This window comes from Nycticebus coucang, chromosome 18 (assembly GCF_027406575.1).
Source record: "Nycticebus coucang isolate mNycCou1 chromosome 18, mNycCou1.pri, whole genome shotgun sequence".
In the NCBI taxonomy this organism is placed as follows: Eukaryota; Metazoa; Chordata; class Mammalia; order Primates; family Lorisidae; genus Nycticebus; species Nycticebus coucang.
The window spans coordinates 23,976,529-24,048,617 of NC_069797.1; the positions used below are offsets into that span (position 1 = coordinate 23,976,529).

Below are 72,089 nucleotides of genomic sequence, written 5' to 3' on the forward strand. Positions count from 1 at the left end.
GAGGAGTCACCAGGCCCCTGTGATCCAGTTCCCAGAGACCTCTTGAACCCTTCCACCTGAGACAAGTGCCGATTGAGACAGTTGATTCGGACCTTTTGAACTGGGCTAATAGACTGAGGACTTTTCAGGTGGTGCCCTGGGTGTGCGATTGTAGGAAGGTTTGATTCTCCTTTTCCAACTGGGGCCAGAGGTGGGCAGGCGGGGTGACTTAATTGCTGATTTTTTCACACAGCTGAGACTTCAAGCCAGAGTAGAAGTTGCAATAGGATCGAACAGAAACCAGCTGAAAACAAGACAGAACCACTTTGCTCCACCACACCAGACAGGGCCCCAGTTTCTCAGGCCACAACACTGTACGGGCCCTCGATAAAACCCCAGGGGAAAAACCAAAGGGAGTAAACCATGGGGCGGAATCAGCGGAAAAACTCTGGTAACATGAATAACCAGAATAGATCAACCCCCCCAAGAAAAGATACGGCAGATGTGATTGAAGATCCCATTCATAAACAACTGGCTGAGATGTCAGAAGTCGAATTCAGAATTTGGTTTGTAGACAAGATTAATAAAATGGAATTAGGAATTCGAGGAGAAATTCAAAAGTTGTCTCAAGAATTTAACGAATTTAAAGACAAAACCACTAAAGACTTAGACACACTGAAACAAGAACTTACAGCCCTCAAAGATATGAAAAATACAGTAGAATCCCTCAGTAACAGAATGGAGCAAGCAGAAGAAAGGATTTCTGACATTGAAGATAAAGTCTTCGAACGCTCCCAATCTCTCAAAGAGGAAGAGAAATGGAGAGCAAAAACGGATCACTCACTCAGAGAGCTCTCAGATAATTCGAAAAAACATAACATAAGGGTTATAGGAATATCGGAGGCTGATGATGTGGCAGCCAAGGGCACAGAGGCCCTTCTACATGAAATTATGAAAGAAAATTTTCCAGACATGCCTAGAGAATCTGAAATTCAGATAGCAGACAGCTTCAGAACCCCAGCACGATTCAACCCCAAAAAGCCATCTCCCAGACATATCATAATTAGCTTCACTAAAGTTAACATGAAAGAGAAGATTCTCAAAGCAGCCCGGCGAAAGAAAACTATAACGTACAAAGGTAAGAATATTAGAATAACTGCAGATCTCTCTGCTGAAACTTTTCAAGCAAGAAGAGGCTGGTCATCAACTTTTAATCTCCTAAAGCAAAAAAACTTTCAACCCAGGATCTTGTATCCAGCTAAACTGAGTTTCATCTATGATGGAGAAATTAAATACTTCAATGACATTCATATGTTGAAAAAATTTGCCATAAGTAAACCAGCTCTTCAGGATGTTCTCAGACCTATCCTCCACAATGACCAACCCAATCCTATACCACAAAAGTAAACTCACTCAGAAACTTCGGATCAAACTCCAACTTCCACACTGGCGAAAGGATTAAAAATGTCCACTGGACCTTTGAAAAACTCGATACCCAAAATTCCACCAGACTTATCCTTACTCTCCATCAATGTGAATGGCTTAAACTGTCCTCTAAAGAGGCATAGGTTAGCTGACTGGATACAAAAACTTAAGCCAGATATTTGTTGCATACAAGAGTCACATCTCAACTTAAAAGACAAATACAGACTCAGGGTGAAAGGATGGTCATCCATATTTCAGGCAAATGGTAATCAGAAAAAAGCAGGTGTTGCAATTTTATTTGCAGATACAGTAGGCTTTAAACCATCAAAAGTAAGGAAGGACAAGAATGGTCACTTCATATTTGTTAAGGGTAATACTCAATATGACGAGATCTCAATTATTAATATCTATGCACCCAACCAGAATGCACCTCAATTTATAAGAGAAACTCTAACAGACATGAGTAACTTGATTTCCTCCAGCTCCATAATCGTTGGAGATTTCAACACTCCCTTGGCAGTGTTGGATCGATCCTCCAGAAAGAAGCTGAGCAAAGAAATCTTAGATTTAAACCTAACCATCCAGTATTTAGATTTAGCAGACATCTACAGAACATTTCATCCCAACAAAACTGAATACACATACTTCTCATCAGCCCACGGAACTTACTCCAAAAATTTAAAGGAATAGAAATTATTCCATGCATCTTCTCGGACCATCATGGAATAAAACTTGAATTGAGTAACAACAGGAATCTGCATACCCATACAAAAACATGGAAGTTAAATAACCTTATGCTGAATGATAGCTGGGTCAGAGATGAGATTAAGAAAGAAATCACCAATTTTTTGGAACAAAATGACAATGAAGACACAAGCTATCAGAACCTCTGGGACACTGCAAAGGCAGTTCTAAGAGGGAAATTTATAGCACTGCAAGCCTTCCTCAAGAGAACGGAAAGAGAGGAAGTTAACAACTTAATGGGACATCTCACGCAACTGGAAAAGGAAGAACATTCCAACCCCAAACCCAGTAGAAGAAAAGAAATAACCAAAATTAGAGCAGAATTAAATGAAATTGAAAACAAAAGAATAATACAACAGATCAATAAATCAAAAAGCTGGTTTTTTGAAAAGGTCAATAAAATAGATAAACCTCTGGCCAACCTAATCAGGAAAAAAAGAGTAAAATCTCTAATATCATCAATCAGAAACAACAAAGACAAAATAACCACAGACTCATCAGAAATCCAAAAAATCCTTAATGAATATTACAAGAAACTTTATTCTCAGAAATATGAAAATCTGAAGGAAATAGACCGGTACTTGGAAGCACGCCACCTTCCAAGACTTAACCAGAATCAAGTGGAAATGTTGAACAGACCCATAACAAGTTCAGAAATAGCATCAACTATACAAAACCTCCCTAAAAAGAAAAGCCCGGGACCAGATGGTTTCACGTCAGAATTCTACCAAACCTTTAAAGAGGAATTAGTACCTATATTACTCAACCTGTTCCAAAATGTAGAAAAAGAAGGAAGACTACCCAACACGTTCTATGAAGCAAATATCACCCTGATCCCCAAACCAGGAAAAGACCCAACAAGAAAAGAAAATTATAGACCAATATCACTAATGAATATAGATGCAAAAATATTCAACAAGATCCTAACAAACAGAATCCAGCAACACATCAAACAAATTATACATCATGACCAAGTTGGTTTTATCCCAGGGTCTCAAGGCTGGTTCAATATACGTAAATCTATAAATGTAATTCAGCACATAAACAAATTAAAAAACAAAGACCATATGATTCTCTCAATTGATGCAGAAAAAGCTTTTGATAATATCCAGCATCCCTTCATGATCAGAACACTCAAGAAAATTGGTCTAGAAGGGACTTTTCTTAAACTGATAGAGGCTATCTACAGCAAACCCACAGCCAATATCATATTGAATGGAGTTAAATTGGAATCATTTCCACTCAGATCAGGAACCAGACAAGGCTGCCCATTGTCTCCATTGCTTTTCAACATTGTAATGGAAGTTTTAGCCACCGCAATTAGGGAAGAAAAGGCGATCAAGGGTATCCATATAGGGTCAGAAGAGATCAAACTCTCGCTCTTCGCAGATGATATGATTGTGTATCTGGAAAACACTAGGGACTCTACTACAAAACTCCTAGAAGTGATCAAGGAATACAGCAGCGTCTCAGGTTACAAAATCAACATTCATAAATCGGTAGCCTTTATATACACCAACAACAGTCAAATTGAAAAAGCAGTTAAGGACTCTATCCCATTCACAGTAGTGCCAAAGAAGATGAAATATTTGGGAATTTACCTAACAAAAGACGTGAAAGATCTCTATAAAGAGAACTATGAAACTCTAAGAAAAGAAATAGCTGAAAATGTTAACAAATGGAAAAACATACCATGCTCATGGCTAGGAAGAATCAACATTATCAAAATGTCCATACTACCCAAAGCAATATATACTTTCAACGCACTCCCTATTAAAGCTCCACTGTCATATTTTAAAGATCTTGAAAAAACATTACTTCGTTTTATATGGAATCAGAAAAAACCTCGAATAGCCAAGACATTACTCAGAAATAAAAACAAAACAGGAGGAATCACACTACCAGACCTCAGACTTTACTACAAATCGATAGTGATCAAAACAGCATGGTATTGGCACAAAAACAGAGAAGTAGATATCTGGAATAGAATAGAGAACCAAGAGATGAATCCAGCTACTTACCGCTATTTGATTTTTGACAAGCCAATTAAAAACATTCAGTGGGGAAAAGATTCCCTATTTAACAAATGGTGCTGGGTGAACTGGCTGGCAACCTGCAGAAGACTGAAATTAGACCCACACCTTTCACCATTAACTAAGATAGACTCTCATTGGATTAAAGATTTAAACTTAAGACATGAAACTATAAAAATACTAGAGGAGAATGCAGGGAAAACCCTTGAAGAAATTGGTCTGGGTGAGTATTTCATGAGGAGAACCCCCCGGGCAATTGAAGCAGCTTCAAAAATACACTACTGGGACTTGATCAAACTAAAAAGCTTCTGCACAGCTAAGAACACAGTAAGCAGAGCAAGCAGACAGCCCTCAGAATGGGAGAAAATATTTGCAGGGTATAACTCTGACAAAGGTTTAATAACCAGAATCCACAGAGAACTCAAACGCATCAGCAAGAAAAAAACAAGGGATCCCATCGCAGGCTGGGCAAGGGATTTGAAGAGAAACTTCTCTGAAGAAGACAGGCGCACGGCCTTCAGACATATGAAAAAATGCTCATCGTCTTTAATCATCAGAGAAATGCAAATCAAAACTACTTTGAGATATCATCTAACTCCAATGAGACTAGCCTATATCACAAAATCTCAAGACCAGAGATGTTGGCGTGGATGCGGAGAAAAGGGAACACTTCTGCACTGCTGGTGGGAATGCAAATTAATACATTCCTTTTGGAGGGATATATGGAGAACACTCAGAGATCTAAAAATAGATCTGCCATTCAATCCTGTAATTCCTCTGCTGGGCATATACCCAGAAGACCAAAAATCACAACATAACAAAGATATTTGTACCAGAATGTTTATTGCAGCCCAATTCATAATTGCTAAGTCATGGAAAAAGCCGAAGTGCCCATCGATCCACGAATGGATTAATAAATTGTGGTATATGTATACCATGGAATACTATGCAGCCTTAAAGAAAGATGGAGACTTTACCTCTTTCATGTTTACATGGATGGAGCTGGAACATATTCTTCTTAGTAAAGTATCCCAAGAATGGAAGAAAAAATATCCAATGTACACAGCCCTACTATGAAACTAATTTGGGACTCTCACATGAAAGCTATAACCCAACTACAACTTAACAATAGGGGGAAGTGGGAAAGGGGGAGGTGGGTAGAGGGAGGGGAATCGGTGGGATCACACCTGTGGTGCATATTACAGGGGTATTTGCGAAACTTGGTAAATGTAGAATATAAATGTTTTGGCACAGTAACTGAGATAACGCCGGAAAGGCTATGTTAACCACTGGGATAAAAATGTGTCAAATGGTTTATGAAGTGAGTGTATGATGCCCCATAATCATATCATTGTATACACTTATGATTTAATAAAAAAATTAAAAAAAAAAAAAAAAAAAAAAAAAAAAAGTGCTGAAAGAAAAGCTGTTCTTTCAGCTTTCCTTTATTCAGTGCAGTAACGAGAGAGAAGTAAAATCTTTCCCAGACAAGCTCCCACATCTGCATCAGCATCTGCAGCTTTGGAACTTTGCGATGTGGGCTATTCTCACTGGGGTTAGGTAATATGTCAGGGTGGTTTTGATTTGCATTTCTCTGATGATTAGGGATGATGAGCATTTTTTCATATGTTTGTTATCCATTCACCTGTCTTCCTTAGAGAAGGTTCTATTCGTGTCTTTTCCCCAGTGATAGATGGGATTTTGGGGTTGTTTTTTTGTTGCATCTTAGTTGGCTCTTTTTTTAATTTGAGTTCTCTGTAGATCCTAGGTATCAAGCCTTTGTCTGATTCATAATATGCAAATATCTTTTCCCATTCTGAAGTTTGTCTATTTCTTTGTTGTCTCCTCAGCTGTACAGAAGCTAAGGACATTTGTGCTAGATTGTTTATCACAGCTCAATTTACAATTGCCAGGACACGGAAACAACCTAAACGCCCATCAACTCAGGAATAGATTAACAAATTGTGGTATGTATATAGCATGGAATACTATTCAGCCATAAGAAAAGATGGTTTCATCTCTGAGTTGAAACACATTCTTCTTAGTAAAGTATCACAAGAATGGAAAAGCAATTATCCAATGTACTCAATACTAACATGAAGCCAGTAGATGATCTAATACACTTCCACATAGGAGAAAAACTCATTTCAGTTCAAGTTAGGGGAGGGGTAACAGAGGAGGCGGAGGAGGTTGGGGTGCTCCCACTGAATGGTCATGGGGTGGGGGTGTTTGGCACACCTTTTTGGTGTGGTACATAACCACCTGAGGGATTCTACCTAACTAAAGCAAATATTTTAACCTTTTTCTTTGTACCTTCACATTAACCTGAATTGAATTTACTTTTAGAAAAAAAATTGAACAATGGTAATGACAATAAATTTATCTTTAAAAAGGTATATATTGACTGAATGGATTTAAAGAGCCCTACATGACCAAACTGTATGGTACCCTACAAGGAACTCACCCGTAAAGACTCATATAGACTGAAAGTAAAGGGCTGATGAAAGACAATTCAAGCAAATAGAAACCAAAAGCAAATAGGAGTACCTATACTGATATCAGAATTTAAGTGAAAAACTATTAAAAGACACAAAGAAGGTTATTATGTAATGACAAAAGGATCAGGTCATCAAGAGATTTAACAATTGTAAACATATACACATAGAACATCAGAGCACCTCCACATGCAAAGCAAATATTACCAGATCTAAAGGGAGAGAGAGATTCCAATACAGCAAAGTTGGTGACTTTGACACCTCTCAGCATTGGACAGATCATTTATTTGTTAATTTTTTATTTCAAATTAATATGAAGATGCAAATTATTAGGTTACATTGCGTTTGTTAGGTAATGTCCAAGTTGTAGTTGAGTCCTTCACCGAGGAGGTGTACCATACACCCTTACAGTGTGCCCATTATAGAGAGTTAACCAATCCTTCTCCCTCCTCTCCTCTTCTGACTTTCTTCTCCCCAATTCCCCCCACTTGAGTTTAACTGTGTTTTTCTTTCGTGTAGTTGTTCATATATTAGTTCATACTAGAATTAAGTACATTGGATATTTGCTTTTCCATTCTTGTGATACTTTACTAAGGAGAATATTCTTCAACTCCATCCAGGTAAGCACAAAAGAGCTAAAGTCTCCATCTTTTTTTTAATGGCTGAATAGTATCCCATCGTATGCATATACCACAGTTTATTAATCCATTCCTGGGTTGTGGGCACTTGGGTTGGCTCCCCATCTTGGCAAGTGAACTGTGATAAATATTCTGGTGCAAATATCCTTATAGTAAAAAGATTTTTTTTTTTTTTTTTTTTTTTTTTTTTTTACTTCTGAGTAGATACTAGTGATGGGATTTGGGGATCAAATGGAAGATCCCCTCTTAGCTCTTCGAGGTTTTGCCATACTGCCTTCCAAAGAGTCTGTATTAGTTTGCAACCCCACCAACAATGTAAAATGTTTCCTTCTCTCCACATCTAGACCAGCACTGGACAGATCATTTAGACAATCAACAAAGAAACACTGAACTTAAATTGCACTTCAGACCAAATGTACCTAAGAGATATTTCCAAAATATTTTATTCAACGGCTGCAGAATACACATTCTTTTCATCAGCATATATAACATTCTCCAGGACAGACCACATAGTAGGCCACAAAACAAGTCTCAACAAATTTAAAAGAATTAAAATCATACCAAGTATATTTTCTGATCACAATGGAATAAAACTAGAAATCAAAGGGAACATTTGGAATTGCACAAATACATGGAAATTAACATTTTCCTGAATGACCAATGGGTTAATGAATAAATTAAAAAGAAAATTAAAAATTTCCTGAAGCAAGTGAGAATAGAATACAACATACCAAAATCTATGAGATACAGTAAAATCAGTACTAAGAGGAAAGGTTATAGCAATAAAAACCTACATTGAAAAGGTAGAAAAATTTTAAATAAACAACCTAATGGTGCATCTCAAGGAAGAACAAGCCAAACTGAAAATTAGTAGAAGAAAATAAAGAATAAATATCACACCAGAGATTAATGAAATTAAACATCAAAAAATGAAAAGATAATAAGCAAAATCAACAAACCATTAGCTAGACTAATTAATAAGAAAGAGAAAAGACCAAAATGAATAAATTTGGAAATGAAAAAGGAGACATTATAACTTATACTATAGAAATACAAAGAATGATTAGACTATTACAAATAAGTATATACCAACAAATTAGCAACCTAGTAGAAATGAATAAATTCCCGTACATACAATGCACCAAGATTGAACCAAAAAGAAGTATAAACCCTGAACAGATCAATTATAAGTAATGAGATTGAGTCTGTAATAAAAAGCTTCCCATCAAAGAAAATCTCAGGACCCAATTATTTCACTGTGGAATTCCTTTAACTCATTATATAAAAGTGTATTCACTGTGGAATTCTATCAAACATTTAAAGAAGGACCAATTCTTCTCCATCTCTTCCAGAAAATTGAAGGGGAGGGAATTCTTCCACACTCATTCTATGAGGCCAGAATTACTCTGATCGTAAAACCAGACAAGAAAACAGGAAAAGAGAAAGAAACTAGAGGCCAATATTCCTGATGAAATAGAAGCAACAATCCTTAACAAAATACTAGCCAACTGAATACACCAACACATTAAAAAGATCATTTACCAAGGTTAAGCGGGATTTATAGCAAGGACGCAAGTATGATTGCATATACAAATCAATAAATATGATCATCACATCAACAGAATAAAAGAAAAACACATATGTTCATCTTAATAGATGGTGAAAATCATTTGATAAAATTCAACATCACTTCCTGATAAAAACAAGTTAGGTATAGAATGGATGTACTTCAGAACAATAAAATCCACAGATGACAAACTCACAGATACATCCTACTGAATGGGGCAAAGTTGAAAGCTTTTCCTCTAAGATCTGGAACAAGACAAAGATGCCATTTTTACCACTTTTATTCACCATAGTACTGGAATTCCTGGCCAGGCCAATTAGGCAGAAGGAAATAAAGGGAATCTAAATTGGAAAAGAAGAAGCCAAATTATCTCCTGTTTGGAGATAATTATGACTTTATATATAGAAAAACTCTAAAAGTATCACCAACCCCCCCCAAAAAAAAGAACATAAAAAACCTCTTAGAATTGATAAATAAATTTAGCAGAATTTCAGGATACAAAACCAACATACAACATACATAAAGTTTCTTACACCTAAACAAACTAGCAGGAAAAGAAATTTAAAAAGTAATTTCATTTGTAATAGCTACAAAAAATACGTAGGGATCATTTTAACTAAGAGGCGAAAGATCTCTACAAGGAAAACAATAATAACCTGTTAAAATAAGTGGAAAAGGACATACATAAAAGTGGAAAGTCCTCCAATGTTCATGGATTAGAAGAATTAATATTATGAAACTAATGATGCTAAATGGAAAAAAAAATCCTAATATTCATGCGGAACAACAAAAGACCCCCAATAGCCAAAGCAATTCTGAGCAAAAGAACAAATCTGGAGACATGACACCATCAGACTTCAAAATATACTACAAAGTCATAGTAACCAAAAAAAAAAAAACAAAAAAAAAACACGGTCCTGGCTTAAAAATGAACACATAGAGTGCGGTTCTCAACCTGTGGGTCACAACCCCTTTGTAACAAGGAAAATACATCACGACGTTAGGAAGGTTGAGAACTACTGACACAGACAAATGGAGCAGACTCCAGACATAAATCCATGTATTTACAGCCAACTGATTTTCTTTTCTTTTCTTCTTCTTCTTCTTCTTTTTTTTTTTTTTTTGTAGTTTTTGCCCGGGGCCGGGTTTGAACCCACCACCTCTGGTATATGGGGCCAGCGTCCTTCTCCTTTGAGCCACAGGCACCGCCCAACCAACTGATTTTCAACAAAGGCACCAGGAACATTCACTGGGAAAGTCCGTCTCTTCAATAATGGTGCTAGAGAAACTGGATATCCATATGCCAAAAAGATGAAACTACATCCTTCTTACCATATACAAAAATCATCTGAAAATGGATTAATGACTTAAGTATAAGATCAGAAACTACAAAATTACCAGAACAACACATGGAGACGACACTTCGGACAACACTGTGGTCTGAGCAAAGATTTTATGAAGAAGACCTCAAAAGTACAGGCAACAAAAGCAAAAATAGACAAATGGGACTGCATCAAGTGAAAAAGCTTCTGTACTGCCAAGAAACAATCAACAGAGTGAAGAGACAATCTGTAGAATGGAAAAATATATTTGCAAGCTACTCATTTGAGAAAGGATTCATACCTAGAATATATAAGGGACTAAAACAATTCATAGCACAAACACAAGTAGTCCCATGAAAAATGGGCCCATGAGCTGAATGGCTCTCTCTCAAAAGAAGACGTACAAATGGCTGGCAGGTATAGGAAAAAATGCTCAACATTATTGATTATTGCCACAATGAAATATTATCTCATCACAATGAGAATGGCTATTGTAAAAAAGACAAAAAATAACAGATGTTGATGAGGATGTGGAGGAAGGGAAACTCTTATGTACTGCTGGGATGAATGTAAATTAGTACAGCTGTTATGAAAAAGAGTACGGAAGTTCCTCAAAAAACTAAAAGTAGAACTACTGTATGTGTGATCCAGCAATCCCACTCCTGAATATAAATCCAAAGGAAATGAAATCAGTACGTCGAATGTGTATTTGCACTCCTATGTTTATTAAATCACTATTCACAATGGCCAAGATAATGGAATCTACCTGTTCATCAACAAATGAATGGGCAATATTAAGAAAATATGATCTATATGTATGTATGTATATGCACACATGGGAATACCATTTATCCATGAAAAGAAAAAATATTGTCATGCCTGGCAACATGGATGAGCTTGGAGAACATTATGTTAAGTAAAAATAAGCCAAGCTCAGAGGGATAAGAACTACATATTCTCAGTTGTAGAAGCAAAAAATATATGTCATATATGTAGGTAGTAGAATAGTGGTTACTAGAGGTTTCTGGATTGGTTAATGGGTACAAAAGTACAGCCAGGTAGGAGAAATAAGCTCTGGTGTTTTGTAGCACTGGAGGGTGACTATAATCAAAAACATTTTTTTTTTTTTGTATATTTTTAAAAACTAGAAGAGTAGTGTTTGTTTCTAACACAAAGAAATGGTAAATGTTAGAGGTAATGAATATGTTGATTACCCTAATTTGATCATTCCACAGTGTAGACATGTATCAAAATATCACCATGTACCCCATAAGTATGTACTATTACAGAATTTGTGGTCAGATTTATTTACTTTCTTTAAAAAAGTTAAATGACATCAGATTTACAGCTTCCATTATGGTAACATCTTATATAACCATAGGGCAGCCACTAAAACTAGAAAATTACAATGATGTGATACTGGTTGACTTATCCACAGACCTTATTCACATTTTTCCAGTTTTCCCACTAGTGTCCTTTTACTGGTCCAGGAACTAATCCCAGATCTCACAATAGTAGTCCTATCTATTTCATCTCTCTCAGTCTGTGAGTCTCTTTCCTTATCTTTCCTGATCATGACACCTTTGAAAAGTACTAGCCAATGGTTTTGTAGAATGTCACTTCATTTGGGGTCAGTGGGATGTTTCCTCCTGCGCACCGCAAAAGTGATGTTTTGCTTTTCTCTCTGCGTCATGTGAGGAAGGGAGGCCAGGGTGGCTTAGGCAATCTATGTGTGGCAGAGATTTGGGAAATCTTTCCACAGGCAGAGACGCTTTGTGCTTGTTCACTGGCGGCATCCGTGTCTGAGCAGTAGTCCTCCCATCCCGGCCTGCTGTGGGGAGGCTTGCCACCCTCTACCAGTGTCATAACTCTTGGTCCAGCTCTGTAGTGTCCATTATGGAAACCAGCACCCCATCTACAGCATCCTGCTTCCTGCGGTTGGTCCTGAATGGCGACGGAGCTAAAAGTCTATTTAGCTTTTATTCCCATGCTTTCTGAGATATGTTCATGCCGGTTGAGATGAAAGGTGTGAGACAGCTCTTCAGATTTGATCTTCTTTTGGAGAAGCATTTTAGGCGACAAAATAAAGACATTACAGGCAGGTGGGAGTCAGTGACACCCTCCATAGAGGCATCTCAGCGGTTTTTCCTTTCAACCCCAAAAGAGATTTTCCCAACTGATCTTGCTCACCATCTGTTGCCAAACTATTGCTTTGTTTGACTTTCTTTTCCTTCATGTTCAGGAAAATGTACTGTGAAATCACAACCTCTCTTCCCTCTGTGATCTGAAGAAACACTCTCTTTTGGCCTCTTTCCCACCTTGCTCGGGAAGAACGCTGGGGGACTGGATCTGCTGCCCACTCCTGGGCACCTGTGTTGGTTTAGGCCTCAGATAATATTGCCCTGAGGAGAAAAGCCAATTACCCAAAGCTATGACTAATTAATTACCACAGAGTGTGGAATCTCAGAAGAAAACACCCGACTCTCCTGAGGGTCTGTTTAATGAGCCGGTGGCCCCACAGGGATGCTTTTGACAATCTTGAGGCCTAAAATGGATCCCACTACTCAACTAGCTTGAATCTGGATTCCAACATCACCTCTGTCTAATTTCTGGCTCACGCACCACGTGGTCTGGTTTCATATGCTGTCAAAGTGGACAGATAATGATGACAAATAAGTTATTTGCCAATATGAGTCAATTCTTCATTTTTCTCCTTTGCGTGCAAAGTCCCAGTTCAGGCACCAAAAATACACAGGAGATTTTGAAGAGTTTCTGTCAAGTGGAGGACTCAGGGAAAGAAAACAATAGGTATAAAAGAATATTATCCATGCTCTAGTAGAGCAAGTCATTAACCCAGCAATTGTGTACTGAGTACTTACTGTGTGCTGGGCGCCATGGCTGCTATAGGGTGATAGCAGAGGATGGGTGTAGACATGACCCTTGCCCTCTTAGAGCTTAGAGTTGAGTGGGAATCCCAGATAACTATGAGGAGGGATGAGGTTTAGGATAAGGGACCATGGGAGGGAAGACAAGGAGACCTGATCCAGTCTGGGGGTTGAGGAGCAAAGTCAGGAACTCTGTAGCTGGAGGGGCTGGAGGTGGGTGGGCAGGTGTTTCTCAGGCAGAGGCAACAGCACTTATGGCTCAAGGATGGGAATCATACACTGAAGTTGAGGGGCCATTAGAAGGTCGAACTCAAATCCAGACTTTAAAGAGAAGAGTGGAGAAAGCTGAAGTGGCTTGGGGGTTGGGGACACAGGCATGGAGGGCCTCATAAGCTCAAGGGTTTGCCCTGTATTCCGAAGAGCAATGGGGAACTGTTGTGTGTGAGAGACAGGGCTCAGATTTCCGTCTTAGTTGACTTGGTGGTATTGTTTAGGATGGAAGAGAGGTCCGAATGGGAGCAGGGAGAACAATGGGAAGATATTGTAGTAGTTCTGGAAAGAGGGGATGGTGTCCTGGAGGAGGGTGAGATGGGGAGAGGGAAAGGCTTTGAGAGCAAGGTCTTCAGTGCCACTCCCGAGCCCAGGAACAACAAACAGCACGGGAAGTTCACTGGGTCTGCGTCCTAACAAGCTCTAAGCTTTTCACAGACAGGAAGTAACATTTCCCCGAGTTTACTCTTTGTGGCAGTCAGTGTTACTGTTTGTCCCACACTGAGTTCTGACAGCAGGGTGTGGGCTGAAGTGATGTTAAGTCTTTCCCAAGACTGGCTTAAAAACATCTCACACAACCCAGGCGCCCCATAAAATGGCTGGGCTCATATTTTTTCTAACTATTCTACGGCACTTTGGTGATTTCCAACTCTGTTCATTTAGAGAAAAGTGAAGGATCACATTTCAGACACAGGTGGAAAAGGGATTGTTGGGGATGGCAATAAAGGCAGCTCACAGACACATGGGGCTCCAGCAGCCAAAATGCCTGCCTATCCAGGCCCAGAAAAGCAAGCAGTAATAATAATGAAAATAATAATAAAATGGAAATTCCCTTAGTATAAAGGACTGTGCTGATGTTTAATAAAAATCTCACAATAACCTTAAAAGGTAAATACTATTTTGACCCCCCCACCCCAACCCTTTTTTTTTTTTAGAGACAGAGTCTCACTTTGTTGCCCTCGGTAGAGTGCCGTGTGGTCACAGCTCACAGCAACCTCCGACTCCTGGGCTTAGGCGATTCTCTTGCCTCAGCCTCCTGAGTAGCTGGGACCACAGGCGGAACTCCCCCTTTTTTTAACGGATGAGAAAGCTGAAGTCTAAAGAGGGTGAGTAAGTTTTCTGAGACCACACAAAGCTTTAACCCAGGAATCCTGACTCAGGGATCTGTCTTCTTAGCCATGATACAAAAACAAGGGCACAATGACAGAAAGCTGGGGTTGGGGACACACACACACACACACACAAGACAGAGACAGAGAGAGTCTGGCATGTCCTTGTCCCTGTCATGAACATCATTCCATTTTCAGGACAGAGATGGCCAGATTGCAGTGGTGACAAGAACAGAGCATTACTTTTACCACAGACTTACTTTAATGAAATCCTCAGCTGGCTCAGGACATTTTGTTTCTCTCTAGATAACGCCCTGATGCTATCATTTTTGCATACCCTGCTTATTTCACCTGCTCCGTCTCTCCCTGGACCCGAAAAGGAGGCTCTGCTGATTCGTTTGATGTTCCTTAGATACAAATGATCCTTCCCTGAATAACAAACAGAATGCACCCTTCAGAGGAATTCATGATTTTTCTCTTGTTCGTCTAGTTTCTAAATGGGATATTCCCCCAGAAGGTACTTCTTCCCAGCTGACACCTGAAACTTCTTCCTAGCAAGTGTGTTGTCTGCTGAGTACATGGACTGAGATTTTCAGATCCTGGGCTAAAGGTGTCATCAGGCTCTGGCCTCTGGAGCCTTGTCTCCCCGGCCCCCCGAGTGGAAAGATCATTAGCCATAAGAACCCCTGCCTGGGAATGTTCATGGGTGTGGAGAGCAGTTCCTGAGGGAAGTGGCTGAGATAATAGTCTCCAGGATGGTATGTCCCTTCTCTTACAAACACCCATCAGTTTTAGTTGTTATTGCTGCAAAACTTAGTGGGGTAATGCAACCATTTTTATTATGTTTACAGATTGTGTGGGTCAGCAACTTGGACAGGACCCAGTGGGTGGTGTGTCTCTGCCCTATAATGTCTGGAGCTTTAACTGGGAAGATTTTAAAGGCTGGTTGTGGTGGTGGGTGTGTCACTTGGTGACTTTTGGCTGGCATTGCTTAGAGATGTCTTCACTTATATCTGGAAGTTGACATGACATGGTATCTGGAGTTGGTTGTCAGCAGGGTTGTTGGGCAGAGCACCTCTATTTGGCTTCTGCATGTGGTCTCTCTGCATGGGCTGGTTTGGGCTGGTGTGTGGCACTCTGATGAAGTCTTGGGGGTCACATAGTGTTACTTCTGCCATGCTCCATTGGCCAAGGCAGCCACAAGGGTCTGTCCAGGTTCAAAAGAAAAGGATATTGACCCCACCACTCAGTGGGAGAGTAACAAGGTCTAGATAGAAGAGCGGGTGGGATAGCAGACATTTTTGCAGCCGTCTTTGGAGAGTGTGATGTCACACCATTTCACATGGGAATCCCTTCTTTGTAGCCCATCACAAAGCTGCACATGTTTGTGCAGCTTCTACCCTCTGACGCTCCTGTCATGGGGAGTTCGCTACATGCACCAGTTAGGGTTCTTTGGGTGTAATCGACAGAAGATGATTCTGGTTAATGTAAGCAACAGGAAACCCTCTGACACAGGTGAGAGCTATTGAAGGATTGAAGAGAAGGCTGACGATCCAGGGTTGGGGTCAGAAAGGACCAGGGCAGTATCAGGGTTGGTCTCGTGCAAGCACAGCCTGGGGATACATAAATCCCAACCTTTTTTTTTTTTTTTTTTTGTAAAGACAGTTTCACTTTATTGCCCTTGGTAGAGTGCTGTGGCGTCACACAGCTCACAGCAACCGCCAACTCCTGGGGTTAGGCGATTCTCTGGCCTCAGCCTCCTGAGTAGCTGGGACTACAGGCACCTGCCACAACACCCAGCTATTTTTTTGTTGTTGTTGCACTTTGGCCGGGGCCGGGTTTGAACCCACCACCCTTGGTTTATGGGGCTGGCGCCTTACTCACTGAGCCACAGGTGCCACTCAATCCTAATCTATTTTTGAATCTGTTAGTCACTCTCTTCAAAATTCACATTTTGGTGACGGAAGATCTGAATGATCGTGTGCCATGATTTCCCACTTGCTTGACTTTGGGCAAGTTAACTTCTTTGCTTCATGACTCACTTTCTTCATCTGGACCATGAATAGTAGCTACTTAATAGGTTATGTGAGAATTCAATAAGATGACGCTTACAAAGGACTTAGCCCAACGTGGCACATGGTGAATCTTCAATTAATGCTAGCTGATGACAGCAATAATAGCAAATGCTGCTTCTACTGGGGCAACTACCACCATTGGGGCTGGCTTGCTCCTGTGTCTAGTCCAGGGTCAGGCACAGAGTGGATGCTTATCAAATCACATGAAATGAATGAATGAATGAATGCACAAATACATGAATGGCTTCTGCCCTAACACACCCCAATCAAGTTCTTTGAAGTCTTTAGATACTGCGTATAACTAAATCAAAACAAGAAAAATCAACATATCAGAATCTCAATGCATTTCAATATTAAACCTACCCTCCCTGGTGATTTTTTTATTTGTCAATAGTTCTCATGTTGAAAAATAATCCCTGATATTGCTCCTTGCCTGAGTCCTTCACAAATGCTGCAGAGTAAACAAAGAACTGCACTCTGAGGAGGTGAATAATATGCTGACGGGATTGCATTCCACACCAATTCTTCCGTCATATTTGATTAATTTTGTATCTAGCTTCATCCGTCTCATCCCTCATTTCAAAAGTGTCCTTCGTGTGGGACACTGGAGGAAGCAGAGAAGGGAGACTTAGCAAGGGTCATGTAAAGACTTCACGGGCACCCAAGAAAGTAGCCACGGAGATTTAACACTCTCTGAGCTTCACTGCTGCTCATGGGGTGAGCTCATTGCTGGTGCAGTGGCATTTTCCAAGGTTGAGTCACAGTGCCCCAGCCACCATGAGATAGCCACTTTACACACCATTAATCAGCAGAGTGGCGGGCAAATGTTGACCCACTTAGCATGATACCCAAGCAGGTGACAGTTACTGGAGCTGACAGAATGTGACCAGAGGGCACACGTCTCCAGGCAGGCTGTCTGGGGCTCTCTGATCTCTATGTGGGTTACCATGCAGCTGAAGGTGACGATTCTAACTTCCCAGCCAGGAGCTTCTTAAATGGGTCAGGGCAAGATTTAACTCTATCTGGTGCACCTGAGAGCTGGGCCCTTACTCACCAGGGATGACAAGACACATCCTCCTTCCCATTCCTTCTCTTCTACCCATGTCCTGCCTCACTTTGGAACTCTGAGGATTCACCTGACATTTATTAAATTCAATTCAATAATTATTTCTTGAGCAGTACAGCAGACAGCTCTGCTGTCTGTGTCATATCTGTTCCTTTGGCCCATCTCTAATTTCAGTTGTAACTCTGTGTGTGTGTGTGTGTGTGTGTGTGTGTGTGTGTGTGTGTGAGAGAGAGAGAGAGAGCGATCATAGCTGCAGCTATGCGTGGATCCTGGCCTCTGACTGTTTCCTGATCATGGTGACAGATCGAGCCCTTATTGTAGTTACAGCCTGAGTCCTTTCCCAGTCACAGACTGAGCCTTCATCCTGGTCACAGACTAAGCCCTGATCACAAGAGAACAGAGAGAGAGAGACTGTGGATGGTTCAGTTTAGGCCACCCTCACTGTTACAGTCAAAGGTGGGAGCCGCACCCTCCCGATGAGGAGGGGAGGAGGCAGAGTGAAGACACCCCGCACATTCACAAAGACAGTGCCCATTATGGACACTGGCATCCCCGGGTTTCTAACCCAGAGAAACCGCTGTACTTCCAGGCAGAGCCTAATGAGGTTTTCAGGTTTAGCTTATAGAGGTTATTGTGTTTTGCAGGAAAATTAACTAGCAATTAAATTTCTGAAAAAGTGTCTGAAACTCCTACAAGCGATGCCTCATTGTTTTGCAAGATTGGGTACACAGTGTAATAATTCCATCTGCAAATTAATTTTCTTTCACCCACAGCTGATGTATCTGCAGTGTCATTCACTGATACCTTATTCAGTGCACATTTACGATGTACCGAATGTGAACCTGGCGGTCCTGGGAAGATACAAGTAGGTCTCTGCCCACCTCCCCACCCCCCAGAAAGCTCCCTGTCTAGAGGGCAGACAGGATTTTCTCAGAAACAAAGGTCACAGGAGGCAGACTATGATCATTCCATTAGAAGGAGATGGATCGTGCTTTGGACTTTAAGATTGGAAGGTGGGGTGGGGGATAACTGCTGACTTTGTCTCAGTGGGACAAAGAATAGAAAGAAAGCCAAAGGTAATAGGAACTAAAATTTATTGAACACCTGCTGTATGCCAGACTCTGTGCTTAACGTCCGAGATCTCATTTGATTCCTAGAACAGTTCTATGAGGTTAATACTCCCATTTACAGGAGAGGAAATTAAGGCTCACACAGGTCGAGTGACTTGCTTGGAATCATGTAGCCAGCAAGTGTCAGAATTTGTGCTAGAACTCAGAGCTGTGGTCTGTAGCCTTCCTGCTTCCCATCAGCACAAATGGAGGAATTAGGGGAGGTCTACAGAGAAATATTGCAAGGCCTAAGTGACATCAGATGGGCTCTGAAGAGGAAGTGGTGGTGGCCGGAGGAGCTATAAGTTCCTGAATATTGGCTACATTGTCTGTGTGGTGCTTTCTGTATGTTTTTTTCATTAAATCTTCACAAACGTGCCACAATGTAGGCATCCTTACCTTCATGTTTTAAATTTAGCAAATGAAAGCTTAGAGAAATTAAATGATCTACCCAAGGTCGCACAACTGGTACACAGTGGAACCATGATTCACACTCAGGTCTGTCTGACTCTCAAGTCTGACTCTTTTCATCTTACTTTGCTGCTCTTGGGTGGTGTGGGGCATATCCAGCCTCAGAGCATGATGGACTGGTCCAACGTGCATGTTGTAAGTTGTTCTTAGTTGTAAGTTGTTCTTAGGAGTTCCTGTGCTTAGGCATAAGAAAGAGAGGATGGCTCGTTCTGAGGCCCAAACCCTAATTCTGACTTCTGTCCCTGGTTCCTTAGCCAGAGCTAATCATCTTGTCCAGATCTTCCTAAGAGGCCTAATCTATCCCATGGCAACTACTAGCAGCTGGGCGTAGATGGCACACTATCCCACCTGAGCCCTTCCCCTAAGCCTGATCACCTCCTGGACACCTCTTTCCAGATGACCCTGGGGATGTGAAGCCAGCACACCCCCATCACCTTTTCCTGCCTCCTCCCCTGCTGCCCACTTCGGTGACTGGCACCATCTGGGAGCCTTTCTTTTCAACTCCCTTTTCTCTCTCACTCTCACAAATAACAACTTGGTGATCACTCCCTATCTTCCCTCCAGGCATCGCCCTTTCTCCACCCGCATGCTGCCTTGGTTTGGGGCTCAGGCCCCCTCCCAGACGGTCGCCCACCCTTGGTCTCACTGTACTGTCCCTCCTACTGTAGCTAGACTGGGGTTTGCAAGGGGTGTGGGATCTGAACCCAGAATGTGCTGCCACCTTGGGCAAATTCCTTAATTACTCTGCATCTCCTCTTCCTTGTAGGTGAGATGCAGGTAACAGAACCTAGGTAGCAGCTTGGCGTGTGAAGCACAGGAAGTGACAAGTGCATCTGTCTAGCATCATCTCCTGATACCATGGAGCTCCTCCCTCACTTCCCTCTCCACCTCTTGTCTTTCTTCAGTATTTTCTCTTTTTCCTTTTAAATTTTTTGTACATATTTATGGTATACAATGCCATGTTTTCAAATATGTACATATTGTGGAATTGCCCCACTTTTAATTCCATCTATATGAATGGAAACTTGGATTTCCAGGTTGCAGAACAAGGAGGGGGAACCAAGTGCCTTTGTTTGGGCTGCTGTCATAGAATGCTGTAGACCGGTGACTTGAATGATGCAAATTTATTTCTTCAGTTTTGCAGGCTGGAAGTCTGAGATCAGAGTGTTAGCAAGGTCACGTTCTGGTGAGGGCCCCTTCCCGGTTTTCAGAAGTTTGAATTCTCACTGTGTCCTCAGGGAGCAGGGAGAGGGAACAAGGGCTCTCAGGTCTGCTCTTACATGGGACTGATCCCATCTCGAGGGCTCCACCTCATATCACTACCAGAAGTCTTCATACCATCACCTTGGGGGTCGGGGGGTTGACACCTGAATTTTAGGGGACAAAACATTCAGTTCACAGCACCAAGACAGTGAAAGGTTCTGGACCCAAGAAAGAAGTATTATTCCCAGGCATGAAACGAAGGAAAACAGAATCCCCATTCTGTAGAAATCATGTGGTCTTTATTTGCACCTGGATGCAGGTGGGGTGAAATCAAGAAAGGAATTCCCATAACACATGGGTTATGGCAGAGGGGGATTTAAAGGGTCAGGGAAGGCAGCAATTGGTGGCATTCCTATTTCCTGGGAGGGACCCTTCCTGGGCAGGCTATGAACCTGACCCTGCAGGGCGGGGCAAGTTTATTTGGGCAGATACACCTGATTCTATCAGGCAGAGCCCAGGAGGTTTTCTCAATTGAAAAGATGGACTTGGGCTGCGCCTGTGGCTCAGTCAGTAGGGCGCCAGCCCCATATACTGAGGGTGGCGGGTTCAAACCCGGCCCCTGCCAAACTGCAACCAAAAAATAGCCGGGCATTGTGGCGGGCGCCTGTAGTCCCAGCTACTCGGGAGGCTGAGGCAAGAGAATCGCTTAAGCCCAGGAGTTGGAGGTTGCTGTGAGCTGTGTGTGGCCACGGCACTCTACCAAGGGCCATAAAGTGATACTTTGTCTCTACAAAAAAAAAAAAAAGAAAAGATGGACTTAAGAGTTGGGGTGACCAAGGCAGAACTGGAGGGGACACAGCAGCAGAGAGCACTCTGGAGGCCTTTATAGGGCCCCACTCAAGAATTCAGCAGAGAACTTCTCAGGGCCTTCATGTGAGAAAACCACCCAAGGGCAGGGAAAGCACACAATGAAAAGGGAGAAATTACCAAAAGGAATGAGGGCATTCTGGGGGCTGATGGATTTGTTTGAATCTTGATTGTGGTGATCATTTTCTAGGTGTAGACTGTACATACCTATGTCAAATAATATGTTTCAAACTATGTGCAGTTTGTTATATGTCAATTATACCTCGAAAACGCTGTCTGAGAATCTGATGCACCACCATCCATCTCCAGAACTCTTTTCATCTTTCCAAATTGAAACTTGGTCTGACCAGGGGTTTTGTCCTAATTAGGACCAAGAAGAGTTAGATCATCAGCCTGGCACATATGGGTTAGATGTGGAATATGCCTTTCCAGGTCATTTAAAAGGTATTTGGAATCAGGATGGTTGCCTTGAAGAGTAGGTTCCTGGGAAGACTGGGACATTGGAAGGAAGTGGTTCAACCCTCTTAATTCACAGCCTGTGAAAGCTAAGGGTTTTCCCCATGATGGGGAAGGATCTCCAATGGCCCAATTCCTCATGGTCGTCTCTTGTCAGCATCTGAGAGTGCAGCCTCCTGTCATCTTAGATGTAAAACCCAGGCTTTGCAGTGGTTTCCACTAAAAGTCACTCCCAATGGATAATTCTAGAGCAGTGGTTCTCGACCTTCCTAATGCTGAGGCCCTTTAATACAGTTCCTGTGGGTCGCAACCCACAGCTTGAGAACCGCTGTTCTAGAGTATTGTGGACTTACTCAAGTTCTGAGGAACTTCTCCTGGCTCCCCAGAGTTTTATACCATCCTTCTGTCCTTCCCGCCTTCCTCTCTTTCTCAGGAACAACGGCTCCCTCCACAGCATCTCAGGGAGGCCCCACTCAGAACCCCAGAGGTGATGTGAAGATTATTTTAAGTTGAAGACATTTGAGATTCAACCCAAAAACCCAAAAAATGCCTTCTTCAGAGCTTCTCTTGTCTGACTCAAAGCAGCAACTTCTAATAAATGGGGCTCCCATAAATCTCCTCTCTGGGAGTTTTATGGCTTTGTAAAAGGTGGAAAGATCACTCATATCTGTATGGACAAACATGGTCACAAACATTTTTATCTCTGTTTGTTTCCTTCTTTAAAAAAATTGTTTTTCCTAAAGAAACCTATATCTTCTTCCATAGGAGCCTTTTATCCCCCTTATTCTAGCGAGGTATGCAAGGCCCAGATTCTAACTGGCCCTTTGAGTTGATCATTACTGAACACTCAGGCTGCGAGGCACATCACATACATGAATAAACTCTTTTCCCTTACTAGGGTCTTTAGTCAGTTTAATTCATGGGACCCCCCCCATCACTGAACGAAAAACAATAGAGGCAAAGATTTTCCTTCTATGTACTACTCACCTTCTGTCCCCACCTCCAGGGTCTCAGCTTCGATCCCACGTGGAATTACCAAGGACTTGTCCCCACCAAGGTGTGGTTCCTGGATATACTAGCAATTCTTGTACTAGTTGCTGAGCGAAGAAAAATTTCTCCTTCCAGCTGCATCAGTACACGAAAAGCAGCCTGCTTGCCCCTGGGGGATGGGTCAGGATAAACCCATATTACTCAAAGGAATATTCATATTTTTAAAGCAACCATTGTCTGCAGACTTTGTGGACTTAGAATGGGTACAGGCGAAACCTACTAAATGCAGAATACAAATGTCTACGTACAATAACTAAGAAAATGCCATGAAGGCTACGTTGAACAGTTTGATGAGAATATTTCAGTTTGTATATGAAACCAGCACATTGTACCTCTTGATTGCACAAATGTACACAGCTATGATTTAACAATAAAAAAATAAAAAATAAAATAAAATGCAAATTATTTGGACTTTCTGATGTAACTAGCTAATGTGAAGTTCTTCACTTACTAAAATAAATTTTCATTAACTAAAAAAAAAAAAGCAAAAAAAAAAAAGCTATTGCTTAGGGAGAGCACAAGAAGAAAATTGCAAAGGTTTTGTCAAAATATTTGGCCACCAAAAGATTCTTGTTTGCTTAACACAGACAAATGCATGAATGTCTCAATCCTACCCATGCTCTGTTTTATGATCTTCCCTAAAGTAAAAGGCTGTTGATTTGAGCTCATGATTTGATAATAAGAAACTTTGAAAAGTAACTAGATAGCCAGTTCAAGAGGGCAGGTGACATACTCGCAGCAGCCTTCCCCTCCTGCTCTAACTTCTGAGAAGTGATGGAAATAATTATCGTAAGAAGTTCCCATAACTATGCTGGGAAGAAAGAAGAGGTGCTGTTGATGGACAGAAATTATGAGAAAGCCCTTAGATTGAGCGAGGGAACCGCAGTCGAAAATCATCTGTAGGAGGGGAGGGCTGCAAAAGATGGGAATGGGTGTAAGGGGAGGGCAAGACTGGAGATCGTGATGAGAAGAGGCCTCAGAGCCCCCAGTGGGGTGATGGATGGGAGGGGTGGCACCTTGGTCAGGTAACTAACAAGGAGAGTGTCATTTCAAGAGGGAGCAGCTGTTTGGGTCAGAGAGTCAGAGCCCACCCAGCCCAGGGTGGCTGATGACACCCAGCAAAACCAGACAGCTGCGTGCCCTCCCCCCTCCCACAACAGGTCTCTGCTGAGGTGTCGGCCTGGGCAGCACATTCTGTCCTTTCCTGTGTGCAGACTATTGTACCTCAGTGTAACTTCTCCACCATGGCACCCAGGGAATTTTACCAAGAGGAGCTTTGTGAAATTCCAGAATCCAACAACATGTGAGGGACACCATAGAAAGACCCCAAAGTCAACAAACGAATTTATATCAGAGAGCAAAGTTAAAAAAAGCACGTGGAAGGAGACTTTAAATACATTTAATTATTAGTAGTAGTCTCAGAAAGGAGTGAGAAGATATTGCCACCCTGAGAATCAACCCGATATACCCATGGGCCTATCAGCGTCAGTCTCAACAGCAAAAAGATAGAAATGGTGCAAGTATCCATTGAGAGAGGAGCAGATATATCCACACGATGGATGATTCAGCCTTAAAAAGGAGGACACTCCTGCCATACGCAGGAAGTTGAAGACATTATGCTCTGTAGAATACGTCAGTCATTAGGACTGTGTAATTCCTTCTCTGTACCCAGAGTGGTCAGATTCACAGACAGAAGTAGAATGGTGGTTTCTTGAGGCTGGAGGGAGTGGGAAATGGGGAGCTAGTGCTTCAAGGGTGCAGTTTCAGTCTGTAAGGATGAAGAAGCTCTGGAGAGGGACGGTGGTGATGGTTGCACGGCAATGTGAATATACTTAATGCCCCTGAGCTGTACACTTAGAAATGGATAAAACAGGGGCGGTGCTTGTGGCTCAAGGACTAGGGCCCTGGCCCCATATACCAGAGGTGGCTGGTTTGAACCTGGCCCCGGCCAAAAACTGCAAAAAAAAAAAAAAAAAAAAAAAAGAAAGAAAGAAAGAAAGAAAAGGCTAAGATAAATTTTACGCTGTGTGTATTTTACCACGATAAAAAAAAAATCAGCTTGATAATCTTGGAAATTAAAAAAAAAAAAAACACTATTGAAACTTAAAAAATAGAAAGCTGAGGAGTAGATTGGCCACTGTTAAAGTGTAAATTAGTAAACTAGATGTAGCACTAAATGACCAAGAGAAGTTAAAAGGAGAAGTAGAAAAAAATTGATATTCATTGGATGAATTTAGGATTATTCCTAACATTTCTATAATAGAAACATCAGAAGTGTTAGGGTAAAAAGCTCAGAAGGTGGGTGCTCTGTGTGGTATAAGAAAAAAGTTTCGCTAAAACACAACCAGGATATAAAAGTATAGACTTTATTATACTTTCTTAGAAGAGAGGAAACAAGAGAAGGAAAGAGAGTGGGGCAAGAGAGCAGGGGGAGGGTGTGATTCCCAAAGAAAGAACAGAAGAGTCCTGGCCCTGAGCTCAGGTGGCTGGCTGTATTTAAGGAGAGCAAAGAGGAAAAAAAAAAAAAAAAAAGGTAATTGCAGTCAAATTCACAGGGTGTTGTGAAAACTGGTCCATCCACTTTTTCTCTGGCAGGATAATAAGCAGCTGTCTTTGCTGTTGGAGACAGACTTTTCACAGGTGTTTCCAATCCTGTTGTTGATTCTGTCCTGAGATATGATTTGGGGCAAGTCCCCCTGTTGTCTGTCTGGAAGCTTTTCAGGAACCATTTAAGGCTACAGGAACAAATTCCACCATCTTTTTTTTTTTTTTGACAGAGGCTCACTATGTCGCCCTCTGTAGAGTGCCGTGGCATCACAGCTGCACAGTTCACAGCAAACTCAAACTCTTGGGCTGTTGTTTAGCTGACCTGGGCCAGGTTCAAACCCATCAACTTGGGTGTATGCGTATGGCACCGTAACCAGGGTGCTACAGGCACTAGCCAAGAACAAATTCTAAACAACAAAATTAGTCAATATGTCTGGTATAAACGAAATCTGCATTTCCTTGTTATCTGCAGGGCTCCTCCGTGGTTTGTGAAAACAGAAATTCACAGAGTGTCATCTAGCAAGAGAAAGAGAAGGAGAGAGAGAGAGCTCGAGATTGATTTTAATCCGTATTGAAGACCTATGAGTTAATAATTTCTCTATTACTTCATTATAAAGACCAACTATACTTACAAGAAGGATTCTAAAGGGTTATTAAAGATTACTTAGAAATAGTAGGCTACAAAAAAGCAGTGGATGAATAAGAAACAGGATCACTTATCTATTAAAGGAAAATACAAAGAAAGGAAGTTCAGAGCTCACTTGATGGCTCTACAAGCACCATCAAAGACCCTGATTCTTTTATTCCTGCTTTGCCTTCTAGCACATGGGATCTTCAAGCTCACCTAATGGTTAAAAATGGCTGTTGGAGCTCCAACCATTACATCTTAGTCGCAGGCAGGGAAACATGAAAAGACAGACTTTACCAGCTAACTCAAATCTCTTTAAGCAGGGTTCCCAGACTTCTACCAAACACTTCTGCTTAGATTTCATTGTCTAGGATTTAAACACATGGCCACAAAGTAGGCATTCATTGTGGTAGTGTGTCCTGCTAAAATCAGTATTCTGTTTCTAAGAGGAAGGAGAGAACAACTACTGGAACAGAGTAGTAGGAGTAACTGTCCCTCAAAAAACAGAATGGAGAGAGGACAGTGTTCAAAACGAGGATAGGCATAAAAAGCTCCAGAATAGAAAAATATGAGTCCACAGAAAGAAAGTGTCCACTAAGTGCCAAATTAAGATGAACATGAAAAGACCATTGGACACACGGTGGTGGGATTTCACAACACCAAGGATCAAGGCCAAGAAAATCCCAATGGCGTTCCAAGAATAAAAAACAGCTGATCTACAACAGAAGAGAAGAGAATCAGATTGAGCAGACATCTGTCTTTTCATTAGCTACAAAGGCTGCAAGACAGTGGAGTAGATTCTTTAAAAGTGAATGAATGAACACATTTAAAAAAATTCAGAGGCTGCGTGCGGTTGCTCACACCTGTAATCCTAGAACCCTGGAAGGCTGAGGAGGGTGGATCGCTTGAGTTCGGGAATTCAAGACAAGCCTGAGCAAGAGAGAGATTTCATCTCTACTAAAAATAGAAAAAAACTAGCTGGGCATAGTGGTGCATGCCGATAGTCTCAGTTACTCAGGAGGCTGATGCAAGAGGATTGCTCAAGCCCAAGAGTTTGAGGTTGCTATGAGCTATCAGGTCATGGCACTCTACCCAGGATGACAGAGTAAGACTCTGTCTCAAATCAATAAATAAATAAATTTAGATTCTGTGTTTTAGAACTTAGGATCCTTCCACTCAAGAGTAAAGGTGAAATAAACATATTTAGAAATATACAAGGAACTGTATCACTGAAGGATTTACCAAAGTATGTTAACCAGGTTGTAGGACCTGCCCAAACTGAGGGCAACTTCCAGGTCTGGGATAAGCAATATTTTAATTCCTTTTTCTTCTTTTTTTCTGAGACAGAATCTTGTTCAGTTCTCATGAAAAGACGGGACAACCAGGATGAAAAAGAAGAGAACACACACTCCATTAAGACGCTCAGAGTTTATTGAAAGACCAAGAAAAGCTCTGCAAGGTTAAGACAAAGCTCAATAGCATAGGGGTGGCAGAAACAGCTCACCATCTCCTGCACAAACTCTTAATTCTTTTTTTTTTATTGTTAACATAGCTGTGTACATTAGTGCAATTGCCTGTACCCATTCTAAGATGCACCATAGATGTGGCCCCACCCATTACCCTCCCTCCACCAGAACCTCCCTGCTCCCTTCCCCTTCCCTGGCCCTTTCCCCATAGTCTTGTGCTATAGTTGGGTTATAGTCTTCATGTGAAAGCTATAATTTAGCTTCATAGTAGGGCTGAGTATATTGGATACTTTTTCTTCCATTCCTGAGATACTTTGCTAAGAAGAATATGTTCCAGCTCCATCCATGTAAACATGAAAGAGGTAAAGTCTCCCATCTTTCTTTAAGGCTGCATAGTATTCCATGGTATACATGTACCACAATTTGCTAGTCCATTCGTGGGTCGATGGGCACTTGGGCTTCTTCCAGGACTTAGCAATTATGAATTGGGCTGCAATAAACATTCTGGTACAGATGTCTTTGTTATATTGTGACTTTTGGTCTTCTGGGGATAAACCTTGTACAGGAATTATAGGATCGAATGGCAGGTCTATTTTTAGGTCTCTAAGTGTTCTCCAAACATCCCTCCAGAAGGAACGTATTAGTGTGCATTCCCACCAGCAGTGTAGAAGTGTGCCCTTTCCTCCACATCCACGCCAACATTTCTGGTTTTGGGATTTTGTTATGTGGCCTACTCTTACTGGGGTTAGGTGATATCTCAGAGTAGTTTTGATTTGCATTTCTCTGATGATTAAGGATGATGAGCTTTTTTTCATGTGTTTGTAGATCTTGCATCAGTCTTCTTTAGAGAAGTTTCTCTTCAAGTCCCTTACCCACCCTGAGATGGGATCATGTGTTCTTTTCTTGCTAATACGTTTGAGTTCTCTGTGGATTCTGGTTATTAGACCTTTCTCGGAGGTATAACCTGCAAATATTTTCTCCCATTCTGAGGGCTGTCTGCTTGCTTTACTCACTATGTTCTTGGCTGTGCAGAAGCTTTTTAGTTTGATCAGGTCCCAATAGTGTATTTTTGATACTGCTTCAATTGCCTGGGGAGTCCTCCTCATAAAATATTCACCCAGGCCGATTCCTTAAGAGTTTTCCCTGCACTTTCTTGAAGTATTTTTATAGTTTCATGTCTTAAGTTTAAATCTTTTATCCAATGAGAGTCTATCTTAGTTAATGGTGAAAGGTGTGGGTCCAGTTTCAATCTTCTACAGGTTGCCAGCCAGTTCACCCAGCACCATTTGTTAAATAGGGAATCTTTTCCCCACTGAATGTTTTTAATTGGCTTGTCAAAGATCAAATAACGGTAAGTAGCTGGATCCATCTCTTGGTTCTCTATTCTGTTCCAGACATCTACTTCTCTGCTTTTGTGCCAGTACCATGCTGTTTTGATCACTATGGATTTATAGTACAGTCTCAGGTCTGGTAGCGTGATTCCTCCTGCTTTGTTTTTTTTTTTTTTTTTCATTTTAGCAGTGTTTAATAAAAATATGGAATGCTTCACGAATTTGCGTATCATCCTTGCGCAGAGGCCATGCTAATCTTCTCTGTATCGTTCCAATTTTAGTATATGTGCTGCCGAAGCGAGCACCCTCCTGCTTTGTTTTTATTGCTCAGTAATGTTTTGGCTATTCGAGGTTTTTTCTGATTCCATATAAAATGAAGTATTATTTTTTCAAGATCTTCAAAGTATGACAATGGAGCTTTAATAGGAATTGCATTAAAATTATATATTGCTTTGGGCAGTATGGAAAATTTAACAATGTTGATTCTTCCCAGCCATGAGCATGGTATGTTTTTCCATCTGTTAACATCTTCGGCTATTTCTTTTCTTAGAGTTTCATAGTTCTCTTTGTAGAGATCTTTCACGTCCTTTGTTAGGTACACTCCCAAATATTTCATCTCCTTTGGCACTACTGTGAAAGGAATAGAGGTCCTTGACTGTTTGTTTGGCTTGGTTATTGTTGGTATATATAAAGGCTACAGATTTATGAGTTTTGATTTTGTAGCCTGAGATATTGCTATATTCCTTGATCACTTCTAAAAGTTTTGTAATAGAATCCCTAGTGTTTTCCAGATATACGATCATATCATCTGTGAAGAGTGAAAGTTTGATCTCTTCTGACCCTATGTGGATACCCTTGATTGCCTTTTCTTCCCTAATTGCAATGGCTAAAACTTCCATTACAATGTTAAAGAGCAATGGGCAACCTTGCCTGGTTCCTGATCTAAGTGGAAATGATTCCAATTTAACTCTGTTCAATATGATATTGGCTGTGGGTTTGCTGTAGATGGCCTCTATTAGTTTAAGAAATGTCCCTTCTATACCAATTTTCTTAAGTGCTCTGATCATGAAGGGATGCTGGATATTATCAAAAGCTTTTTCTGCATCAATTGAAAGAATCATATGGTCTTTATTTTTAAGTTTGTTTATGTGTTGAATTATATTTATAGATTTACGTATATTGAACCAGCCTTTAGACCCTGGGATAAATCTGACTTGGTCATGGTGTATAATTTTTTTGATGTGTTGTTGGATTCTGTTTGTTAGGATCTTATTGAGTATTTTAGCATCAATATTCATTAGTGATATCGGTCTATAATTTTCTTTTCTTGTTGGGTCTTTCCCTGGTTTGGGGATCAAGGTGATGTTTGCTTCATAGAATGTGCTGGGTAATATTCCTTCTTTTCTATATTTTGGAAGAGGTTTAGTAGTATAGGTACTAGTTCTTTAAATGTTTGGTAGAATTCTGACGTAAAGCCATCTGGTCCCAGGATTTTCTTTTTAGGGAGATTTTGTATAGTTGATGCTATTTCAGAACTTGATATAGGCCTGTTCCACATTTCCACTTCGTTCTGGCTAAGTCTTGGTAGGTGGCGTGCTTCCAGGTATTGGTAGATTTCTTTCAGATTTTCATATTTGTGAGAGTAGAGTTTCTTGTAGTATTCGTTAAGGATTTTTTGAATTTAGGAGGGGTCTGTTGTTATTTCATCATTACCATTTCTGATTGATGAAATTAGAGATTTTACTCTTTTTTTCCTGGTTAGGTTGGCCAAAGGTTTATCTATTTTATTTTATTTTATTTTTATTTTATTTTTTTTTTATTGTTGGGGATTCATTGAGGGTACAATAAGCCAGGTTACACTGATTGCAATTGTTAGATAAAGTCCCTCTTGCAATCATGTCTTGCCCCCATAATGTGTGACACACACCAAGGCCCCACCCACCTCCCTCCTTCCCTCTTTCTATTCCCCCCCATAACCATAATTGTCAATAATTGTCCTCATATCAAAATTGAGTACATAGGATTCATGCTTCTCCATTCTTGTGATGCTTTACTAAGAATAATGTCTTCCACGTCCATCCAGGTTAATACGAAGGATGTAAAGTCTCCATTTTTTTAATGGCTGAATAGTATTCCATGGTATACATATACCACAGCTTGTTAATCCATTCCTGAGTTGGTGGGCATTTAAGCTGTTTCCACATTTTGGCAATTGTAAATTGAGCTGCAATAAACAGTCTAGTACAAGTGTCCTTATGATAAAAGGATTTCTTTCCTTCTGGGTAGATGCCCAGTAATGGGATTGCAGGATCAAATGGGAGGTCTAGCTTGAGTGCTTTGAGGTTTCTCCATACTTCCTTCCAGAAAGGTTGTACTAGTTTGCAGTCCCACCAGCAGTGTAAAAGTGTTCCCTTCTCTCCACATCCACGCCAGCATCTGCAGTTTTGAGATTTTGTGATTTGGGCCATTCTCACTGGGGTTAGATGATATCTCAGGGTTGTTTTGATTTGCATTTCTCTAATATATAGAGATGATGAACATTTTTTCATGTGTTTGTTAGCCATTCGTCTGTCGTCTTTAGAGAAAGTTCTATTCATGTCTCTTGCCCATTGATAAAAGGGATTGTTGGCTTTTTTCATGTGGATTAATTTGAGTTCTCTATAGATCCTAGTTATCAAGCTTTTGTCTGATTGAAAATATGCAAATATCCTTTCCCATTGTGTAGGTTGTCTCTTTGCTTTGGTTATTGTCTCCTTAGCTGTACAGAAGCTTTTCAGTTTAATGAAGTCCCATTTGTTTATTTTTGTTGTTGTTGCAATTGCCATGGCAGTCTTCTTCATGAAGTCTTTCCCCAGGCCAATATCTTCCAGTGTTTTTCCTATGCTTTCTTGGAGGATTTTTATTGTTTCATGCCTTAAGTTTAAGTCCTTTATCCATCTTGAATCAATTTTTGTGAGTGGGGAAAGGTGTGGGTCCAGTTTCAGTCTTTTACATGTAGACATCCAGTTCTCCCAACACCATTTATTGAATAGGGAGTCTTTCCCCCAAGGTATGTTCTTGTTTGGTTTATCAAAGATTAGGTGGTTGTAAAATGTTAGTTTCATTTCTTGGTTTTCAATTTGATTCCAAGTGTCTATGTCTCTGTTTTTGTGCCAGTGCCATCCTGTCTTGAGCACTATGGCTTTGTAGTACAGACTAAAATCTGGTATGCTTGGGCAGTGCCTGTGGCTCAGCGGGTAGGGTGCCGGTTCCATATGCCGGAGGTTGCGGGTTCAAACCCAACCCCGGCCAAATTAAAAAAAAAAAAAAAATCTGGTATGCTGATGCCCCCAGCTTTATTTTTGTTACAGAGAACTGCCTTAGCTATACGGGGTTTTTTCCGGTTCCATACAAAACGCAGAATCATTTTTTCCAAATCTTGAAAGTACGATGTTGGTATTTTGATAGGAATGGCATTGAATAGGTAGATTGCTTTAGGACGTATAGACATTTTAAAAATGTTGATTCTTCCCATCCATGAGCATGGTATGTTCTTCCATTTGTTAATATCCTCTGCTATTACCTTTCTGAGGATTTCATAGTTTTCTTTATAGAGGTCCTTCACCTCCTTCGTTAGGTATATTCGTAGGTATTTCATTTTCTTTGAGACTATGGTGAAGGGAGTTGTGTCCTTAATTAGCTTCTCATCTTGACTGTTATTGGTGTACACAAAGGCTACTGACTTGTGGACTTTGATTTTATATCCTGAAACATTACTGTATTTTTTGATGACTTCTAGGAGTCTTGTGGTTGAGTCTTTGGGGTTCTCTAAGTATAAGATCATGTCGTCAGCAAAGAGGGAGAGTTTGACCTCCTCTGCTCCCATTTGGATTCCCTTTATTTCCTTGTCTTGCCTAATTGTATTGGCTAGAACTTCCAGCACTATGTTGAATAGTAAAGGTGACAGAGGACAACCTTGTCTGGTTCCAGTTCTAAGAGCAAAAGCTTTGAGTTTTACTCCATTCAGTAAAATATTGGCTGTGGGTTTGTCATAGATAGCTTCAATCAGTTTTAGAAATGTGCCACCTATGCCTATACTCTTCAGTGTTCTAATTAGAAAAGGATGCTGGATTTTATCAAATGCTTTTTCTGCATCTATTGGGAGGATCATGTGATCTTTATTTTTGCCTCTGTTAATATGGTGGATAACGTTTATAGACTTGCGTATGTTAAACCAGCCTTGCATTCCTGGGATGAAGCCTACTTGATCATGATGAATGACTTTTTTGATGATAAGCTATAATCTCTTGTCTAGGATTTTGTTGAGAATTTTTGCGTCTATGTTCATGAGTGAGATTGGTCTGAAATTCTCCTTTTTGTTTGGGTCTTTTCCTGGTTTTGGTATCAGGGTGATGTTTGCTTCATAGAATGTGTTAGGGAAGATTCCTTCTTCCTCAATTTTTTGGAATAATTTCTGCAGTACAGGAATAAGCTCTTCCTTGAAGGTTTGATAGAATTCTGGTGTGAAGCCATCTGGACCAGGGCATTTTTTGGTTGGAAGCTTTTTTATTGTTTCTTTGATCTCAGTGCTTGAAATTGGTCTGTTCAGGAGCTCTATTTCTTCCTGGCTGAGTCTAGGGAGAGGGCGTGATTCCAAATATTGATCCATTTCTTTCACATTGTCAAATTTCTGGGCATAGAGTTTCTGGTAGTATTCAGAGATGATCTCTTGTATCTCTGTTGGATCAGTTGTTATTTCCCCTTTATCATTTCTGATTGAGGTTACTAGAGATTTTACTTTTCTATTCCTCGTTAGTCTGGCCAATGGTTCATCTATTTTATTTATTTTTTCAAAAAACCAACTCCTTGTTTCATTAATTTTCTGAATGATTCTTTTGTTTTCAATTTCATTGATCTCTGATTTGATTTTGGATATTTCTTTTCTTCTACTGAGTTTAGGCTTAGATTGTTCTTCTTTTTCCAATTCCATAAGATCTCTTGTGAGATTGTTGATGTGCTCTCTTTCTGTTTTTTGAATGTAGGCATCTAAAGTGATGAATTTTCCTCTCAAAACTGCTTTTGCAGTATCCCACAGGTTTTGGTAGCTTGTGTCTTCATCGTTGTTATGCTCAAGGATGTTAATGATTTCCTCTTTTATTTCTTCCTTCACCCATCTGTTATTCAACAGAAGATTGTTTAGTTTCCATGCCTTTGGGTGGGGTCGAGCATTTTTGTTAGAGTTGAGTTCCACCTTTGATGCCTTATGGTCTGAGAAGATACAAGGTAAAATTTCAGTTGTTTTGATTCTGTTGATATTTGTTTTGTGTCCCAGGATATGATCAATTTTGGAGAATGTTCCATGGGGTGATGAGAAGAATGTATATTCTTTATCTTTGGGATGCAGTGTTCTATATGCGTCTATCAAGCACAGTTGTTCTAGGGTCTCATTTAAGTCTCTTATATCCTTGTTTAATTTCTGTTTAGAGGATCTGTCCAGCTCTGTAAGAGGAGTGTTAAGGTCCCCTGTTATTATGGTATTATCAGATATCATATTGCTCAGACTGAGTAAGGTCTGTTTCAAGAATCTGGGAGCATTTAAATTGGGTGCATAGATATTTAGTATTGAAATGTCTTCTTGTTGTATTTTTCCCTTGACCAATATAAAGTGACCATCTTTGTCTTTTTTGACTTTAGTTGCTTTAAATCCACATGTATCTGAAAATAAGATTGCAACTCCTCTTTTCTTCTGAATTCCATTTGCCTGAAAAATTGTCTTCCAACCCTTGACTCGGAGCTTTAATTTGTCTTTTGAAGCCAGGTGTGTTTCTTGCAGACAGCAAATGGATGGCTTGTGTTTTTTAATCCAGTCAACCAATCTATGTCTCTTCAGTGGGGAATTCAAGCCATTAACATTTATTGAGATAATTGATAAGTGTGGTAGTATTCTATTCGTCTTATTTGGTGAGAGTCCATTGCTTAGTTTTATCTTTTGCATCAGTGTGGAGGTTCGGTTCTGTCCTTTAATTTCTGAGTTCTTACTTTGCTGCTGATCCATTGTGGTGGTCAGTGTGCAGAACAGGTTGAAGTATTTCCTGTAGAGCTGGTCTTGTTGTGGCGAATTTCCTCAATGTTTGTATATCCGTAAATGATTTGATTTCTCCATCAATTTTGAAGCTTAGCTTAGCAGGTACAGAATTCTGGGCTGGAAATTGTTCTGTTTAAGTAGATTAAAGGTAGATGACCATTGTCTTCTTGTTTGGAAAGTTTCATTGGAGAAGTCTGCGGTCACTCTGATGGATTTGCCACTGTAGGTCAACTGGCACTTACTCCTGGCAGCTTGCAGAATCTTTTCTTTTGTCTTGACTTTGGACAGGTTCATCACAATGTGTCTTGGAGAAGCTCGGTTAGAGTTGAGGCGACCTGGGGTCCGATAGCCCTCTGAATGCAGTGTGTCAGAATCTTTGGTGATATTTGGGAAATTTTCTTTTATAATATTCTCTAGTATGGCTTCCATTCCTCTGGGGCATTCTTCTTCCCCTTCTGGAATTCCTATAACTCGTATGTTTGAACGCTTCATAAAGTCCCATAATTCTGACAGTGAACGTTCTGCTTTCTCTCTCTTCTTTTCTGTCTCTTTTACTATCTGAGTTATCTCAAAAACTTTGTCTTCTACCTCTGAAATTCTTTCTTCTGCATGGTCTAACCTGTTGCTGATACTTTCCATTGCATCTTTAAGTTCCCTGATTGACTGTTTCATTTCTTTCAGCTCTGCTATATCCTTTTTATATTCTTCATATCGTTCATCTCTGATTTGATTCTGTTTTTGAATTTCCTTTTGGTTATTTTCCACTTTATTAGCAGTTTCCTTCATTGTTTCCATCATTTCTTTCATTGTTTTCAACATGTGTATTCTAAATTCCCTTTCTGTCATTCCTAACATTTCTGTATAGGTGGAATCCTCTGCAGTAGCTACCTCATGGTCCCTTGGCGGGGTTGTTCTGGACTGGTTCTTCATGTTGCCTGGAGTTTTCTGCTGATTCTTCCTCATGGGTGATTTCTTTTATCTGTTTCCTTGCCCTAATTTTTCTTTCACTTCCTCTTGCTCTTTAAGTTCTCGTGCCTGTGGACTAAGGGTTACAGGACCAGAAGGGTGAGAAGGTTTAAGAGCAAAAAAGGGATGAAAGAATGGAGGACCGAGTGATAAGGAAGAAAAAAGAAAAATAGGAAAGGAGAGGGGGTGGTTAAAAGGAATATTGACAAAAAGAAGAGAGGCACAGAAAGAGGGAGACAGAGCAATATAGATGTACAGTAGGGTACTTTGATACAACCTTAAAAAAAAAAAAAAACCTTCTGGGGGTGCCCAGTTGGGTGGTTCCCTTGAGGTCAGCAGCTCTTTGCTAACCTGATCAGACACAGTACCCCACCTCCACCAAGTAGAGAGAAAAGACAAAAATGCTATAAATCAAACCAAAACAAGCAAACAGAAAACTTGACGGGATAAAATTGGCTGGAAAAACCAAACAATAGCGGTAGAAACACTAACAAAAATGAAGTTCTAATTATTGAAATAGGCAGCAATGGGAAATTATAATTAAACTAGAAAAATTGAGAAAGAAAAAGGATCTGTATGGAAAAGGTTGAAATTAAAAAACAAAACAACAATCCACAACATCAAAATAAACAAAAAAAACAACCAAACACCCCCCCCCCAAAAAAAAAAAACACAACCAAAAACAAAGCAGTATGTATATGTTATTGAATATTGTCTGGGCAACACATGGTCTTCTGGGGTATGAGATGTTAATCACAGTTCTGATACGACTAGAGGCTGCTAGTTTCTCAAACCCCAGCAGGTAGACACCCTAAATCTCTCTTCAGCCCACTTAAAAGGCACTTTGAACTTGTTCACTTACTGAGCAGAAGCTTTCTCAGGGAAGTGCTTGTCGCTGGAATCACTGCTGGAGTGGCTATCCACTTACCCTGTGTGTCAAAACTGGTCTCCCTCTGCCCCCGAGGGTTAGGGCTTCAAGGCGGCTCAGACCCCGCCCTTAGGCTACTTGGTCGCTGGGTTACCAGCTCCCACCCAATTCCAGCTCTGTGACCCTGAGGGCGGAGCTTGCTGGGGCAGATCGCTCACAATGTCTGCCTGTGACCCAGAGCCAAACACTATTAGCTCTGTCTGGTTCAGCGGCTCAGACTGGGGCCCTAGACAAAGGCCAAAGTTCTCCGCACTCCCGCTCTGGCTCTCCCCAAGTCAGTTCAGCTGAGTGCCAAGTGCAAAGACACCAAAACAGTTCACAGGTAAGGCCTTTCTGGTTTGCAGTCTTGCTGCTACTGAACTTACAGTTGCGGGCGGGTTTAGACGGATTGAACACACACGACCACTTGCCGGTTTTCCACTGTTTTAGTCCTCCTCTTGGGGTCCAGAAGTCTCTCGCTGACTCCCTGTATCCTCTCAGGGGTGATGATAGGCAGATCCCACCAGCCAGAGATGCCTGGAGTCCTATATCCCCAGACTCACAGTGCCCAGATGCAAGGAAGCTGTTACTCGGCTGCCATCTTGCTCCACCTGGTCGGTTTATCTATTTTATTGATCTTTTCAAAAAACCAGCTTTTGGATTTATTGATCTGTTGTATAATTCTTTTGTTTTCAATTTCATTTAATTCTGCTCTGATTTTGGTTATTTCTTTTCTTCTGCTGCGCTTGGGGTTGAAGTGTTCTTCTTTTACCAGTTGCTTGAGATATTCCATTAAGTTATTGACTTCTTCTCTTTCCGTTTTCTTTTTTTTTATTAAATCATAACTGTATACATTGATATGATCATGGGGCATCATACACTCGCTTCATAGACCATTTGACACATTTTTATCACAATGGTTAACATAGCCTTTCCGGCGTTATCTCAGTTACTGTACCAAAACATTTACATTCTACATTTACCAAGTTTCGCAAATACCCCTGTAAGATGCACCACAGGTGTGATCCCACCGATCCCCCTCCCTCTACCCACCCACCCCTCCCTTTCCCACTTCCCCCTATTGTTAGGTTGTAACTGGGTTATAGCTTTCATGTGAGAGCCCCAAATTAGTTTCATAGTAGGGCTGAGTACATTGGGTACTTTTTCTTCCATTCTTTCCATTTTCTTGAGGAAGGCTTGCAGTGCTATAAATTTCCCTCTTAGGACTGCCTTTGCAGTATCCCAGAGGTTCTGGTAATTTGTGTCTTGATTGTTGTTTTGTTCCAAAAATATGGTGATTTCCTTCTTAATCTCATGTATCCTTGTATAACCCATTTATCCTTCAGCATAAGGTTGTTTAGCTTCCATGTTTTTGTATGGGTATGCAGGTTCCTGTTGTTATTTAGTTCAACTTTTATTCCATGATGGTCTGAGAAGATGCAAGGAATCATTTCTATTTTTTTAAATTTGCTGAGGTTAGATTTGTGGCCTAGGATGTGGTCGATTTTGGAGTATGTTCCGTGGGCTGATGAGAAGAATGTGTATTCAGTTTTGTTGGGATGAAATGTTCTGTAGATGTCTGTTAAGTCCAGATGTTGAATGGTTGACTTTAAATCTAAAATTTCGTTGCTTAGCTTCTCTTTGGAGGATCTATCCAGGACCACTAAAGGGGTGTTAAAATCTCCAACTACTATGGAAGTGGAGGAAATCGAGTTGCTCATGTCTGTTAGAGTTTCTCTTATAAATTGAGATGCGTTGTGGTTGGTGCATAAATATTAATAATTGAGATCTCATCATATTGAGTATTACCTTTAACAAATATGAAGTGTCCATCCTTATCCTTAATTATTTTGGTTGTTTTAAAGCCTATTGCGTCTGTGAACAAGATTGCAACGCCTGCTTTTTTCTGCTTTCCATTTGACTGGAATATAGATGACCATCCCTTCACCTTGAGTCTATATCTGTCTTTTAATGTAAGATGAGATTCTTGGATGCAGCAGATATCTGGCTTGAGTTTTTGTATACAGTCTGCCAACCTATGCCTCTTTAGAGGACAATTTAAACCATTCACATTAATTGAGAGTATTGATAAGCCTTTTGAGAGACCGGTGGACATTTTTAATCCTTTTGCGACTGTGGAAGTTGGAATTTGATCAAAATTTTCTGGGCAGTTTACTTTTGTTGTGGAGAATTATGCTGGTCTTTATGGAGGATAGGTCTAAGAATGTCCTGGAGAGCTGGTTTAGTTGTGGCAAATGTCTTCAACTTGTGAATGTTGTTAAAGTATTTAATTTCTCTGTCATAAATGAAACTCAGTTTAGCTGGGTACAGGATCCTGGGTTGAAAGTTATTTTGTTTTAGGAGATTAAAAGTCAATGACCATCCTCTTCTAGCTTGAAAGGTTTCATCAGAGAGATCTGCAGTTATTCTGATATTCTTCCCCTTGTAGGTAATGGTTTTCTTTCATCTGGCAGCTTTCAGAATTTTCTCCTTCATATTAACTTTAGTGAAATTGATTATGATGTGTCTGGGGGATGTCTTATTTTGGTTGAGTCGTGCTGGAGTTCTGAAACTGCCTGCTATCTGAATTTCAGAATCTCTTGGCATGTCTGGAAAGTTCTCCTTCATAATCTCATGGAGAAGAGACTCTGTGCCTTGTGAAGCCACTTCGTCACTTTCGGGGATCCCTATAAGACGAATATTGGTTTTCTTCAAATTATCCGAGAGCTCTCTGAGAGAGTGGTCTGTTTTTGCTCTCCGTTTATCTTCTTCTTTGATGGTTTGGGAGCATTCAAAAGCTTTGTTTTCAATGTCAGAAATCCTTTCTTCTGCTTGCTCCATTCTTTTACTGAGGGATTCTACTGTGTTTCTCAGATCTTTGAGGGATGCAACTTCTTGTCTCAATGTGTCGAAATCTTTTGTCATTTGGTCTTTGAATCTGTTGAATTCTTGAGATAACTTTTGGAATTCTAATTTGATCTTATTTGCTATCCAGATCCTGAATTCAATTTCTGACATCTCAGTTATTTGTTTGTCATGGGGTCTTGTGCTGTTTCTGCCCCATTGATCCTTGGGGGAGTTGATCTACTCTGATTATTCATATTGCCAGAGTTTTTCTGTTTTCGCCTCATGATTGTTTTTCACCATTGCCTCTGGCTGTCCTCAGAGTTGGGGAGGTGTCTCTCCAAGATTAGACCCCAGCGAGATCACTCTATTGTTGCTGGATCTTTGTAGGGAGTGACCCTGTGTAGTTCCTGTGGGGCCGCTCTAGCTAGGGAGTTCTGGTTGTGGAAGCAGCTCCGGTTTGTGACACACCCGGATCCAGCAACAGGGCTGGGGGTGGTGCGCACGGTTCTGGGAGTGCCAGGCGCCCAGTGACTTTGGCACAGAGAGCCCAAGGCTCCAGCAGTCTCTGGCCAGGAGAAGAGCTCTGTGCAGAGGCAGGGAGGGCTCCAAAGGGCACGCAGCTACCAGAGTCCCTGTCCAGATGAACGGGCTAGTGTGGAAGCTAGGAGGACACAGGAGGGAGGATGCAGGGTTGCATGGCTCCCACAGTTCCTGGTCAGGGAATGTGGAGGCCCGGTGGGTGCGGGTCACCGGTTGGGGGTCGCTGCACAGCTCTCATGGAGGTCTGGGCGGCTCCAAGCCCAGGAGTTTGAGGTTGCTATGAGCTGTGACGTCACAGCACTCTACCCAGGGCAACAGCCCAAGGCTCCAGTGTGCCAAACCCGTCTCACTCTGCCCCTAAGGATTCAGGCTGTAAGGCAGCTCAGTCCCCACCTTTAGGCTGCTCAGTCAGTAGGTTAGTTTGACCCACCCAATCCTTGCTCTGAGACCCTGAGGGCAGAGTTGCTGGGGCAGTTCTTTCACAATGGCTTCCTGCGCCCAGCTCAGTGGCTTAGTCTGGGGCCCCAGACAATGCCCAAAGTTCTCCACACTTCTGCTCAAGCTCTCTGCAAGGCAGTTCAACTGAGTGCCAAGTCCAAGAACACCGAAACAGTTCACAGGTAAGGCCTTTCCGGTTTGCAGTCTCACTACTGCTTGTACTTATGGTTGCCGGCGTGATTAGGTGGATCAAACACACGCAACCACTTGCTAGTTTTCCACTGTTTTTGTCCTCCTCTTGGGGTCCAGAAGTCCCTTGCTGGCTCCCTGTATCCTCAAAGGGATGATTATAGGCAGATCCCACCGGCCAGAGATGCCTGGAGTCTTGTCTCCCCAGACTCGCTGTTCCCAGTTGCAGGGAAGCTGTTACTCGGCTGCCATCTTTAATCTCCCCCAAACTCTTAATTCTTATATATCCTATAAATTCCACCTATTTTTACCTTCCATTGTAACCTTATGACTTAATCTGTACATCTTAATCACTTCTTGTAGTGGGTGGTCAGTGCTAGTGCCATCTGATCTGTGCTTCTGCCTGCTTGTTCCCATTCTTAAATAAGTTCTTCCCTATGTTGAAATACCAGTTTTCTCTAGTCTGTCGGCTCTAAATCTTGTTCTGTTAATTTTGAAACTATTTGTTTCCTTCAGGAATGCTCTCTGCTTTTCATTTAAGAGATCCCCTTCCCTCAGGCTGGAGTATAGAGTGGCATCATCATAGTTCACAGCAACCTCAAACTCCTGGGTGCAAGTGAAATCCTCCAGCCTCAGCCTCCCTAATAGCTGAAACTACAGGTACCTGCCACAGCACCTGGCTAATTATTTCTATTTTTTATAGAGATGAGGTCTTGCTGTGGCTTAGGCTGGTCTTAAACTCCTGAGCTCAAGCAGCCTCCCAAAGTGTTAGGATTATAGGTGTGAACCTCTGTGGCTGTCCAATATTTTAATTCTTAAATGACAAAAATAGATGGGAGCTTTGGAAAAACAAGAGGTAGAAATCAATTGTTTGAATTGTTGCTTTTCTAAATTAATGAGGCTTGAGAATTTCCTTCATACATTCTTGATGAATATCCTTTATTGGACACATGATTTACAGCACTTTTTAAAGTCTGTAGCTTGTATTTTTTCAGTTTTGATTAAATCCAAATTTATTAACTTTTTCTTGTGTAGATTGCGCTTTTGGTACGTAGCCAAGAAATCATTGCCCAACCCAACATCATAACAATTTTCTCCTGTTTTCCTTTGTAAGTTTCATAGTTTTCAGTTTTACATTTAGGTCTATGTTTCATTTTGAGTTAATTTTCATAAGTGGTGCAAAGTATGAACTGATATTCATTTTTTGCATATGTATATCTAATTATTCCAGCACCATTTGTAGGAAAGATGATCCTTTCTCTTTTTTTTTTTTTTGTAGAGACAGAGTCTCACTTTATGGCCCTCGGTTAAGTGCTGTGGCATCACAGCTCACAGCAACCTCCAACTCCTGGGCTTAAGTGATTCTCTTGCCTCAGTCTCCCAAGTAGCTGGGACTACAGGTGCCCGCCACAACACCCGGCTATTTTTTAGTTGCAGTTCAGCTGGGGCTGGGTTTGAACCCGCCACCCTTGGTATATGGGGCCGGCGCCTTACCGATTGAGCCACAGGCGCCGCCCTGATCCTTTCTCTAACACAAAGTAATGACCAGATATTATCCACATTGTTTTTTGTTGTTGTTTCTTTTTTTTTTTTTTTTTTTTGCGGTTTTTGGCCAGGGCTGAGTTTGAACCCGTCACCTCTGGCATATGGGGCCAGTGCCCTACTCCTTTGAGCCACAGGTACTGCCCCATCCACATTGTTTTTTATTGTTGATGGTGACATTTCTTCTTTTCCTTCCAAATGTCTGTGAGGTCCCAAGATGGAGGCACCACCCATGGCCAAGTTTGTCAGGCAAGACTGAGTGTGGCTTCATAAAGAGAGGGGAGATTCTCATACCACGTTTTATGCTCCCTGGGGAAGACATGATGAAAACGAGGATCCTACCACCATTGTTTCTTTTCCCATCTGAGCCTAGAAGGACAGGTTCTTGTGTGTTGACCAACAAAATCACTACATGGCTAGCAAGCATACTTTTCAGCTTTGGGCAGAGAGTCCTTATAAGAATTTTATAGATATTATATGTTCCCCTTCCTTTCTTGCTATTTTTTTGCCTGGTGGAATTTTTAGAGCCTTGCAATATCATGCTTGAGTAACAACAGATACAATTTATTAATTACTTCGTTCTAAGGAGAGAGAAAACTGTTACATAGCTCACAAGTCCCCTGGGCTTTTAAAATTCTGAATTCCCTTAGCCGGGCATGGCAGTTGGTGCTTATAGTCCTAGCTACCCAGGAGGCTGAGGCAGAAAGATTGCTTTGCTTGAAGCCAGGAGTTTGCAGTTGCAGTAAGCTGTGATTGTGCTGCTGTTCTCCAGCCTGGATGACAGTGCAGGACTCTGTCTCACAAAACAAAACAAAAAACAGGATTCCCCAAGCATCTCTCAGAACTTGCAGAGAAAAAAAAAACATCCAAGAGAAAAACATTGTGGTGTTGATGAGCGTGGAAGGAAAAGGCAGAGAGTAATAAAAGTCAATTGGTTTTGGTCTTGTTTGGGGAAAGGTAATTGATATTGACTTGAATCTGGTTAGTATTAGAGAAGTAGAAGTTTACCTGGGGGTTGTTGAAAAGCTGAGAATAACCAGTGGGGGAATACATACAGTATGTAACATTCAAACTAAGAAGAAAAATGAAACAAAGCGAGTTTTGATGAATTCAAAGCTAGAAAAGAATAACAAAAACCAAAAATAACAAGAACAATAAGAAAATATGAAAAAACACAAAATCATTTGGCAGTAATAAGTCCAAGTAAACATAACAATCTGTTAAATTGATTTATTAAAAGACAGAGACTCTCAGATTGAGTAAAAAACCAATATTGAGGTACATGTTGTTCGTTTGAATGAGAAATTCTTTTTTTTTTTTTTTTGTAGAGACAGAGTCTCACTGTACCGCCCTCGGGTAGAGTGCCGTGGCGTCACACGGCTCACAGCAACCTCCAGCTCTTGGGCTTAAGCGATTCTCTTGCCTCAGCCTCCCGAGTAGCTGGGACTACTGAATGAGAAATTCTTAAAACAAAAGGACAAAAGAATGTTGAGAATAAAGAGGTGAAAAACAAACAAAATCTAGAATATTAACAGGAAGCAGAATGCAATTTTGGGTGAAAAGCATTATAAAGTCCTAATAGAAATACTTTTATAGATAAAAGGAATAATTCATTAAGAGATGGTCATAATTACGAAGCATTATGTGTCAACAATGTAGATACGAAATGTTAAAGCAAAACCACTTAGAAATAAATACAAGGAGAACTGCACAAAGCCATAATTATATATAAACCTGAAACAAATGAAAGGAAAATTTGACAAAACCTCACACTTCACTCATAAATTGATATATCAAAATAAATAAAAATAATTTAAAAAACAGAGAATTTGAATAAAAATTTTTATTTTTTTTGTGCCTAAGAGAGGCGATAGTCTTCAGTTATGTTACTTGCAATTATGTTTTAGATTAAAAGTCAATCCAAGTTGGGCCACAAAGGAAATCATAATGAATTCTAAAAGGCAGAAACAGGTCATTTTCATACAGGTGATTCAAACAGGCCATTTTCATATGCAAAATGAAACAGAATTAGGTATTAACAACAAAAAGATAACTGAAGAACTTCCTATACTTGCAAATTTTAGAAAACCATATATGCATTTTGAATTACTCTTGGGTTAAAGAAGAAATCAGAATGGAAATTAAAATCTATTTGTATATTGACAAAAGAATATTACAGAGAAAAATCTGTGAGTTATAGGTAAAATGGTATTCTAAGGAAAATTTGTGACCATAAATTCTTTCCTAAGAATGAAAGAGGATGTAAAATCAAATGCATCTTTTGACCCAAAAGCACAAAATAAAACTTCTCTCCCTATTTAAAAAAATTTCTTTAGACTACAGGGTGTCCTAAAAGTTGCCCCCAAAGTGGCCATACATAGGGAAAATGGAAATTGTAGATAAATGTACCTTTCTTTATAAAATATTTATTACAAAATATCACAAAGAGGTGGCCAACACTTAGAGAATGTTTAGTAAATAATAAGAAATTGTAATAAGTATTTTGTAAATAAAGGTACATTTAGCTACAATTTTCCATTTTCCCTATGTGTGGCCACTTCAGGGGTGACACTTGAGACACCCTATAGCTACAGTGGAAAACTACCTTCATCTGATAAAGGGTATTTACAAGGGACCTCCGAAACATCACACGGGTTTCTGAGGTTCCCAGCAGGTGTGGAGCAGGATGAGGATGTGGCCTATTGCTTCTGCTACTCAATTCTGTGCTTGAGTTCCTGGTTCAGAAATACTCAATACAGCCCGTCAATTGGGATCACATGGGAGCCTTAAAATAATACCAATGTCTGGACCCCATCTCAGTCCACCTGAATCAGAATGTCTAGTGGTAGGGCCCAGGTGTTGGTATTTTATGAAGCTCTTTGGGTGATTAAGATAAAAATAATCTCTGCTCTACCGTATAAAATGAGACAAAGAAAAGAAGTAAAACACAGACATACCATAGAGGAATATGATTATTTACCTAGACTATGAAAGAGATCATCTGGCAAATTAGAAGAAATTAACAAGAGTTTAGAAGATGGTAGCACATGAAATCAACGTTAGAATCAATATATTACCTGTAGGTTATCAAAAATAATTCAGACAGGTAATAAAAAATTCCAATATTCCAATTATGACAGAAATAATAAGAAATAATAAAGTAGAACAAAACCCTATAAGAAATGCAAAATACATCCATAAAGGAAATTATGCTTAAACAAAGACTTAAAAACAACCTAAATAAATGGTGAGATTATACCATCTATATATAATAGATCAGAGTGCACAATGGTAAAGAAATTAATTTACTCTAAATCAGCGGTTCTCAATCTGTGGGTCTTGACCCCTTTGTAACAATGAATGTACATCGAGGCATTAGGAAGGTTGAGAAGCACTGCTCTAAATTATGTATAACCCCAGTAAAAATTTCCACAACATTCATCATGGGACTTTATAAGCAGATTCCAAAATGTATACGAAGAAACAGAAGAGCAAGCACGGCCAAGACAAATTTAAGAAAAAGGACATCAATGATTTCTAACATCTTGTTCTACAAAACATCAAAATATATGGCATTAATAATCAAATAGTGTGTGGTATTAGTTTCAGAAAAAACATAAATCAATGAACCAGAATAAGGAGGCCAGAAAAAAAGCACGTATGGGAATTCAGTATATGAAAAAGGTGGGGGAAGGATGGATATATCAGTTTAGACTAGCATTGGCTGAATATGACAGAAACCCCAGACAGGCGGCTTAAACAAGAGAAAGCTGTGACTTCTCACACAGACGTCAGCAAATATGGTGGTGGCTCCATGACCACTAGGAACCCAAGTAGCATCTAGTTGTCTGCTCTACCATCTTTAATGTGATAATATCATTTTTAAGGTTACCTGTGACTAAAGATGCTCCAGGAGCTCCAGCCATCACATCTACATTCCAGGCAAGAAGAAGAAACAAAGCAGAAGAAAACAAAAGGGCATGATTCTTTGCCCTCCTAACCTTTCTGGGAATCCTAAAGACTTGTCCTTACCTGCTATTGGCCTATCCCTATGTGCACTGGAAGCTAGAGAAGAAAGATTTTTAGCTGGGTGTCTTGCTACGCCAAATAATAAAAAATATTGTTCTAGTGAAGAAAAAGGCAAGTGGAGTTTTGGTAGTGGACTAGCAGACTGTCCTTTTGGGGTGATGTGTAAATCTTTCCTCCAGTCCCTGGTGCTCCTCATAAACTGGTGATCTGTAAATTTCAAGCCAAATGCTCTTCTCCCCAGATACCCAATAAACTATGGCAGAGAAGAACAACATGGACATATACAAAGCATGCCAGGGCAGAAGTGCAGAAAGGGAATCACCCAGCATTTACCGATACATAGTAATCATGAATTCTCTGAGCAGGAACCATCAGGATTCCCTACAGTGGGGCAGAGGTAAAGTTTTGGTGACCTTACCTGGTCACGCTAGGGGAGGGTTGCCAGATTTATCTAATAAAAATTCAGGCCACCCAGTGAAATGTGGATTTCAGATAAATAACAAATAACTTTTTCAGTATGAGATGTACCGCATATTGTTTTACATACTAAAAAGTATTTGCTGTTTATCTGAAATTCATATCTAACTGGGCATCATGTATTTGATCTCATAGTCCTATTAGAAGCCGTATTTGTCCACTGTCTTCAATGGCCACTTCTGAGGTGGGTATTGGAAGGTTAATCTACAGAAGCGGTACAACTTTTGTAACCCATTTTCTGAAGGGATTGAGGTCATTAGGCTTGTGAAGGCTGGTCATGATTATATTTTATTTTAAAAGTCCTCTCTCGGCCTGGTGCAGTGGCTCACACCTATAATCCTAGCACTTTGGGAGGCTGACGCAGGAGGATCTCTTGAGTTCAAGAGTTTGAGACCAGCCTGAGAGAGAATGAGACCTTGTCTCTACTCAAAACAGAAAAACTGGCCGGGCATCTAGCTACTAGGGAGGATGAGGCAAGAGAATTTATTGAACCCAGGAGTTTGAGGATGCCGTGAGCTAGGCTGAGGCCTCAGCACGCTAGCCTGGGGCGATGAGTGAGACTGTCTCAAAATAAATAAAAAGAAAAGAAAAGAAAGAAAGAAAAGTCCTGTCTCTTGCTCCCTCTTACCTCCCTCTTTCTCTCCTCTTTCTTTTTTTCTTTCCTGACTATCATCTATCTATCCCATCTATTGACAATATAATTCCCTAAAAGGTTTGGAAGCCTCCAGGTCTGTCAGTTTCTGGCCAGTGACACCTGAGTGCGTTCTTGGTTAATGACCTTGATCAGGCCTGGTTTTCAAGTCCACTTAATAGCATGTGCCCCATCCATCCTCCCTCTCCCCTTAATGGGTGAAACTTTAAAACCATTTTAAATGATGAACAAGGGAGGGTAAGTGAAACTCTTAATCCCATCAATACTGACTTTGTTGGTGAGTCATTAGCCTCTTGCAAATAGGCAAAGGCCGTCATGTTTCAATATAGCTTAGAACTGCTTCACTTTGAGACACACAAGCAGTTGGGTTTTTCGCCCTTTCTTCCGAGTCTGCTCAGTTTGCAGGCCACAAAGAGTGTCTTCCTTAGCAATGCAGCATTTCCTTTTATTACTGCTTATGGACCAAATTCATGTCTGTTTTGTAGGACTTTGATAAAAGTGGCAGAAAGGAATCAGTTCTAACTTTCTGGAATTTTCCTTATTATTTCCTTAATATTATAGTTTTATATAACATGAGGTCTGCTTTCCGAGGTGAAATATTGACCAAATACTTTGCTATTGTAATCAACTCCATAAACAGATTTCCATCACCCCTATATGTTTTTATAATTCTCTCCCTAACTAACTAATCTTTCAATTTGTTTCCTAGGAATGGTGAGTTTTCTGTGAGACAAAAGAGATAAGATTTTGAAGGCCCCTGAGCAAGACTCACCTGTGTCCAATGCACAGAGGCCTACTGTGAATTGCAACACAACCTGTCCCAAGGCACCTGGCCCCTCCTTAAAAAGCCCATGATTTCTGTTAGGGGGGTGAATTTGAAACTGTTTCTCTCATTTTCCAGACAAGCTATGATTTGCATTGAAAGATTCCTTTCTTCCTTGATAATTCTTTTTTGTTTGTTTGTTTTACTCTTCAATTTCTGCTTCCAGCAGAATTTTATTTTATTTATTTATTTTATTAAATCATAGCTGTGTACATTAATATGATCATGGGGCACCTTATATTTGGTTCATAGACCGTTTGACACATTTTCATCACACTAGTTAACATAGCCTTCCTGGGATTTTCTTAGTTATTTTGCTAAGACATTTACATTCCACATTTACTAAGTTTCACGGATTACACCTTGATAATTCTTGTCTCAGTAATTGGATCTTTGTGTGACGAGTAACTGGACCTAGGCTGAAGGTGTTTCTGACAATATTATCTCATAACAAGTATCCTCCGCTTTCCCGCCTCAAGTATCTGGATCCATAATAGTTACCTCTTCATGTCCTACATTTAGCCATTTCCCTATTTTAGGTAACATTGTTTGAACACTTCATTTCCGGTACCAAAATCTGCATCAGTATTGGAATTAGACCAACTGCACGTGTCGGAAACCCAATCTGTGACTTAACCAACAGAAAGTTGCATTAATTATTTCTTGTGAAAACATGAGGTATGTCCAAGGCTAGGGTGCACACACACACACACACACACACACACATACATTTGTGTTCTGGAAGTATAGTCATCACACTGAGATCAGGTGTTCCTTTGGGGAAAGGGCTTGTAATAAACAGTGATGGCCAAAGGAAGTTTGCTTTACTTTATCTGTAATGCTTGAAATCTGTATTTGTTCACTGATCATTATTTTTATTTACATGTAGTAGGAAGACATAAAAGGAAAAGAAGAAGGTTGCCAGGGTCTTGTTGGTGCTGAGTGTATAGACCAGTGAATGCCATGCGGGCCGCCCTGGCCTCAAGTCAGGGTCAGTAGACCTGGTTCCCAGGCCCAGTGCTCAGCAGCCATTATGCTCTGAGACGCACCTGTTGCTTGGACCAAGCAGAGTCAGATGATGATGCCACGACTGAGTTGCTGAGACAACGCAGGTAAGACAATTTATGGACAAATGCTTTGTAAATTCTACTGGAGCATAAAACTTATGTAATTTATGGTGTTTATTTCTCTTACGTGGTATAACTTATTATACTATCATATTACAATGTACCACTATATAATTATATTTTAATATATAACACTTGGGAGAATTTCATACCACCTGTTGCAGTCAAAGCAGAAATGTCCCCACCTAGGGCAGTAGGTGAAATAGTAAATAACTTAACACTTGTGAAAGTGCCCAGTAAACTGCTGGAGATCTGAAAGCTCCCTCTCAAAGTGACAAAGTTGAGTTTCACACAAAGGCTCACTGACTCTAAACCCTGGATTCTTTCCATTTCCTCTCTTAACATTTTTACACAGCCCTATTCTCTTTTGGTCTAATTATCATATACATATGAATATATATATATATTATCCTTTTTTCCTCCTTTCTCTCAGGTTTTTATTTTTCCTTATCACCAGTGCCATCATTTTAACACTGGAATGTCTTAGATTGCCAGTAAATTGTCATTTATTCACTACAAGATGAAAGCTATTGATGAGTTGAATTAAATTTAGGACCAACCTGAGCCTTCAGAATAAGAAGGGTAGAAAAGTTATTCTATGGAGTTGTCATTGTATTTGGGGGGAAATGTGAATTGTTACTCTAAAAGTTTTAATAAATACTTTGCATTGATTATAGTTATTCATATTATCACCATTAAGTTGATATTCAAGAAATTATCTGTAAGTAATATGGATTCCATGAGCCTTTCCAGCGTCTGTGATAAAAGGAAGGTAGGGATCGAAGTCTGGTTGGTGCTTAAAATAGATATTCACCCAATGTCAGCGTATGTAAGCTAAGACCTGTGCACGGATAATTAAACCCCGTACCTGGTAATGAGGAATTTCCATGTAGAAAATTTATTAATCAATATTTACTTAACTTAAAAAATGGCTATTGTCTTACTCTTTGTATTCACACAAGAGCAATACAATAAATTAAATGCATCTTCAATTATTCAAAGCTGCTCCTACAGAATTATTAGATCTAAATATTGTGTTTTAATGAACTGTTCTTAATTTCTGCATAATCCAGTAACTGTCTATGTTACCTCTCCCTCTCAGGAGTCTGAGACAGTCTGCCTGGTGCTGTAGGGGGCGCATGGCTTCAAATGTCATCCTCAAAACCCTCTCCTGCTCCCTCCCTCCTTATCGCATCAGGTTCTAGAAGGTGAGCCGAAGTGGGAGATGTTTACCTAGGGGAGAAGAAATGCAAGTCTGGAAATGGTGATGTCCAGCCAAGGTTCTCAGGCTGCAGAAGGGGGAGGAACAACAAAATCACACCCTCTCCAGGGGTTTAAGCCCCTAAACCTCGAGATTCAAACCCAGGAATGGAAAGAATGTAAAGAGGGAAAAATGGCACCGTTTAAAGTGAGTACCCTTTGGTTCACTGCTTACCTCTCTGTCCAGGCAGATTCATGTCAGAAAGCATCCCTGCAGAGAAAGCGTCCCTTCCTCCACTCAGCCCACATTCTCTATGGCCCAGATGCCCCCTCATGACTCCATGGAACTGACTCGTTCTCAGAGGCCAGGACTGTAAAATTCACCAATGGCCCCTAAGGCTCCTTCCTTCTTTTCTCAGAGGCCCTCCTGGGGAGGCCAGGGGACAGGCCATGACTTGAGCTCAGAATTACGTCTTGGGGTCTCCTTTGCCCACCTCTGTCAATGCCTAACCATACAACTGTCAGCCGAGGTTACATTTAAGATGCCTTTTTTTCCCTCCCATAACATTTATCACCCTTCAATATACTATTTCTCCAATTAATTTTATTTATTGTTGAAATCTCCCTCTCTAGAATGTAAGCTCCATAGGGCCAGCTTTTTGATTGTTTTGTGTACTAATGAATCCCCCAGTATCTGCCACATAAATATTTGTTGGATAAATGGAGTGAATTACAGAGTGTCTGCCCATGCACATTCATCACTGCGGTTTCCCCACTCGGACAGTCAATTCCCCCACACCTCTGCATTAGCCTGGCTGGGTTAGGTCACCCTGCAGAAAAATTAACCCTGGGTAATACAGCTAGGATTTATTTTTCACTCAGGCCGTGTGGCCAGCCTCAGTTAGCCATGGGGTTAAATTTACATGGTCACTAAATGATGAAATTCCATATCTGGGATGTTGCTGGTCACTGCACCCCCAGGATGACTGATAGAAAGTCACATGCCAGCTCTTCTGCCCATTAGCCCTGCAGAGACATAAGTCACTTCTGCCCAGAACTGGTCACATGAACCCTGCCTAACCTCAAGAGTGGCGAGAAGGGGTGATGGGTAGATGGAAAGTTGAGAGACAGCACTGTCCCTTCCATGCCCATGCAAGGCAGTCCATACCCCTTCCCATATACTCACCCTGCCCCACCCGTTCACACCCATTCACATAAGTAACATGCATTCTCACCCACAGCCAGTGGTACCCGCCTGCTCATGCTCACCCGGGCCCCATCACCTTATATGGTTGTGTGAATACCCAGCTGGTGCCCTGACCTACCCTCACCATCCCCACCATCTCCATCGTCCCCACCCATGCAATGATATTGTGACATATAATTTTGGTCTGTGGTTCCTAGCTCAATACTGCCATTGCCCTCGCTATAATGTTGGGGCACTATAGACCTCAGAAAACACAATCTCTCTCTCTCTCTCTAAACTTCCCCTGCCCTCTTTTCTCCAGCCAAGCAGGACTTTAATTTGCTTGTGAGTCATAAGACCCTCCTTCCGGAAGGGTTCCACCTCATCCCCTGGAAGAAGAAAAACTGCACAGAAAGGCCAAGAAGGATTTATGGACAGGCCTCGCTGGCTTTCCCCCCTCAGTCTATCAGCTCCATCACACTTTTGCTGTCTAGTCACCATTGTCTCCATAAGAGGACTGGGTTCTGCGAGCTGAGCACCTGGGGGCTCCTGGAAGGCGGCCTCCTAGGGAGAGTGTGGAAGCTCTGTGCCCCTTCCCCCACACCTGGCCTTTGGTGTCCTTTGTAATATTTTTTAAAATAAATTGGTAAACCCATCTCCCTGAGGTCTGTGAGCCCCTCCAGCAAAAAGATCAAACCCAAGCAGGGGGCTGTGGGATTGATAGCACTGGACCAACAACCGGGGGCCTTCATTTGGATTTGGAAGTCGGGGGCAGCCATGTGGCCTGAGCCCTCAGTCTGTGGGATCTGGTGCTATCTCCAGGTAGACAGTGTTAGAACTGAATTGGAGGGCACCCGGCTGGTGTCCACTGAAGGACTGATCGCCTGCTTCGTGGTGGGCAGAAACCTCCACACACATGGTCACAGAGGTCTGCTGTGTTGATGGCCATGGTGGGACAGCAGAGGAACACACAGTTTAAGTTTTTCCCTCAGATATACCCAGCATGTTTATTCGTAGCCAACCGTGTCTGATCACTCGGACTCTGTTCCTCTTGTTTCTTCTGAAACAAATTGCCCTTTGGTGCAGGGGGACTGCTCTGGGTGGAATACTGGAAATCATCTTTTGGGATTTGGGGAAAACTTTGTAATGTCAAAAAATGTTATGGATTCCCCCATGTTAGCAGCAGTGTTCACGGTAATTATTGATTGAGCAAATACTTCATGTTAAAAAAGCCACCATGAATTCAGTGACTCTTAAGCCCCTGTGACTGCAGGTAACGGAGTTGTGCAGTGGTGTATACACATATAACTCATTCAGGCTGCAGACAAAGCCTGGAGCCATATGGATTTAAGGGGCCTTTGCAATAGTGCCACGGCCAGTGAGTTGGGAGACACTGAGGTAGAATAAGGCTAATGAGCGAGAGAGCAAAGTCCAGGGAGATTTTCACTTCCTGGCTCAATTGCTGGCGGAGGAAAGTGGACCTAACAGCACGGATCTAATGCCTTGCTCTAATCGCGACGGAGCGTTGTCTGTTCCATGCTTCAATTTAACTTCCTCGCATGTCCTCTCCTCATGGACAAATCCCATTTGCAACATAAACCTCTGCTTGCAACTAATAGAAACTGGTGTCTAGAAAATGTGATCCATTATCTCCCCCGCTGTGGTCTGCTCACCTCCAGGTTTCATTACACATTTGAGGGCACCTGAAGAGGCTAACGTTATGCCAAGAATTTTTTTGAAAATGAAAAGAACTCATTGAGGGAGCCCTGCCAGAGGTGGGAAGAGATTCTAGGCCTCTGGATAGGAAGTGTCTACAGGAGAAATCCTCAACTGCTAGCTCTTTTCTCCTCTTCTCCCTGCCATTCCACTCTCTGCCGTCTAGACCACCTTGGGTGGCCTCAAGGACTTTCAGCCTAGGGGCTGCCTCTGCCAAGGACAGCAAAGGATGGTTCTAGAAGTGATTGCTGCTTCCTAGGAGTCCCCACATCCTCAGTCTGCTCAAGGTCACTTTGTTCTTCAAGATTTAACTCAATGCTGGGCATGGTGGCTCACACCTGTAATCCTAGCATTCTGGGAGGCTAAGGGGGGAGGATCCCTTGAACTCAGGAGTTCAAGACCAGCCTGAGCAACAGTGAGACCCCCGTCTCTACTAAAAATAGGAAAATAACTAGTTGAGTGATGCGGTGGCCATCTGTAATCCCAGCTATTTGGGAGGCTGAGTACTGCTTGGGCCCAAGAGTTTGAGGTTTCTGTGAGCTATGATGATGCCATGGCACTCTACCTAGGGACACAGAATGAGAATCATTCTTTAAAAAAAAAAAAAAATTCAGATTGGTTGAAGTCTCATCCCTTTACCATGAATCTTGACCATGCACTCCTTTTGTAGCTGAGATTTCCTCTTACACTATCATGCCACCCACACGGGGCCTGGGTAAGAAGTTGGTGGTATTTTGGTGGACGCTGGCTATGGCCAGGTGGGTCACACTGGCAGGCAGGGTACCCCAGTGGCTGGTCTTCTGGGTGAGGGCGCTGCCCATTCCTCAATGCACCACCAGCTACTCTGAGCACTGCCCTCTCCACCCCAAGTTTATGCATTCACTGCCCAATTTAGGGACAGCCTGTCTGCATCCCTCGCTCCTGCTGCTGCTGCAAGTTCTCACACATTCCTGTGCACAGCCAGCCCGGGGCTACCTCTTCAATCCAACCCCTTGTGATTCTTTCCTTCTCTCAGTGTCCAGGCCTCTAACCAGCCCCTCCCTAGCTTTCAAGCGTGGCTATGTACAAGTGTGTTCACTTCTGTACCATCTACTGAATTTCTGTAGTTGTAGTGGGGGTCCCCCTCTCATGGCATGGTCTAACTTCTTGAGACCAGAAGTTCATCCCCTGTACATGGGAAACCCAGTCTTTCTCTTAATACCACAAGTATTCTTGGGAGTAGGCTCCAAGCCTTGTCTCTGCTAAGTTCTTGATCACACTCTGGCACTCTTGAATGATCTGTCCTTTAATGTTTAAAAAACCCCACTATGATGAATTCGGTCACTCTGCCTCTCTGGGTAGCATATTGCCTCACTGGGCACTGCCCCAATTACTCCAGTCCTCACAAGGCCAGTAGATCAAAGCTACCTGTGAAGCACCATTTATTAAAGTTCCGGGGCAGTGGGGGAAGTTTCTTTCTGAGAGCAACATGGTAAATAACTTAACATGGGTAATTGAAATCTTTGTGCGCAAGCCCCCTGGGTCACTCCCAGAGGTAAGTAACATTCACGGCTCCACTGACTTCCTTTTTCTCTCTGGCTCCATCCTCCCCCAACCCCACCCTCATTTTCCCCTGTATTTCATACTGAACAGATCAGCCGTGACTTTGTCTGACACCAGACCTTCCAGCTTATGCACAGAGGGCTTCCTTTTCAAAACCAAGCACACGTGAAGGTTCATTTTCGTACAAAGACTCTGTCTTTGTGAGAACGAATGATCCGCTTCTGGATGTCTTCCCCCGCATCCCCCCCATCCCTTGTCTGTGATGCTTTTGGCTGTAGAGTCACAGGTTGGGCTGAGGGAGATCTCAGAGTCTATCTAATTAAATTCTCCATTGGATGCTTGAATTCCTTCTGTGGTCACTGAAAAGAGACCATCAGAGTCTGCTCGTGCCCTCCAACGTTAGTGGTGGGTATGTCGCTGCCTGGCTGGTTTAGGCAACTTCTTCAGCTTCAGCTTCCTATTCCACAAAAGGGAGCCATACGGTGGTATCTGCCTCCCAGGGTTGTTGGAAGGAGCAGATGAGAAGCAGATGCAAAGGGCTCTGCGCTGTGCCTCCATGCAGGCACATGCTCGCTGTGAGTGCCGCCTCACTGAGCAGATCTGATGGACAGAAGGATGCAGCCTTCACAGAGGGAGCTCGCCTGCCCTGGGGCCTGCTCATTTCCAGTGATTGCCTAGGCAGGATAGTCTGGGCAGCTCAAGACTTTGATCTTCTGTGGGTAACTCGCGCTTGTAGTTGTTTCACCTCAGCAAATTTGATTTTGTAGAAAAACTACAGTATTTCTGGGAGGCTGGTGGAGAAGGAGTGGCAGGGACTGGTGGAGAAGGCCAGGGCAGAGGGTAGGGTTGGTGGTGTGAGCCTGAGCCGGGGCAGGCTTGGGCACCAGCCTTGTTGGGACCACAGCTACTTGGAGTGATAGGAAATCTAAGAAGGTTGGTTCAGGAGGGGATTCCTCTAGGCGTCCTTGCGACCCCACAATTTGGCCTCAGAGAGTGGACTCGACCTGACTAATGACCCTGGCCACAAATGAAGCTGCTGTAGCCACAGACTGAATTCAGACCTGGGCCGGTCACGTCTGGGCTCTCCCCTGAGGGTGGACGCTCGTCACCAGAGCCCACTCTGCTGTCCCAGGGGCCTACGCTGTGGACTGTCGGTGGTGGCAGATGGTGCGTGTCTGCCTCAGGACTCCTAGTTCTCTTTGCAGCTCCTCTGGGATATAACCAACGTTCCCAAGAGGGGCTGTGAAATTTGCAGATAATTCTCAAGATAAAATTAATTTTGATACATTTTCATTTAAAAATAATAAGTGCTAGACAGAACTGTGGGGGGAAAGCTGCAGAAGGAACTCAGGAAATGAAGCCAGCTGAACGTTCCAATGTCCCTGGAGGAGCAGGTGGGGTCCCCTCCACAGTGACCAGATGTCTAGATGCAGCTGAGGGGCCCACAAGCCCCCCCACCACACCTGCCTTGTGAGGACCTGGGATCCAAACTCCTCAGAGGAGCACTTGATTTTTGCAGTGCGGAGAAGTGCTTATTATAGACCAGGGAGTGCCTAGAGCCCCGATACTCGCCTTCCTCCCTGCACCTGCTCAGGCCTTCCCCTCTGGGGTTAGCGGCTGATTTCCTCCTCTCCTGGACTTCTTGTCTTCACAGCTCCTCCCTCTCCACCTCCTTAATTTTCTTCAGCGTCCCCTTTCTCTTTCTCCTTGATCTGCTTCTACCACCACTTCTTTTTTCCTTTTGTCTTTCGTCTCCTTTTAAGTTGCAGACAAAGATTTACAGACTGTCGGCTCCGACCTTGTCTCTGGTTTAGAAAGTATCTCCCTCCCACCCCAATTATTTTATTTCATTCTCAGACGTTTTGTCTTTCTCTGCACTTCTACCTCTGTCTGTTTCTGCCCTGCTGCCATCGCTAAATCTTGGGTCTTCCCTTCTTCCCTCCCCAGCTCTCTGCTCCCCGGCTCTCTCTTCTCTGTCTCTGCCCATGGCCCGGTCTTGATCTCCGCATATCCAGGTCTCTAACTCTTCACTTGTCTCTGCCTGCGCTCCCACCTCCTCAGCTCTGTCAGGGCCACTCTTTTTTTTTAATTAAATCATAGCTGTGTCCATTAATGCAACATGGGGTACAATGTGTTGGTTTTATACACAATTTGAATATTTTCATCACCCTGGTTAACATAGCCTTCACAGCATTTTCTTAGTTACTGTGTTAAGACATTTATATTCTACACCTAGTAAATTTCACATGTACCCTTGTCAGGTGCACCGTAGGTGTGGTCCCACCAATTACTCCCCCTCCGCCCATCCTCCCCCCACTCCCTTTCTTCTTGGGCTATAATTGGTTACAGCTTTCATATGAAAGCTATAAATTAGTTTCATAGTAAGACTGAGTACATTGGATACTTTTTCTTCCATTCTTGAGATATTTTGCTAAGAAGAATATGTTCCAGCTCCATCCATGTAAACATGAAAGAGGTAAAGTCTCCATCTTTCTTTAAGGCTGCATAATATTCCATGGTGTACACGTACCACAATTTATTGATCCATTCATGGGTTGATGGGCACTTGGGCTTCTTCCATGACTTAGCAATTATGAATTGGGCTGCAATAAACATTCTGATATATGTATCTTTGTTACAATGTGCTTTTTGGTCTTCTGGATATATACCTAGTAGAGGAATTGTGGGATCAAATAGGGCCACTCTTGCCTTTGCTGTCTCCTCCATCTCCCCTTCCCTCTCTCTCTCTCTCCCTCTCTCGTTATCTACACCCAGGCCTCCCCTGCTCTGTCTTTGCCTCTCTTTCTCTCTTTCATGGACTTTCTGACTAGAAGGCTGAAAGGATGCCGCGGTTCTTAGAAGCTGAGGGTGGGGCTCTCGGTGACCCCTGCGCGGTGAGGAGTCAGGAGCTCAGTCTCTGGTCCTGGGACTTTGGTGGCCTTGTCAACTTTCTTCTGCGTCCTCCCCCTCTCGGCCTCTTCCCAGCTCTGTCCCAGCTCCCCAGGAGGAGTTGCCATAATTGAGACTTGAACCTCAGAAGCTGAGGGAAAGCATCTGCTCTGAGATGGACATTGTGGGTCTGAGATTCTCTCCTGACTGCCCCAGTGGATTGTGGAAACCTCTTGGAGAAAGGCCCTGAGCTTCCTGTGCTAATCTGGGTAGAGTCTCAGCTCACAGCCCTTTGTATTAGAGCCTCCTGAAATGTCCCGTGGTCTTGGGGGGTGGGGAGAACAGGTAGAGATAGACACCATTTTTTCAGGTGTCTATGTGTTTTCTCTCTCTTGAACCTGATGGGACCACCTTACTATCTCCTTCTGTTAGCATCTTTTTCGTCAAGGCCTAAGAAAAATGCCGCTTCCTTGTTGGAGTCTTTCCTGACTGCTGTCCCCTTTCTGTCCCTTCTTAATCCCCTGCACAAACTCCTCTCTCTCCTGAGTCCTGGGACTCCTGTCTTCTCCTTCTTGTTTAATGACACCATTTCCTGACAGTTTCCTACCTCTCACTTTACTTCTTGAGTGACTCATAGTAGGGTTTCAATCAACCGAATTCCTTCTGTGGAACTTAATTTGTTTCTCTTCTCTGTATAATTGGCAGTTCTGTCTAAATCAGCCCCTCTCCATCATGTGGTCATGGGTGATGGGGACAGCCACACCAGGCTTTTCCTCACCTGCAGGGTCACCTGCTCCTCAAGTCCTACCAATTCTTTGTGTTACCAAGTGTTCCTCACCTGAGTCTACCCAAGTTCTACACATCCATGAGGCCACTCTGTCTTTTAAAAGTCAAAAAAAGGGGCTCAGTTCCCGCCCTGCCTATGGTGGGAAATCCAATGTCACACCCCCAGGTCTCCAGGTAGTTTTGGAAATCTTACATTTCTCCAGATGCTGACCTTCAATCTCACTCTCATGTTATCTGTCGGGTCAAACTTGGTTTCCCCAAAGGGTCACTAGGGATGAAGGAGTATTCAATCGCAACATTCATAGCAAACAAGTTTGAAGGTTAGATACTTCTGATATTTTGGGGGGAAGTTTCTTTTTATAGTTTTGTGTCCCTTTATTTTAGTACCATTTCAGAATTCCAAAAAACTGCAAAAGTAGTACAAAATATTTCCATGAATCCTTCAACCAGTTTCCCTGAATGTTAACATTGTATACAACCACAGTACATTTATAAAAGTGGGAAAATTAACATCAGTACAATGTTATGTAAGCTACAGATAGAACTTATTCCATCCCCCCACCCCCCAAACTATTTGTCCAACTCCTATCTCTGCTGTGGTCCAGGATCCAATTCAGAGTTCTGTACTGAATTTAGTCATCACATCTCTTCCATCTCCTTTAATTCAGAAACTTCCTTCACCTTTCATGGTCTTGACACTTTTGAAGAGTATCAGCCAGCTGTTTTGTAGAATGTTCCTAAACTTGGGTTTGTCTGATGTTTCCTCGTGATTAATTCAGGCTATGCATTTTTGGCAAAAAGGCCACAGAAGTGTTATGATGATCTCATTGTTTCCCATCAGAAGAAACACTGATGTTGAGGGTCTCTTTATGGCTTATGTTAACTTTGATCACTTGGTTACAAAGTGTCTATCAGATTTCTCTGTTGTAAAGTTACAATGTTTCCCTTGATCCTTTGAGATTATGTAAATATCTTGCTTCTCTTCATGTTTTTTCCCCCACAAATTTTAGCATCCATGGATGATTCATTTATTGAAATAATTATTACTGTGGTGCTTGCCAAGCGATTTTCTATTTTCACCATTCCTTCTATTTTTATTAGTTGGATTCCATTGTAGGGAAGAACTTTCCCTTCTTTCCCCTTTATCTATTCATATTTGTATTACATCAGTATTGGCTTGTTGATGCTTATTTTATTCTGTGGATTATAATTCGCAGCAATCATTATTTTTAGGTATGCTGGCTGACTGACTGGCCCAACCCACTCCTGGCCTGGTTTGCTTGGTGCTTGTCACCAACTCTAGGTGGCTCTTTCTCTAGCATTTCCCTATTCCTCACTCATGGGAGAAACAGCTATGTGAAACAGCTGTGTTGGTTTTGAGTCAGTGACCCTCTCCCTAATTCTAAGAGTTGATACTGATTTCTTCTTACCCGATCAGCCTTCTAATCTCATGACCCCTGTTACAAAGTCTCTTTCAGTTAAAACAGGTTGTAAGCCAGTCAGTGCCAAGACTTCTTCTGGCCAAAGAGATTGGTTCAGGGATGGGCGTGTATTCCCAATTGGGCCACTGACTGTGAGGAGGGGCTTATGCCAAGGAAGGCTCTTCGCTGGCCTGAGAGGTCTACAGAAGGCTGGCACTCCTCTCTCCCCAGATTGGGGGGGATAAATAAGGGATACCTGGAGCTGCTGCAGCCACTTGTCACCACGAGGAAAGGCGATACCAAAGAAGGCAGAGAGGCAAAACACAAAGCACCATGTCTTTAAAGGTATTTTCAAATCAAGGAATCCAGCTGACCTTTACTACAGGAAATTCCAAGTTCATGAGCCTTACATTGTTTGAATTGTTTTTTTTTTTACTTGCAACACACAGACTCCTGGCAGCATCAAGGTTTGTGGTGCTGTCTGCTAACCTGGCTCCCCCTGTCTTTGCTCCCTGAGCTGATGCTTCTGCCCTGCTGACAAACTTCTACTGCTGGCAAAGCACTGACCTGCCCAGGTGGAGGGCTTTGGAATCAGACTCATGTGGGTGTTCAAATCCCCCACAAACTGTACGACTTTGAACAAGTTATCTTATTTTTCTGAGTTTAAGTTTTTCTCTCAGAAAATTGGGTCACTCCTGCCCACCAAAAAAAAAAAAAAAAAATCAATCCCTTTCTCTAAGGACTCTTGTGAACGAGGCAACCCACATAAAACTCAGCACACAGTAGGGCAATAACTAATTTTGCCCCCACTTCCCTCTGCTCCTGTCTTTTCCTCACAGAGTGTGCTTTCCTAGGCCCTGGGCCTTAAAGCAGACCCTAGCCCCCTCTATGTTGGCTTCTCAGACTTAACAATCCCAGTGATTTTCTGAAAGGAAAACAAATCCCTGTTGCTAGAGAAGATGAACGGCTCAGCCATTTGCTAAAACAAATATTAGTTCAGCGTTGTCCAGGGAGAGCAGCAGCTCCAAGCACTGTTTGTGTTTGGTATCCTTTGAGGAGCTGATGATTGTGTTGCTGAGGACAAACATCTCGAGGCGGGGTAGGAGGTGGCACAGCTGCCATGGGAGCCGTCCACCCCGCTCTGCCTCCCGTCCTGCTGCTGGCATCGTGTGTCAGGCATTGGGGGCACTCATCCCCCTCCTGACAATCTGTGTCTGTTTGGGCTCACACCTTGGCTGCCGGGGCCACCCACGCCTGGGGCTAGGAGCTGGCTTCTCTTATCCAGCAGCCTGGAGAGGAATTCACTGGTCAGACAACTGGCTGTGCATTCAGACAAGCCTGAGGAACCAACCCCAACTTGTGCGTGTCTGCGGCACACATTGCATTCCAGGGTTTGTCAGCCTCAGCACTGTTGGCACTTTAGGCCTGATAATTCTTTGTTGTGAGGGGCTGTCCTATACATTGTGGGATGTTTGGCGGCATCCCTGGCCTTTCCCACTTGCAACAGCCAAAAGTGTGTCCAGGTGTTGCCAAACATACCCTGAGGAAAAGTTGAGAACCAGTGTTCTGCTGGAAGGCAGGGAGGAAGGCTGCAGGTAGCTATGTCTTGGTTCAAATCCTGGCCCTATCACTTATCAGCTGTGATCTTTGACTGCGTGCACCTGTGAAATGGGAGTGGTAATGGCGCTGCTTCACGGGATGGCTGAGAGAGTGAAATGAGATAATTTCCAGGCCACCCAATCTTCTGGGTGCACGCTAACCTGCCTGTGTGGCCTGGAGGCCCCTGCAAGGGTGGGGGCCGTGTCTGTGTTGGTCACCACTGTGTCCCAGCACCCAGCACAGGGCCTGACACCAGTTGGTGGCATCTCTGGGCTGCTCTTGGTCTCACTGAACGTTTGCTCACTTTCCTGATGCCTTATGAAAAAAACCCTTTAGTGCCAGGCCTTCCTTGGGGAGGAAATCTCATCTCGATCCGGATTTTAATGTACTTATCCTGAGCACAGTTGCCTCCCTTTTCCTCCCCTGAAGGAAGGCTCTGGAAAGCCTGCTCTCGCCTTTGTCATCACCCCAGAGTCAGTTTGACATTAGCAGCTCTGGGAACGCCTCTCTACAGATACCTGCTGCTAACTGCCAGCGCATCCTCCAGACCATGCCTCATTGGCGCAGCAGAGATGATTGACATATGTTGAGTCCAATGAAAGAGCAAGTCCATTCCGCTCAAATGACCATCTCTGCCCACCACCTTACGAGGTTCTCTGGGGGGATTCTTAGTCCTCTAAGTATTGCATCGATGGACTTCCAATCACTGCTGTGTCCTGAAGGCCAGTTTAAGAAGCATAATTATGTTTCTAGAATTATTTGTAGCAAGAGAAGAACGGCATTTCACCCTAGTACTCTGTGTCTAGACCGGTATCTTCTGGAGACTCTGGAGGACAAGACAGGCTTTTCCCTTGCAGGGACTGACAAGTAGGGAAGTCTGAGATAATAAAGTGACATTTAAAGAACATGTAAGTTATAAATTGATGCCAAGAGCTTGTAAGTGGAGGTGGAGAGGCTGTTCAGGTGCCCAGTCCTCCGTGCCCTTCACTTCCACTGCCAATACTCTGACTTAGATGTCACTATCCCTGACCTGGAAGATTACGATTGTCTCCAACTGGTCTCTCTGCTTCCAGCCTCCTCCAATCTACCTCTAAGGACATTTTTCTAAGATGCAAATATGATTATACACAGCTTACCTGGAACCTGGGTAACGTTTCTCATGGTATTATCTGTATTCAGGGAACATGGGAAACAATTGGGGGATGGCTCACTAAATGGTGGTGCATGTCAGGAAATATTTTTAAAAACTCATGTTTTTAAAGACTAATTAGAGACAGAAAAATACTGGGTGACGAGAACAGAAAACTGGATTCAAAAGTATTTGGCATGATACCGATTTAGTAAGTATATATATGCATATAATTGCAAATTGAAATTATATATGTATATATATCAGCAGAAAAGTAACAATGGATATTTCTAGTTGGTAAGATACAGAAGAGTTTTTATTTGTTCTAGACTATAAACTTCATGAGGTCAGAGACTGGCTAACTTGCCTAAGTATTAATTTCCAGTTTCTACATGGGCAGTGGCAGCTTGTCCTCCTGGGAGCTCTGAGCAACTATATGGAACTTGTTTTAAAACTTATGCACCAGAGGTCCGGGGCAGCTGCAGTGTTTACCCTCCAGTTCCCACTCATCATGGCTGAGGTCAATACCAAGGTGAGCTGAGCCCTCTGCTGCTTGGAGTAGGTCGCAGTCATCCTATGCTGGAATGGCAGGAACTAAGACGGTATAGGCAGGGTGCTCACAGGCTCTGCTACAAACATGGTTATTTGAAATAATAAGAAAAACATTTTAAGAAGATCAACATGCAGTTACTAATGACCTTGGGAAGGTTACTTAATCTCTCTGAGCCTGTTACTTCATGGTCAAAGCAGGGACAGTCATATCTGTGTGGCCTTGTTTCTGGGGTCTGATGGGAGAGGGGTTAGTGAGTATATGTGCTCATGTGTGTTTTGTGGACTGAATGTCTGTGTTCCTCCTCTTGCCTCTATTAAATCCATATGTTCAGCCCCCAAGGTGACTGCATTTGGAGACAGAACCTGGGCGGAGGTAATAAATGTTAAATGAGGTTGTAAGGGTGGGGTTCTAATCTGCTAGGGCTGGTTCCTTATATGAAGAGGCAAAGACACGGGAGCTCTCTGGAAGCCTCTGTCAGTTCCACGCTTCAATTTAACTGTATCACATGTGCTCTCCTCATGGACAAATCCCATTTGCAACATAAACCTCTGCTTGCCACTAATAGAAAGTGATATCTGGAAAATGTGATCCATTATCTCCCCCGCTGTGGTCTGCTCACCTCCAGGTTTTATTTCACATTTGAGGGCACCTGAAGAGGCTAACGTTATGCCAAGAATGTTTTTTTTGAAAATGAAAAGGACTCATTTAGGTAGCCCTGCCCCAGGTGAGAAGAGATTCCAGGCCTCTGGGTGTGAAGTGTCTAGAGGAGAAATCCCCTGACATGATGAGAAGACCGCCATCTGCAGGCCAGGAGAAGAGCCACACCAAAAAACAAACCGGCTAACACCTTGACCTTGGACTTCCCAGTCTCCAGAACTGGGAGAAACAAATGTCTGTTGCTTAAGCCCCCTGAGTCTATGGCATTTTGTATGGCAGTCTGAGCTGGATGAGACAGCATGTGTGTTTTAAAGAAAGAAAGCAATATAAAGGAAAAACACCTTTCCTTGTTTCCTAGGTCTTTTTTGGTAGAGAATAAAAATGGGATTCCCAAGAAGTGTTAGTTCCAGTGACCCTGGGCTCAGTTCCTCCCAAAAAACTGTGTGAATGGCCAGGGGATGTCTTATAGGCACTCTGTAAGGAGTCCTTTCGAGGACCCTGTGGGAGCTACATGTCTCTCTTCCTGCTCTGCTCATTGCAGTGGTGTCTCTGACCCTGCTGACTGGAGGAGGAAGCCATGATAGCACCACTTTTGGTGTCTGGCTCAGGACAGCCAGTGTCTGGTGCTGCATCTGGTGCTGGGGGAGTGGCCCTTCCTTCTGTTGCTCCCAAGGCTGTGGGTCCCTTGCTTGCTTGTCCTAGGCTCTCAGCATTCTCCAGAAATCACTGTATGGAGGTTTTTCTAGCCACATCTTTCTCTCCTTAGGTTGCAAGGGCAATTCTTGCATTTCATTTCTTGTGAAATGAAACCTGGAGGTGAGCAGACCCCAGGGGTGGGGGGTGATGCCTGTGCATGTCCCTCTTTGGGCCCGAGAGGAGGAGTCAATGAGGGACATGATCCATGTTCAGAATCATTTCTTCTAAACCCTGGCTCTCAGTGTTTGAAACAGCATGTGGTTCTTTTGTTAGAGTGAGCTTTTTCCCAGGAAGCTCCTCCATTCCCATATAAACAGATGCATCAGACCTTCAGGGTGGCTAAGATATGATCAAATTCTAGGCTGAATCTGACTTATGAGGCTGAAACTGGGACATCTCTACAATGTCTTATCATAGTAGGACTGCCTGCCTAAGCTTATGAGCTCTCAAGTTATTTACATACCTCCTCACTATGTGGCTTTAGCAAATTACTTAACCTCAGAAGTATTAATTTTCTTATCTGTAAAATGCGGATAGCAATAGTACTCTTCTCCTTGGGTTGCAAGGATTAAAAGCAAGGTTGCATGCAAAGTACTTATCACGTGCCTGGCAGGTAGTAAACTTTCAGTACATTCTAACTATTGTTAAAATAATAATACTGTGTTTACTATTGCCTCAGTCATGCTTCTCCAGAGAGACAGAATCAATAGGACATACATGTATATAGGAGTGACAGACAGATAGATGGATGGATGAATGAGATGGGATTTAGTAAAGGGAAATGGCTCATGTGTTAATGGAAGCTGAGAGGTCCCATGATAGGCTGCCCATCTATAAGTTCAGTGGTCCCCAAACTTTCTGGCACCAGAGAAGACAATTTTTCCATGGACTGGGGTGGGAGCAATGGTTTCAAGAGCATTACATCTCCACCTCAGATCATCAGACACTAGATTCTCATAAGGATAGTGCAACCTGGATCCCTCACCTGGACAGTTTACAGTAAGGTTCCTGCTCCTGTGAGCATCTAATGGCACCCCTGATCTGACAGAAGGTGAAGCTCACGTGGTGTTGTGGGCAATGGGGAGCGGCTGTAAATACAGATGAAGCTTTGCTCACTTGCCCACCTCTCACTTCCTGCTGAGCAGCCAGGTTTCTAACAGGCCATGGACAGGTACAGTTCCATGGCCCAGGGATTAGGGACCACAGGGTAGGCTGGAGACCCAGGCGGGCTGGTAGTTTGTCTGAGTCCAAGTCTGAAGGCCTCGGAACAAGAGAAACTGATGCTGTAACTCTCAGTCTGAGGCTGAAGACCTGAGAACCCAGGGGTGGGGGGGTGATGTTTGTGCATGTCCCAGAGCTGAAAAGCTGGGGGACCTGGAGTTCTGAAGTCCAAGGTCATGAGAATATGGGTGTTCTGGCTTCAGAAGAGAAAGAGCAATTCACCTTTCCTCTACCTGTCTGTTCTATCTGGGGCCCAAGTTGATTGGCAATCTTCCCCACCCAGTTCACCAACTCCTGCACAAATCTCCTCTGGAAACACCCTCACAGCACACTAGAAATAATGCTTTGCTAGCTATCTAGGCATCCCTAATGCAGTCAAGCTGATCCCTAAAATTAACTGTCACAGAAAAGAAGACCAGTTTCCAGAAAAAGGCCCAAGCTACCAGCATTACTGCTGAGTTGCTGTTGCTAAGATCAATCACATTTCCAAATGACAATAAAGTAGGAAAGATTCCTATATAATACCTGGTCCAGATGTAAAACCTACCTTCAAGCCCACCTGATCATTTACAAACCTCTGATTCTTGTCTCTCTGTTTTTCACCTCCCCAAGTCTGAACATTCTGCTTGGCTGGTGTCCCCATCTTCCTCATTGGTAGCTCAGGGTTAGGGGGGCTCAGGACAGCCCTGATTCCCAGGGATAAGATGAGCCAATGTTCCTGGGACTGTAGTGTGTTCAACCACCCTGATTTCCCTGGGACTCTCCTAGTTTCTTTCTTTCTTTCTTTATTTCTTTATTTATTTATTTTTTATTAAATCATAACTGTATACAATGATATGATCATGGGGCATCATACACTCACTTCATAAACCATTTGACACATTTTTATCACAGTGGTTAACATAGCCTTTCCGGCGTTATCTCAGTTACTGTGCCAAAACATTTACATTCTACATTTACCAAGTTTCGCAAATACCCCTGTAATATGCACCACAGGTGTGATCCCACCGATTCCCCTCCCTCTACCCACCCCCCCCTTTCCCACTTCCCCCTATTGTTAAGTTGTAGCTGGGTTATAGCTTTCATGTGAGAGTCCCAAATTAGTTTCATAGTAGGGCTGTGTACATTGGGTATTTTTTCTTCCATTCTTGGGATACTTTACTAAGAAGAATATGTTCCAGCTCCATCCATGTAAACATGAAAGAGGTAAAGTCTCCATCTTTCTTTAAGGCTGCATAGTATTCCATGGTATACATATACCACAATTTATTAATCCATTCGTGGATCGATGGGCACTTGGGCTTTTTCCATGACTTAGCTATTATGAATTGGGCTGCAATAAACATTCTGGTACAAATATCTTTGTTATGTTGTGATTTTTGGTCTTCTGGGTATATGCCCAGCAGAGGAATTACAGGATTGAATGGCAGATCTATTTTTAGATCTCTGAGTGTTCTCCATATATCTTTCCAAAAGGAATGTATTAATTTGCATTCCCACCAGCAGTGCAGAAGTGTTCCCTTTTCTCCGCATCCACGCCAACATCTCTGGTCTTGAGATTTTGTGATATAGGCTAGTCTCATTGGAGTTAGATGATATCTCAAAGTAGTTTTGATTTGCATTTCTCTGATGATTAAAGATGATGAGCATTTTTTCATATGTCTGAAGGCCGTGCACCTGTCTTCTTCAGAGAAGTTTCTCTTCAAATCCCTTGCCCAGCCTGCGATGGGATCCCTTGTTTTTTTCTTGCTGATGCGTTTGAGTTCTCTGTGGATTCTGGTTATTAAACCTTTGTCAGAGATATATCCTGCAAATATCTTCTCCCATTCTGAGGGCTGTCTGCTTGCTCTGCTTACTGTGTTCTTAGCTGTGCAGAAGCTTTTTAGTTTGATCAAGTCCCAGTAGTGTATTTTTGAAGCTGCTTCAATTGCCCGGGGGGTTCTCCTCATGAAATACTCACCCAGACCAATTTCTTCAAGGGTTTTCCCTGCATTCTCCTCTAGTATTTTTATAGTTTCATGTCTTAAGTTTAAATCTTTAATCCAATGAGAGTCTATCTTAGTTAATGGTGAAAGGTGTGGGTCCAATTTCAGTCTTCTGCAGGTTGCCAGCCAGTTCACCCAGCACCATTTGTTAAATAGGGAATCTTTTCCCCACTGAATGTTTTTAATTGGCTTGTCAAAAATCAAATAGCGGTAAGTAGCTGGATTCATCTCTTGGTTCTCTATTCTATTCCAAATATCTACTTCTCTGTTTTTGTGCCAATACCATGCTGTTTTGATCACTATCGATTTGTAGTAAAGTCTGAGGTCTGGTAGTGTGATTCCTCCTGTTTTGTTTTTATTTCTGAGTAATGTCTTGGCTATTCGAGGTTTTTTCTGATTCCATATAAAACGAAGTAATGTTTTTTCAAGATCTTTAAAATATGACAGTGGAGCTTTAATAGGGAGTGCGTTGAAATTATATATTGCTTTGGGTAGTATGGACATTTTGATAATGTTGATTCTTCCTAGCCATGAGCATGGTATGTTTTTCCATTTGTTAACATTTTCAGCTATTTCTTTTCTTAGAGTTTCATAGTTCTCTTTATAGAGATCTTTCACGTCTTTTGTTAGGTAAATTCCCAAATATTTCATCTTCTTTGGCACTACTGTGAATGGGATAGAGTCCTTAACTGCTTTTTCAATTTGATATTGAACTTCCTGTGTTCCAGGAAAGCCCCGAATCCCTGAGTCAAACCAGAAAGACTGGTTTTCCCATTGGGAGGGCGAGATGCATGTGGCATTCTGCTCACTTCCAGGCTGGCCACCCCAGGTCAGACTCCCCCAGAATGTGGGTTGACAGTGCTGAGTGAAGGATCAGCTTCTTCACCAGCATCTTGTTTGATTTAAAGCACCAGGGCCTGCTTCCAGAAGCTGTCCTGAGAGGGTAACCCTGGGGATGGAGTGGGAAGAGCTCATCACGTAGGCTGAGCTGAATCACTGCTATGATCAAATGGCTGCTCTGCTGATTTTATCAGTGGCTTGACAAGGAGCGCTGGGGTCCAAGATCTCTGCTGGGAGTCTCTGCTCAGGGCTACAGAGCCATGGGAGGGGCCGTCTCCAATGAGAGTTACACAGTCTGCCCTCTTGTCACTCCCTGGAAGTGACCAAGAAGAGTTATAACATATCTTGAGGATCCCACAGCTCTTAAGTCGTCTGAGCATCTACCTCAAAGTGCCTTATAAAGGTCCCTTTATACAGCCGAAGCCTGGGAGGTCAATGTCAAACTCCTTTATGTCTGGAGTTAGAGGAAGGAGGATGCAGCAAGATTTGAGAAACATAGATGAGATTCTGGTGCAGGACATGAGAAGAAAGGCAGGGAGGTGCAGAAGGTAAGATGGGAGAAAGACACTGAGCCTGAGTCCCTCCCAGGCACAGACCAACTCTGTTTTCAATTCTGGATGTAGACTCACCCCTCACTGGCCATATAATGATAGCTAACCCTGACAACACCCTGAGCTTTGACTTTTGACCCATCAAAGACTAAGAGTCTGGCACATACAGACCCTCAAAGCCCCTCCTCCCCCCCACCTCTAGGCAGATGCTGGGAGAGCTGTCCACAGCTCTTGTCTGCAATCTCTCTCCTGTTAAGAGCAGAAAGCGCAACTCTGTGTTCATGCACCAGCTCGGCTGCTTTCCCCGTGTCCATCAATGCCCCAATTACCAGCAAATTGCTAACACTCGAAACCACTCTCTGCATATTAATTTGGCTAAGCACGCGTTCATCAGGTAACCCAGGTCCCCTGCAAGCCTGCTGGTGTTATTTGCTCAGCAGAACCAGGTAATTTCCTTACTGGACTTTGGTGGAAGTTGAAAAGCGGTGTCAGCTTCTGCTCTTAATTAGGGGTGGGCTTTCTCTGGTAAGTCACTGATCATTATCAATGAGCTTGTCATTTTATGTCCCAGAATTAGAGACCTGATGATTAAAGAGAAAATCGAGAGGCTGCCATGTAGGTCCAACCTCCAAAGATCCAGGCTTCTTTTAATCTCCATAATTTATTCCACTGTGACCTTTTCCTGTTGATTTGAGACTTCCCAAATTGCAGCACCCCCTTCTCTTTGGGAAGAGGAGGGCTATTTCCCCTGGACAATCAGCACTGTGGGTGGCAGTGGCTACCCCTCTGGCTGGAGGGGAGTCAGCTGGTGGCTTGTCTGTGTCCTGAGGCTTTGTTCAAAGAGGACACATCGGGGCTCTGGGAGCTCTTTTCTCTTTACTTTGTCTCTCTCGGTGACCCTACAGCTGTATCCAATCTCACTTCTGCTGCTGTTGGATGTTGTGAGGGACAGTTCATGGGACTCCAGCATGACAGAGGTTTAAACCTTCCTGTGTTCCTGGTGCTTGATCAGGATCCTGCAGCCCAGCCCCTCTGGGAGGCACAGCTGGTGGCTTTGCCCGCATCCATTCCTCTTTCTTCTAGCCATAGCTCAGTCAGTCATGTTATGGAGACATCTGCTCCCACTTTCAGGGATGGTCTTGGGGCTCAGCCCTTGCCAGTCCATGTGTGCTGCTCCCCCATGGCTACAAAGCGTCAGTTAGAAGTTGGCAGGCCACCCAAGCAGGCTGGTGAGACTCAGTCCTGTCAGAGCTGTTGGAGAGCGAGGCTGTCTTCTTGCTGCAGTTGCAAAGCAAGGAGAGAGTAAGTGTGGAGCTGCCAAAGTGTTCAGCTGGACGCAGGATCTAAAGACCAGGCAATTGTGACACTCACAGATGAGAGCTGGATGTCTACCTTATAGCTAGTTTTGACAATATAGGGACAGAGAAAAAACTTTAAGTATTTTTGAGATGGCAAGAATGGGGCGGTGCCTGTGGCTCAAGGAGTAGGGCACCAGTCCCATATGCTGGAGGTGGCGGGTTCAAACCCAGCCCCGGCCAAAAAAACCACACAAAAAAAAAAAGATGGCAAGAATGACATAATTTATTGGTAAATCTCTAATAGATGAATCTCTAAATTGATATTGAATATATCACCCATGGAACCTTCTCGATGGAGGCTGATAACTTGTTCAAGCCTGAGGCAAGTGGTGCCCCAAACTACCTGGCTCCAAGCTCTGACCCTGCACTGGACAGTGGGGTCATCTTGGCCCCTCAGCTAGGTCTGGGATCCATCCCATCCCAGCCCTACTCACTTGCGCTCTTTTTTAGTAACTGGAGGCCCGTGTTATCTCTCTGATCACATCTGTCTTAGGAGGAGGCACAATGCAATGGTCAGAACAGTGGGGTTGAAGTCAGGAGACCCAAGTCTCTATCTGGTTGGGCCAGTAGGTAAATCAATAGCTCTGGACAAGTGACATGTTCGATACAAACTTCTATTTCCTGTAATGGCTCTGCTTTCCTCCCTGGCTGTCCTCGGTCTAGTTGCTATGAATTCTGTACACCTAGGAACTCCGGGAAATTGTCCTTCTGAGCATTACTTCACTTCTGGAAGGGAAGGTCCCTCTAGATACTGAGGACAACAACAGATTTAAATCAGCAAGGGCACACTTAGGTCCCCCTCAGTTTTTACTTAAGCAAATTGAGGCAGAGCTTCCAAGCTGGGCAAATAATGTGCTAGACAGAGCTTTCTGCTTAGCACACCTCTCCTCTTGGTAAGAAGGGCACCCCCAAGCAAGGCATGGCAGCTTCGGAACCTAGCACTGCTCCCTGGCTAGCAGCAGGGTGAAGCTGCGGCACTGTCCAGAGTGACGGCGGAAGGTGTCCTACCCAAGTCCTAAGTCCTGCCTCTCCTGTCCTGACATGGCCTCTGAGCTGGGGCGTCAGGTCCAGTTATGGGCTCAGCGAGGAGCGGTGTGAAAGCTTTCATCCTCTGTTCCAGGTGCTCTTTGCTGTCTGGTTGTGACCTTGTGTGAGGACTCCCATCAGGGGCCTCCCCCATGATGTATCCCAGTGGCTGGGGACCCATCTCACAGAGTCTGAAACCTGATAGCACTTTGTCTGTGATGCTAACTGAGTCTTTAATGTGTCTGACCTCAAATTTTGTGCATGTTTTAGCTCTCTGGGCACCTGAAGCCCCTTGTCACATGGTCCTAGAGTATTTGAATTTTGATTTCAACAATGTCGCCCCCTAAGCTAAGGCCCCATCACCAGCACAGAGTGGGCACTTGGTAAAGGGCAGTTT

At 42.4% G+C, this 72,089-nt stretch overlaps 1 non-coding gene across 1 annotated transcript; it reads right to left on the reverse strand.

Annotated features, from left to right (window-relative positions):
• Positions 1–28,934: 28,934 nt before the first annotated feature.
• On the reverse strand, positions 28,935–29,041 carry LOC128571318 (U6 spliceosomal RNA). Its single transcript, XR_008375750.1, has one exon. It is a non-coding gene; the product is annotated as a U6 spliceosomal RNA (small nuclear RNA).
• Between the last annotated feature and the right edge of the window lie 43,048 nt (positions 29,042–72,089).